At 42.4% G+C, this 72,089-nt stretch overlaps 1 protein-coding gene across 1 annotated transcript; it reads left to right on the top strand.

Moving 5' to 3' along the window:
• The first annotated feature begins 45,003 nt into the window (after positions 1-45,003).
• On the top strand, positions 45,004-47,460 carry LOC148033223 (uncharacterized). The gene is made up of 6 exons (XM_087681108.1): positions 45,004-45,552; positions 45,789-45,895; positions 46,015-46,123; positions 46,253-46,414; positions 46,606-46,779; positions 47,001-47,460. The coding sequence occupies exons 1-6, from the start codon at positions 45,196-45,198 to the stop codon at positions 47,046-47,048; spliced, it is 957 nt and encodes a 318-aa protein (XP_087537234.1). The 5' UTR covers positions 45,004-45,195; the 3' UTR covers positions 47,049-47,460.
• The last annotated feature ends 24,629 nt before the right edge of the window (positions 47,461-72,089 follow it).

Raw genomic sequence — 72,089 nt, 5'->3', positions numbered from 1 at the left:
TTGGAGGCGGAAGTTTTCTGCACACACTCAGGAAAAGGCCCATTTTTATGCTGCGCAACCACTGTTCTACAGGTTGGTGAAAAGTTACTGTAGAAATTGCATCGTATGCCTGTGCCCAGAGACATTGGGAGTTACAGAATCATCCTTGGTTCCTGTTTATGCAAAATCGTTACTAGGAAGTGACTGTGTGGTCAAATACCACTTTTGCCAGTTTTGCAGATTTGCCCTTGTGAGGGTGAAGCTGTGTTTTTTGCAGTGACAGAATTTTCTACAGTGTTCTATAATGGCGTCTGATTCTCTTTCACAGATTGTAACTGAAAAGCTTGACAAGAACAACTTCCAGGCATGGAAGTTTAGAATGACGAATTTCCTTATGGGAAAAGGATATTGGGAATTTGTTGCAGGAAATGAAGAAGAACCAGTTCTTCCTGATGTTCCCAATCAACAGCAAATGCAGGTATTTAAAGCATGGCATGAGAGAGCCAGGAAAGTTATGTACTGGCTGTCTATCAGCATTTCAGACTCTATGATTGTGCATATTCAAGATGCAAGTACGCCAAAGGAGACATGGGATACTTTGTCAAAAATGTATAGCACAAATACTCAAGCAAGGAAAATGCAGCTCAAGCAAGAGTTGCATAATGTGCACAGAGAAAATATGAGCATCAATGACTACCACATGAAGGTGAAGAAGATTGCAGATGCACTTGCTTCCATTGGGTCACCAGTGAAAGATGATGATTTAGTTTCTGTGACCTTGAATGGTCTAGAAAAGGATTATGCACAGTTCCGAACATTGATTTCCGTCCGTGAAAGATTTCCTGATTTTGAGGAGTTGATTGCTCTTCTAATTTCTGAGGAGCAGAGAAATGGTGGTGCATCTTCTTCAGGAGGAACTTCAAAAGAAGCTGTCTTCTACTCAAATGCTAGAAGAGGTAGAGGCAGAGGTAGAGGAGGCCGATCTGGAGGCCGTGGTAGAAATCAGAATATGCAGCAAACTCAAGAAAACCAGTCCTATGGAGTAGGACGTGGTAACTCTAGAGGTAGGGGGAGCCAAAGAGGTCGCGGTGGATGGCAAAGAGGCCAAAATGCAAACATCAATGTTGAATGCTACTACTGTGGTAAAATAGGTCATATGGCTAAAGACTGCTATAAAAAGCAGAATGACATCATGAATGGAAAATTGCAACAAGGGAATTATGCATCTTCTAGTAGACAGGGTGATGACAGAAATGAGCATTTGTTCATGGTGCAGCACATGAACAATTCTGTGACAAGTGCAAAAGAAAGCAACGATGTGTGGTATGTTGACTCAGGTGCATCAAACCACATGACAGGTCATGCAAAATGGATGGAGGATACAAGGAAAATGGAAAAACCAGGATTTGTAGAGACTGGTAATGATATTGCATTTCCTATTGTGCAGATTGGAAAAATTCATTTGTCTATGCAGGATGGGAAAAAGAAATACCTGTCAGATGTATTTTATGTCCCGAATATCACCAAGAATCTGGTTTCTGTTGGTCAAATGGTTGAGCAGGGCTTGCAGGTCAAATTTAATCCTCATGGATGCTTTGTTGAGGATATGAAAAATAAAGGTCGCTTGATAGCAAAAGGAAAGAAGAAGGGCAGAATGTTTACATTGGATGCAGACATGCCTGAATTGAGTGCAGCAATGTTTGCACATGGGACCGGTGTAGTTGCAAATATTGATATCTGGCATAAACGCATTGGTCATGTTAATGTACAGCGACTTCAATCAATGCAGGCCCAAAATATTGTTGCAGGTTTGCCTAAATTCAAGGTTGCAGAAATGCATAAGGTATGTGAAGCCTGTCAGTTTGGAAAACAAGCAAGGAAACCATTTCCTAGACATGTTCAAGAGAGTAAGAAGCCATTGGAATTAATCCACTCTGATGTATGGACTACTAAAGCTGCATCTCTTGGAGACTGTCATTATTTTGTCACTTTTATTGATGACTATAGCAGAAAAGTTTGGGTGTATTTTATGAAAAAGAAAAGTGAAGTTTTTGGGCATTTCAAAACTCCTAAAGCTATGGTTGAAAAAGAAACAAGCCTGCAAATAAAATGCCTAAGGTCAGATGGAGGGGGAGAGTATCTCTCAAATGAGTTTACAAGGTTCCTGCAAGAGCATGGCATAAAGCAGCAATATTCATGCAGTCATACCCCACAGCAAAATGGAATTGCAGAAAGGAAAAACAGGCATATTGGAGAGGTATCTCGTGCCATGCTCAACGAAAAAGACTTGCCAGATTTTTACTGGGCTGAAGCAGTTGCTACAGCAGTCTACATAATTAACAGGACTCCCACTGCAGCAATACATGGGATGACTCCAGAGGAGAGGTATACTGGTAGGAAACCATATATTTCTCATTTGATTTTTTTTGGTTGCATTGCCTATGTTCATGTGCCAGATGAGTTGAGATCCAAGTTGGATCCAAAAGCTGAGAAGTTCATCTTTATTGGTTACTCTCTACAGAGCAGAAAGGGTATAGATGCTATAATCCTTCTATTCGTAAAGTTACAGTGAGCAAAGATGTTGTTTTTTATGAGATGAGTAGCTGGTATAAACCAGTAAATGTGATTGATGATGTAGATGCACAAAATGGTAATGCTGCACAGAATTCACAGCAGCAGTCACAAAATATTATTGGACATGGAGTGTCCTCTAACAGTGGTTCACATTCTTCGCCATGGACAGGCAGATTGAGATCATGAGAATCTTCTCAAAGCAATGTAGATAGTGGTATGCAGGTTTCACGAAAAGGAAAAGAGAAGGTAGATCAGCCCATGTTTGATATGAATGCAGGTCACTCTTATGTGGATGGTGAATCCAGTGACTCAGAACAGAGCATTGATGTGGTGAGTTGGGTATTCCTTCTATTGTTACACCTGGAGTAAGGAAGACCACGGATGTTTTGAGAGCACCTGGGAGTGAACCTACTTTGCTCAGGTCTACCAAAGCTAGGTATCCTGTGGATATGCTGAAATATGATGGATTTACAGCCATTCACTATGCATATATGGTCAAAGTGCTACAGGAACTAGAACCCACTTCTTTTGAGCAAGCCATGGGAAAAGAAAAATGGGAGAAAGCCATGGATGAAGAAATGGATGCCTTGGAAGCAAATGCTACATGGGAGTTGGTATCTTTACCTAAAGGTAAGAATGCAATTGGCTGTAAGTGGGTTTATAAGGTGAAGCACAATGCAGATGGTTCTGTGAACAGATACAAGGCAAGATTAGTAGTCAAGGGTTATGCACAAACATATGGCATTGACTATGAAGAAACATTCAGTCCAGTTGCAAGGATGGCAACCGTAAGAGCAGTCATTGCTATGGCTGCATCAAAGGAATGGTCTTTACATCAGATGGATGTAAAGAATGCCTTCTTGCATGGTGATTTGCAAGAAGAGGTCTATATGGAGCAGCCACCAGGTTATGTGCATGCTGTTCATCCTGAGTTTGTTTGCAGGTTGAAGAAAGCATTGTATGACTTGAAGCAAGCACCTAGATCATGGTCTGACAAGATAGGTCAATATCTTATCACTATTGGCTTTCAGATTTCCAAGGCAGACTTCTCACTTTATGTGAGAAAAACAGAGAAAGGTATTATGCTACTTGTCATTTATGTTGATGATTTGATTATGACAGGTGACAGTGATGAAGATATCCTTCATGTGAAAATGCTATTGAAGCAGAAGTTTGAGATGAAGGATTTGGGAGAGCTGCGTTATTTCTTGGGCATTGAGGTGATTAGATCACCAAGTGGGATACAGCTCTTGCAGAGGCAGTATGGATTGGACATGCTGTCCAAATATGGGATGACAGGCTGTAAGCCTATTTCAGTTCCTTTGGAGCAGAATGTGAAGCTGAGCGCAGATGTAGATGAGCTTCTGGAAGACCCTACTATGTACAGACGCATAGTAGGAAGCTTGATTTATATGACTATTACCAGGCCAGATTTGAGCTATGCTGTTGGACTAGTAAGTCAGTTTATGCAGGCTCCAAGGAAACCGCATTTGGATGCGGCTAGACGCATACTCAGGTATGTGAAGTCCACATTGCACTATGGACTATTTTATGAGACAGGGGTTCAGATACAGTTGCATGGATACACTGATGTTGATTGGGCTGGTAGTATTTCTGATAGATGATCTACCAGTGGGTATGTGTTCTCTTTTGGGAGTGCTGCAGTCACTTGGAGCAGCAAGAAACAACCTACAGTTGCCTTGTCGAGCACAGAGGCTGAGTACAGGGGCGCAGCAATGGGTGCATGTGAGGTAGCTTGGTTGCATAAGCTACTTTATGATATGCAACAGTCTACAGATGGGCCAGTTGTCATTTATTATGACAACATGAGTAGTATACACTTGGCAAATAACCCAATCTATCATGCTAGAACAAAGCACATTGAGGTGCATTATCACTATGTGTGGGAGAGGGTTTTACTAGGTCTTATTGATCTAGTTTATGTCAGCATAGAGGATCAGGTAGCTGACATATTCACAAAGGAATTGGGTGCAGAGAAGCTGCGCAAGTTCAGAGACCTGCTTGGTGTGCAGGAATTGGGATTGAGCTCGAGGGGGAGTGTTGAGATATCGAGCTCCACTCGTGATATGCCAAGGTGACCGTTGTGCACTTATGTCACCGACTTGTCAGTTTGCAGATGTGGTTGGTACACCGCCCATGAATAATAGCTAGATGACAGCTATCCTTATCTACTCTAGTTCATGGCTCAGTTAGTATGCCACCTTAGTTAGTTGAGTTTGGTTTGAGACCCATATATAGGGTTCTTCTATTTCTTTGTACTAGACTTCTTTTTGGCTTACATATCTAAGAAGAGGAAAACTGTTTTCAGCCTCCACCCTTGTGTGTATTCTCCCATTGTACAAGCAAGAAAGCTACAAGTGAGACTCCTTCCTTCTCTCCCACAATCATGACAGTTAGAAGCACGTGCAACACAGAAAGACGATGCAAAGAAAACCACTAGTTTCCTATTGGAGCAAATAGTATGTCGATTTGGTCCGCCAAAAGAAATAGTATCGGACCGGGGGACGCATTTTCTGAACAAAGGGATACAGAGCTTGACTGAGGCTTGGCACATCAAGCATAATAAAACAATCCCCTATAACCCACAAGCCAATGGGTAGGTCGAGAGTACCAACAAGCAGCTTGTGGGCATAGTTGTATGTGGCAGTGTGGGAGGGGTTCTAACCCCTAAAACCATAAAATAGAAAATAAAGAAAAATCCTTGAGCAATTGTTTATCGCCTTTTGCGAAGGCTTGGTAGGTTCTTGGGGACGAGTCAGACCCAGGGCCGATGCCTTGTCTTCCTAGGGGTGGCATCTAGCTGGAAAAATAAAAATAAAAGAAGGTTAGAGCGAAAATAAAAGTGAGTGTTAGGAAAGGATTAAGTGTCACCTCGTGAGGGCATGGTAGGTTCTTGGGTACCGAGATAGGACCTGAGGCTGATGCCTTGTTCTCCTTGGGTCACTACGCTCAGCTTCCTCCTTTTTACACACCCGAGTATGGAAAATAAGATGTTAAAGGACCAATGTGCTAAAAGATAATATTTGTTGATTAGGCTATAAGAGTCCTCGCCTAATAGGAGCTCCTAATTGAGTTGTCCTTAGCTAGGTAGGTATTTTAGGCCACCACTTAGGATGACCTCTTTGATTGTTCTTTTTAGCTTGGCTGTGTTGGAACAGTTGGTTAGTGACTAGCTTTAGGCTTTTTATCAGATTCTGCTAGGCTTACTCCTTGTGGATTTCATGCCTTGGTTTTGTCATGGGGTAGGGTGAGAGTTGTGATGTGTTTTGATGTGTATCTCTTTTGTGGCAGCTTGATGCTTCCTTTGGTTGTGTATGTGCAGATCTGTTCGTAGAATTCGATGGGCTGAGTCGTCCTATCCTGTGGTCGCCAATGATAGATTATTTTTGACATTGATAAGTGCTTAAAAATAGCCAAAATTTTTGAATTTCAGGGAAAAAATAGACTTCATTGAAGGCGACAGCTGCAATTAGTACAATTTCAAGCGGCAGTTCCCAAAAGTGCTTTAAAGACCCATGGGACGGTAGTTGGTGAATTTTCATAATTTTTCGGCATGTCAGAAAGGACTTTTGGAGATACCCGATAGTGTGGGACTTTGAGATGGATGCCAAGAATTTTTAGATCGTAATTCGGATGTCGGATGTGGAAATGAGAGTGCTCGCCGAGAGGCCAAGGGCCAAAAGGGGCCATATAAAAAAGACTTTAGCCCAAAAGATGTGACTTTTGGGGGCTCCCTTTTGTTAGAAGACAGGCATAGGAACCTGCTATAAGCAAGGGAGTATAAGGACAGATGAGTGTGAATAGCCCTAGGGGCAGGGAAAACCCTAACCCTAGCTTGACAAAGGCTATATAAACAGCCTATGGGTCACTATCATGTGTGGGAGAGTGTACCCAAGTTGTACTCTAAGCAACTTAGTAAGCAAGATTTTGTTCTTGTACTTTGAGCTCTCTTCTCCCTCTTGTGCACACATTCCAATGCTGCAACTCTGAGAGAAGATGAAATGTAACAAATGCAAGAAGACAGGGCATATCACTAGTAAATGCCCCAACACTCTTGATATACCCAAAGAATTGGTGGCCAACTATGCCTCCAATCCATCTCGATTGTTTTGACTCTTTAAATCATCTACCTAAAACAACCTTGTGAGCCTGATTTATAAAGGCATCCCAAGAAGGGGGGGAATCTCTTACATGCTTTGTAATCCAGTGCCACCCTGCCATTGAGGGGAGTGTTAGAAGACAAGCATAGGAACCCACTATAAGCAAGGGAGTATAAGGGTAGATGAGTGTGAATAGCCCTAGGGGCAGGGGAAACCCTAACCCTAGCTTGGCAAAGGCCATATAAACAGCCTATGGGTCACTATCATGTGTGGGAGAGTGTACCCAAGTTGTAGTCTAAGCAACTTAGTAAGCAAGATTTTGCTCTTGTACTTTGAGCTCTCTTCTCCCTCTTGTGCATACATTTCAATGCTGCAACTCTGATTTCCAACACCTTTAGGGGGGCCCTAACTAAATTAATTTCCTGGAGGGGGAGGTGGTGTTTTTTGTGCACTGATCAGAGATGAAGGCGCCATGCTTGGAGATGGCGACGTTTTGGTGGAGGGGGGTTGGAGAGCCTCAATGTACCGCCCCCCCACCCCAACCCCCCTCCCCCCCACTGATTACATCGGCCTGATGCACTCTTTTTTCGCTCCATATCACCAGTCTCCACTCCTCCAATGGCTGCCCGGTTGATGAGATCCAAATTTAGTATTTCTCTCTCCTCCCTCTCTCTCCCCTTAAGAGGTAGTTCATGCCCATGAAGAAGATTGAAGATCGATCGAGGACCGCTTGTCCAGCATGGTGCTGGATCACTCCCGGATTGGTGGAGGGCTAGAGTTGGCTCTTTGGAGGTGGGTGAGCCTTGAATGAGAGCTGATTTGCAGTCTCGCATCAGATTTTAAAACTTGCAAAGAAAGAAAGAACCGATAATTCTATTTTTCAAAGAAAATTGCTTGTTTTTGACATTTGATTGAGTCAATGTTGTTCTTATGGAGTGAAAATTGGTAGAAATGCCTTTTACTGTTTGTTCTATGCTTGCAGGATGAAAAAATCAAAAAACATAAAGTCAAAATGCTGGAAATAATTTTTAGAAACTCGTAAAACATGGTTTTTATGAGGAAAATGGGGTTTTTGGTGTTTTCGGGTGGGATAAACCAATACATATGGGATAAAATGCTAATAAAATCTATATTTCTGCTGTTCTAAGAATCAAGAGCCATAGCTCTGAAAATATATCAATTTTTAATTGAAAAAATAGAGAAAAATAAGAGAAAAAATAAGAATATGCCTTAGAAAAATACAGAATAATAAAATAAGTGGTTGTGGATGTATGGTGAAGCAAAGCATGAGGTTTGGCCTCAATTTGCTCTATCTTTTTGTTATAGTGTGTGATTTATTGCTCTTTATACACTAAGTCATAACAAAATAATCTCTATACACTTATGCAACGAAGCAAAACTTAAACGGTGAGGGGGAGTTGGATTTTGTGCAACACTTTGAGGGCTGAAATAATACAGATTCTAATAGGTTTTTCTTTGCATAGCATTTAGGAAACGGCCTATTTGGAAATAAGGAATCTAGTAGCACAAGGTTCACCTTGGTGCTAGATTCTTGCAGGAAGCATATACGTATTAGTTTGAATTCATGGAAAGATTGTTTGCGTACTAGCACATAGGCTGATTTCGAAGAATAACTATTTGTGCACAATGAGACATCCACTATTGCATTGATCATACATGTGGTATCAACTCCTGGAAATGCATAGCAATTGTTTGAATTATAGTTGACTCACGTTTGAGAGGGTGAGAATCCCCTTGCCGTAGGATAGCCGTTCGTTTCGTGGGAAAAATGATTAGTGAGAAACATGGTATCTCCTGGATCTTGCTGACAAAGAGAGGAGTTTTTGTGCGAATGTATCTATATGTAAAAGCAGTGCATCAAGGGGCCAATCCCAAGATGTAGGAGAGCTGCAGTGGAGCCACAGCAATCAACCGATGGGGTGCCTCCTGTGTTTGTGATACGTGGCACTTATTGCCAATATGTGTGGGATACCCCCTCTAAGGGGTTTTGGGGATGGTGTCGTTGGCAGCTACAAATGAAATATTAGAAATATCTAGTGTGCATTTAGTTATTATAGACACTCTTGGACTGTGAGGCCGTGTGGTGGTGGAGGTGTCTATTGTATGTATGAGGGTCCGGCTAGTGCGATAGCCAGTGCTGGGCCATTTTTGGTCCCATCATGAAGGCACCATCAGCATGGGTGTGTAGATTTGGTTTCAGCATGCTCAGGACATATAGCAGCTACTCCTCTTCATTTGGCATCATGGTTGTGCTTTAGGCTTTGCATCTATTGCTTAGCATTGAGCATTGAAGTGTAGTATTACACTTGGGGCTAATATACATTCAGCTTCAGGTTTGAAATACATAGTATTCAGATCTATAATACACATGGCAACACCTGCTCTATTGAGATTGATGCTCATATGATAGCTATTGGATGTTAGTGATACATGACCTAGTCTAAGGCTTTATTTGCAGTTTGTTTCTTTGCCTTGTTTGTCCCATACAAAGAGGCTATGGTGGATGTGATTGCACATTTCTCAACACCCCTCCTCAATCACAACCGTAAAAGACACTAAGTATACAAAGGCTATCGTGAGTAGAACCTTGCTAAGTGTAGACATGGAAGAGGCAAAAACAACCATACAAAGCTAGAGGCTGTTACAAGGCCTCACTAAGTGTGTAGAGGCTGTAGTGTGCAGAGGCTACATGAGGAGTTTAGGAGCTTATGGTGGGAACATAAGGCAAGTCCACATGTTGAACTTTAAAACAGTCTATCATCAGAAAATGAGCTACAAAAGAGGGACTGGTGAGTCTTATCCTTTTGATCTTGGATTTCTTCTTCTCCTTCTTCTTCAATGTTGTCCATCTTCTTTGACTGTAGCAAGATATGCTCTTTGAGACTTTTTCTTAGCATAGCAGAATTTCTCAATATGCCCAGGTTTCTTACAAAAGTCATAGACTACGCTCTTCTTCCCTTGAGGAGTTGTTGGTCTCCTCTTGGGATGCTTGTTTCTCCTTTGTTCTTGGCCTTCTTTTCCTCTTCCAGAAGAGAGGCTTTGATGTCCATAAGCTTCTGCTTTGGCATGTTGATTAATGTTGTAGACACATTATCAAATTCAGGTGGAAGTCTTTTGAGAAGCACTCCAATGCAAATGTCTTCATCCATCTTCAAGTTGATTCCTGCAAGTTGTGTCAACAAGCTTTCCATATAATTCAAATGAGTTGCAAGTGAGGTATTACTTTGCATGTCAAGCCTAAAAAATTCAATGAGTAAACCGTATTTTGAGGATTTGGAATGAGCTCCAAATAAGGTTTCAAATTGATTCCATGTCCCGTAAGAGGTTTCACAATCATCAGGATGATGAATGTAGCTGTCATCAAGTTCGAGCCTGATAATAGCTTGAGCCTTATCATCATTTTTATCCCATACAACTGAAACTGCAACTTCCCTTGGTTTCTTCTTTTGACCACTTGTGATTGACCACAAGCCTTTCTTCATTAGGATCAATTTGATCCTAGTTTGCCATGTATGGAATCCAACGCCATTGAATCGAGATGTCACTGAATCCTTGCCCATTTTGAGATTTGCAAGATCACCAACAAATCAACTCCAAACAATTCCAGTTTCAGTTGAGCACAAGTGCTAAGAATCACTAGGTGATTAGTATCAAGAGATACTAGGCAATTTAGTGACTATGATGCCCTTGAAGTTAAAATCTTCAAGATATGATGCAGTCTGAGTCTTCCCCTCCTTGATTTGATGTTGGAGTTGCAAAAAAAATCAATTTTGATTAGAGGAAAAGCTGATTGTGTTAACAGACATTAGTGCTAAAAGCACTAGATGAGTATCAATGGACACTATTTCTTGAAATGCTTGAGAATCTTGTTAAGATCTTCTCTCCTTGCTGGTAAATAACTTGAATGCTTGCTGAAGACTGAGTGCTGGAGCAGATTAGAGAGTCAGTGACTTGATTTGAGCCACAAGAGTGAGAGAAGGAAGTAAAACAAGATCTTGAAGCTTGATAGCTATGGAGTCTGCATTAGGGTTTCAGGGGGAAGCCTGGTTTTTCACCTCCTGTGAGCTGAATACTTAATCATTTCCAAAACCTTTTTGATAGATATGAAGCTTAGGAAGTAGGCTATCAAACCCCTATGATGCTCGTCAGCATCGCGATGTGTACAGGCGGAATTTGACGTACGAACAACAGAAGGCACAATCTGGACAGCGTGCTATTGCAGGCGCAGTGCTAGAGCAGAGAGGCAGTAATGTTGGGCTTTGAAGTGATAGGGAGGAGCTCCTAGAGTAAAGGAAGAGTTCTCCAGAAGAAAGTACGAGCTAAAATGGCCCGGTTTGAGAGATTCAAGCCCTCCATTGAAGATGGGTAGCTATGGAGGTAGGTGAGAGATTCATGGAAAAGTGAAGAGAGCCAGAAATTCAAACTAGAATGACTCAATTTGTGGGCTGATTACTCACTGACTTAAAATATGCTTTGATACCATGTTAAAATACTGAGAACGCATGCTATGGAGGATCATTGATGAGCAAATAGACAATCATAATGATGCATTGACAAGGAAGAACAACTAATATTATCCGAGCATAATGCAAGTACAACTGATTGATAATGACTGATTGAATGAGTGTGGGGATGAGTGTCTTTTATAGGCTTACAATAGGTGGTATTGGTAGGTGGAGATAGGTGGATGTGATTGCACATTTCTCAACAAAGAGTAAGAATAGAAGCTCAAAATAGCTTGAAGAAATAGAAGAAGTAGCTAAAGAAGACTTGAAGTAAAGACTATAGTGGCAATGATAATAGTGAGCTCTCAAGGGACACTATAGTGGCTCTGGTGGCTCTCCATATCAGGCATGCCTCTTAGGATGGGTATCCGTGAACAAGAGAGAGTTGTTGAGGATTATTCATTATGATTCCAATGTACTATTGAGAGAGAGTATATGTGAGACAAATATAATATGAGAGATAGACAATTTTTATGAAAAAACATTGTATCTACCATTAGGGCCAAAAATGTTTCAAAACAGCACTCGTAAGAAAATGATTAAGTTGCTAATTAGAAGAGGTTTAGAAGAGAAAACCCCTCCAAATTTGGCTGCATGGATGTGATTAATGAGAGAATATATGATTCATTTAAGAGGTCGGTATTAAATATCTTCAATCTTTAATGGATGTTAAGTGTCACCTTTTCAGTCTTATTCTCTTGGAAATTGCAAAATCTTGTATTTTTGAATTTTCACACCAAAAGACACCCTTCATTTGTGTTCCTCAATGTTCATTTTCTGCACCTCTCTTTCTTGTGGTTTTTATTTCCTTCTCTATGATATAGTTGTCCCATTTAGGGTTCCCTACCAAAATGTTTACCAGTACCTTTTCTAGCAATACAAGCGCAGCCCCACCATGCAAGTATAAACTTACTATTCAGTTAGATCCCGTCTATTCATCTTGGAGGAGTATACACCATCAAGCATTGTTGGACAAGGATGAAGCTAACAGGTTGCGATTACAAGGAAAGAAGCATGTAAACTTATGGATGGATGGAAATATTAATCCTCCGGACCCTTCTACATGTGAGCATCCGCCTTTTGTACAATATTCACAACTTCATAAGGTATGTTGGAGATGGTTGTGATGGGATGCTCGGCAATTACATGAGATTATATTCTGCATCTTTTACATTTACAGAACAAATGCATGAAATGAAGGAAGCATTAACATTGGCACAAAAAACTATTTCTGAGCTAACGGACAAGGTTGATAATCTAGAAAACTCTAATCAGTCTTTGCAAGAAAAATTATTGTGCTTGCAAGAAAATCCAATAGGATTTAGACAGAGAAAAAGACCACTTAAAAATATAATGGACTTGTGTAGTCAAGTGAAGAAAAGGAGACTAAATCTTGCAAAGAGATGTGTCTCTAATATTTCATGTATTAAGATTCGAGAGAACAATGAGAGGATTAAGCTTATTAAAGAAACCATGACAAAGAAGGAAATTATAAGGATTCTTAAATCACCTGAAAATGTAGACTTGAGAAGCTAAACTCTGAAAGAGTTAGTGAAAGATTTAAAAGGAACTGTTAAACCAGATGAAATAGTAGAGACATGTGACAGTATTGGTATCAGTCGCATAGAGGTTATCATGCTCTCTCTAAATTGTGGTTTAAAAATCTTAAATGTCAAAGAATAAGTGCATTTGGTTTACCTCAGCCTCTTACAGTTTCAATTGCTAGGACAGTTATGAATTGTAGGATTCCATATGTTTTTGGGGAGTATATTCATATAGAAGGATCCATGCCCTATGAAAAACATAAAACAAATGCCTTTTTTGAATACAACACATTTAATAATATTTTGATTGATCTTAAAAGAGTCCATATTACAATGGTCCATATGTATAAATTTACTGTCCAAGAATGTGGTGGTATTTTGAAGTTTGCACTAAAATTGGATGAAGCATAGATTCAAAAGGGACAAAAGATGGAAAGAGTCAACATCTGTATCATGAACAGGGCATTGGATTATAGTACCAGCAGGGAGCAAGAACAAAAATTTAAGATACAATCCGAGATGGAGCTTTAGTGGATTGGTGCGGCCCAAGTACCAACTGAAAGTCATGAAATCTTGAAATGATTATTCTCTCATACAGGTATTCCTGATATTATAAAGTCTCATAGTGAAGGTGAAATGTTGATAGTCAATGGTGCTGGTAGTTTTAATGTTGAGTAGCATATGAATGCTAACTTAAAAACTATCAAATGTATGCTTGGAGTAAGTAATGGGGCCAATGCAAAATATCCTTGTATTTATTGCATGGAGAGTTTGGGATCCAAAGAATGGAGTACTTTGCGGCCAGCAAGAAGAGCCCCGACTCGAAACTCTATAAATTTGAGTAAGTTCAAAAATGTGGATGGCTTATGGGATCCTATTCTCTAAATCTCTCTAAGGAACATTCATATTTGTACATTACATGCAGGGATTAGAATAATTGATAAGTTTCTTAGATTGCATCTTGACTATGCATATTCAATAAAACTAGTATATTTGTTAGATGACTGCATTGATAAATGTGAGGCTTTGCTGTCAAAAATGGGCTTTCATGGAGGTCAAGTTCACCTGAGAAAGGATCCAAAAGCCTCAAGGAAAACAAGAGAGGTCTTAGCATATGTCTCTATGGGGGGTGCAAAAGCTAGACGATTTCTAAGAAATCATATTGGTAATCAAATGAATGCATTGTGGAAGTGTTGAAGAGAGTTGTGTGTAATCACAACAAATGTGGCTAGCACACCACGAATTGCATTCCTAAGAATGGAGGTTTGGAGACTCCTTGACATGTTTTTAAAAATGCTCAAGGAAAAAAAGATAACATCTAACTATTCGGAAGAGTATAAGCGTTCAATTGTGAATCTTGTTCAAGCAATCAAGAAAGCTTGGGGAGAAAAGGATATTACTTTCTACTTGTTGGTAAGATGGACATAAATTTTAACCTTTCTGCTTTGAAAACAAGGTTTAATGATTTAAACTGATTATTGCTTGTTGGGTTATCATAACATATTCTTCTTATTCGTGGGCCTTATTTTGTGGAAGAGCAAGGGCCACTAGCAACTTACAATAGCCTGTTGAGATATCGAGCTCCACTCGTGATATGCCAGGGTGACCGTTGTGCATTTATGTCACCGACTTGTCAGTTGTAGATGCGGTTGGTACACCGCCCATGAATAATAGCTACATGATAGCTATCCTTATCCACTCTAGTTCGTGGCTCAGTTAGTATGCCACCTTAGTTAGTTGAGTTTGGTTTTAGACCCATATATAGGGTTCTTCTATTTCTTTGTACTTGAGTTCTTTTGGCTTACACAACTAAGAAGAGGAAAACTGTTTTCAGCCTCCACCTCTGTGTGTATTCCCCCATTGTGCAAGCAAGAAAGCTACAAGTGAGACTCCTTCCTTCTCTCCCACAATCTTGACATGGTATCAGAGCCTTGTTCGTGGTAAGGAGCTCAAGAAAGCAAGCCAAGCTCGCGGTGTTCTGGTAAGAGGAGTAGTGTTGCTTTCATTTTTTGTTTTTGGGAGCAGATCTCTGCAGGTAGCACAGCCGGAAAGTGCAGGAGTGCATTGTCTCATGTTGAATGCTACTACTGTGGTAAAATGGGTCATATGGCTAAAGACTGCTATAAAAAGTAGAATGACATCATGAATGGAAAACTGCAACAAGGGAATTATGCATCTTCTAGCAGATAGGGTGATGACAGAAATGAGCATTTGTTTATGGTGCAGCACATGAACAATTCTGTGACAAGTGCAGAAGAAAGCAATGATGTATGGTATGTTGACTCAGGTGCATCAAACCACATGACAGGTCATGCAGAATGGATGGAGGATGCAAGGAAAATGGAAAAACCAGGATTTGTGGAGACTGGTGATGATACTGCACATCCTATTGTGCAGATTTGAAAAATTTCCTTGTCTATGCAGGATGGGAAAAAGAAATACATGTCCGATGTATTTCATGTCCCGAATATCACCAAGAATCTGGTTTCTGTCGGTCAAAATGGTTGAGCAGGGCTTGCAGGTCAGATTTAATCCTCATGGATGCTTTGTTGAGGATATGAAAAATAAAGGTCGCTTGATAGCAAAAGGAAAGAAGAAGGGCAGAATGTTTACGTTGGATGCAGACATGCCTGAATTGAGTGCAACAATGTTTGCACATGGGACCGGTGTAGTTGCAGATATTGATATCTGGCATAAATGCATTGGTCATGTTAATGTACAGCGACTTAAATCAATGTAGGCCCAAAATATTGTTGCAGGTTTGCCAAAATTCAAGGTTGTAGAAATGCATAAGGTATGTGAAGCCTGTCAGTTTGGAAAACAGGCAAGGAAACCATTTCCTAGACATGTTCAAGAGAGTAAGAAGCCATTGGAATTAATCCACTCTGATGTGTGGACAACTAAAGCTGCATCTCTTGGAGGCTGTCATTATTTTGTCAGTTTTATTGATGACTATAGCAGAAAAGTTTGGGTGTATTTTATGAAAAAGAAAAGTGAAGTTTTTGGGCATTTCAAAACTCTTAAAGCTATGGTTGAAAAAGAAACAGGCCTGCAGATAAAATGCCTAAGGTCAGATGGAGGGGGAGAGTACCTCTCAAATGAGTTTGCAAGGTTCCTGCAGGAGTATGGCATAAAGCAGCAATATTCATGCAGTCATACCCCACAACAAAATGGAATTGTAGAAAGGAAAAACAGGCATATTGGAGAGGTATCTCGTGCCATGCTCAATGAAAAAGACTTGCCAGATTTTTATTGGGCTGAAGCAGTTGCTACAGCAGTCTACATAATGAACAGGACTCCCACTGCAGCAATACATGGAATGACTCCAGAGGAGAGGTATACTGGTAGGAAACCAGATATTTCTCATTTGAAAATTTTTGGTTGCATTGCCTATGTACATGTGCCAGATGAGTTGAGATCCAAGTTGGATCCAAAAGCTGAGAAGTGCATCTTTATTGGTTACTCTCTGCAGCAAAAAGGGTATAGATGCTATAACCCTTCTACTCGTAAGTTTACAGTGAGCAGAGATGTTGTTTTTGATGAGATGAGTAGCTGGTATAAACCAGTAAATGTGATTGATGATGTAGATGCACAAAATGGTAATGCTGCACAGAATTCACAGCAGCAGTCACAAAATATTAGTGGACCTGGAGCGTCCTCTAGCAGTGGTTCACATTCTTCGCCATGGACAGGCAGATTGAGATCAGGAGAATCTTCTCAAAGTAATGCAGATAGTGGTATGCAGGTATCACGAAAAGGAAAAGAGAAGGTTGATCAGCCCATGTTTGATGTGAATGCAGGTCACTCTTATGTGGATGGTGAATCCAGTGGCTCAGAACAGAGCATTGATGATGAGTTGGGTATTCCTTCTATTGTTACACCTGGAGTAAGGAAGACCAGGGATGTTTTGAGAGCACCTAGGAGTGAACCTACTTTGCGCAGGTCTACGAGAGCTAGGTATCCTGTGGATAGGCTAAAATATGATGGATTTACAGCCATTCACTATGCATATATGGTCAAAGTGATACAGGAACCAGAACCCACTTCTTTTGAGGAAGCCATGGGAAAAGAAAAATGGGAGAAAGCCATGGATGAAGAAATGGATGCCTTAGAAGCAAATGCTACATGGGAGTTAGTACCTTTGCCTAAAGGTAAGAATGCAATTGGTTCTAAGTGGGTTTATAAGGTGAAGCACAATGCAGATGGTTCTGTGAATAGATACAAGGCAAGATTAGTAGTCAAGGGGTATGCACAAACATATGGCATTGACTATGAAGAAACATTCAGTCCGGTTGCAAGGATGGCAACCATAAGAGCAGTCATTGCTATGGCTGCATCAAAGGGATGGTCTTTACATCAGATGGATGTAAAGAATGCCTTCTTGCATGGTGATTTGCAAGAAGAGGTCTATATGGAGCAGCCACCAGGTTATGTGCATGCTGTTCATCCTGAGTTTGTTTGCAGGTTGAAGAAAGCTTTGTATGGCTTGAAGCAAGCACCTAGAGCATGGTCTGACAAGATAGGACAGTATCTTGTCACTATTGGTTTTCAGATTTCCAAGGCAGATTTCTCACTTTATGTGAGAAAAATAGAGAAATGTATTATGCTACTTGTCATTTATGTTGATGATTTGATTATGACAAGTGACAGTGATGAAGATATCCTTCATGTGAAAATACTATTGAAGCAGAAGTTTGAGATGAAGGATTTGGGAGAGCTGCGTTATTTCTTGGGCATTGAGGTGATTAGATCACCAAGTGGGATACAGCTCTTGCAGAGGCAGTATGGATTGGACATGCTATCCAAATATGGGATGACAGGCTGTAAGCCTATTTCAGTTCCTTTGGAGCAGAATGTGAAGCTGAGCACAGATGCAGGTGAGCTTCTAGAAGACCCTACTATGTACAGACGCATAGTAGGAAGTTTGATTTATATGACTATCACCAGGCCAGATTTGAGCTATGCTGTTGGATTGGTAAGTCAGTTTATGCAGGCTCCAAGGAAACCACATTTGGATGCGGCCAGACGCATACTCAGGTATGTGAAGTCCACATTGCAGTATGGACTATTTTATGAGACTGGGGTTCAGATACAGTTGCATGGATACACTGATGCTGATTGGGCTGGTAGTATTTCTGATAGACGATCTACCAGTGGATATGTGTTCTCTTTTGGGAGTGCTGCAGTCACTTGGAGCAGCAAGAAACAGCCTACAATTGCCTTGTCGAGCACAAAGGCTGAGTACAGGGGTGCAGCAATGGCTGCATGTGAGGTAGCTTGGTTGCATAAGCTACTTTATGATATGCAAGAGTCTACAGATGGGCCAGTTGTCATTTATTGTGACAACATGAGTGGTATACACTTGGCAAATAACCCAGTCTATCATGCTAGAACAAAGCACATTGAGGTGCATTATCACTATGTGCGAGAGAGGGTTTTACTAGGTCTTATTGATCTAGCTTATGTCAGCACAGAGGATCAGGTAGCTGACATATTCACGAAGGCATTGAGCGTAGAGAAGCTACGCAAGTTCAAAGACCTGCTTGGTGTGCAGGAATTGGGATTGAGATCGAGGGGGAGTGTTGAGATATCGAGCTCCACTCGTGATACGCTAGGGTGACCGTTGCGTATTTATGTCACCGACTTGTCAGTTGCAGATGCGGTTGGTACACCGCCCCTGAATAATAGCTACATGATAGCTATCCTTATCTACTCTAGTTCGTGGCTCAGTTAGTATGCCACCTTAGTTAGTTGAGTTTGGTTTGAGACCCATATCTAGGGTTCTTCTATTTCTTTGTACTAGAGCTCGTTTGGCTTTCACAACTAAGAAGAGGAAAACTGTTTTCAGCCTCCACCCTTGTGTGTATTCCCCCATTGTGCAAGCAAGAAAGCTACAAGTGAGACTCCTTCCTTCTCTCCCACAATCTTGACATGCAAGAGTTTATAGAATGAGAAGGACATCTTGTGGACTCCATGTAAAAGACAACGAGTATGCAAACAATGTGCAGAGAAAGAAATCTAAAGAGAGAGGTCAAGGAGACAAATCAAAAATACTACGAGCGCCAAGAACTTTGAAAATTCTCATGATTCTCAAAATAGTCTTAATTAACTTAACTTTGGCATGTCTTTGTCAGAGGTTTTTTTAGCTTTTATTAGTTAATAGGGGCCGTTGGAACTACAAAACTTGTCAGGGTTTGAATATTTTGGGTAAATAGGAGGGGGGAACCACAAAATGAACTCTACTATCTAAAAAGAAGAGGAGACAAGAATAACATATTTTTGTCCACATGGAAAAATCTATTTGGCCCTTTCCTTAATCCACGGATTAATAAAAGTGTTTTTTTAAACATTTTTCGGCCCTAATGCATGGGAGAGACTATGAATATTATGAAGATAATGAAATATGAATACTATGTGATGAATTCTATTCTTCAAGCTTGATCTTTCTTTTTTGTCATTGTGGTTCTTTGATGGTTTCTATGAAGAATATGAAAAAAGTATTGAAGATTTTTTGTGATAAATCCATGGGAGAATTGTTATATGATGTTACATGAAGATTTGTGAGGATTGGTGTTGTTTTTCTTCTTGTGGTTGACTAGAACATGCTTGTTCTTTCTTGTGGTTGACTAGAACATGCTTGTTGTTGTGACAATATAGATTTTCTTGCAATAGTTTTTCTATTTTTCTTGGTATTTCTATTGGGGATCCACATGCTCCCTCTCTCCCCCTTCCAAAATTTTAGGCTTTATAGGCATGCCTTCCCATTGGAGCCGAATGCACCTATGAAGGTAGTGGTGCTTGCTCCATCAAAATATTACTTAGAGATGCAAGGGAGGGTGAGGTGAGGTGTTTGGTCCCTGCATTTGTCTTCCTATATGAGAAGTGTCTCATGAGTGAGGCCATGCATCCCCCATCAAATGGTTAGGCTCAAGTGACTTGTGGTGACCCTTGTGAGGGCATCTTGTCAAGATGGTCAACATGTGCCTACTAGGTGGTGAGAGAAGTGAAATGTGGTGCCTTGAACATCTGACTCATCAATGAGTTCCATGGTTGCTAATGCTAATGATAAGCCTTGCTTTAAATAAATATTGTGCAGCTTTTATTGATAGGGATAGACTAAAATCGATGGAATGATGTGATTGAGGTGAGCTTTCAATAGAGGGGCTCATTCTAGGTGGGGTTGAGTGCACCTACCTCATGATGGGCTCATGTTGCCAAGAAATAGTGGAATGCACTGTTGGGGGTAAAGTCGCCTCCGCCTAGCCACCCGTGTATTACTACACTGAATGTCACCGCCACTGCACACTACAGGTGGCGGGTGCCCGTCACCCTCACTTTATTCTTTATTCTTTTAGTGACAGTTTGAATAAAGGAAGGCCCGGTCACACATTATGACTGTTGGAGTTCCCATTTCTTGTATCTCTCTTTCTTGCTCTTGCTATTCTGCCATAGCTCTCGAGTGCAAGCTTCGATCCTTCTCTCCTTTCAACTGGTATCAGAGCTCGGCTTCCCAACTCTTGAGATTGGCTCGTGGCATTCTTAGCTTCCCATCAACTCCCCACTCGCATTGGGTCTCCTTCCCGGCAGCCATAGCTCATTCCCTTGAGCTCCCGTCACTCCCCGGCTTCCCGAGCTTACTCCTGGCCTATTGAGCACCATCAGGGCATTAATATTGAGGTATTTCTTCATTATTTCAGAGATTTATCTCAGTCCACATGTCTAGGTAAACAAGGTTTTCACAGGTTGTGGGCAGCCACCATAGCTCACACCTCTTGGAGCTTCCTTCACCTGGATCTTGCTTCCAGCCTATCAAGGCTTGCTGAGGCTAGGTGTAGGCCTTCTTTGGCCTTTGACATATGCCTATTGGTCCCGGGTTTGATATATTGATCATCGAGGGACGACTTCGAGCTTGTCATTGGATCCAGATGCTTTTGGAAGCTTGAGCTTATTTCAGCCCGCACTTATTGACATCGGTCTATGCTTGACAGTGGTCAGTGCTTTGACAGTTATATGCTCTTTGGGTACATGCTTACCCGATGCGTACGGCTTGATGCATTTGTCTTGGCATAGTGTACCATGTACCTATTGAGCTTTAGTGCTCTCTGAAGACTTGGCTTGGATTCTCATTTGCTATTCCGGAATTTTGTATTGGATGTCACTTTGGTTGTCATAGATCTTTATTGGGGTGTATGTCTTGCTCATGGATGCTACCTATAGTCGCTCTGTAGCCATCATGCTCTTGGGATGCTATTGAGGCATTGTCTTGGTTACTTGTCTTTGGTACTTTGACTTGGTTTGATTGAGCTGTTGAGCTCGTTTATCTGCCTTTTGTGCCAGTGGGAGCATCTTGTATGATGGGCCGAGGTTTATTCTATTTGAGCATTTTTGCAGATACTTGAGACTTTGGGATTTCCTTACACTTAAATGTTGCATGGTTCATGCACTGATATCTTGGAGTTGCTTTTGACCTGAGCTTGTGCTTTGCACTCTTGTGAGCATACACCTACTGGTGTCAGGTCTTGCCAATGTTATGTATACTTTGCCCTATTGTCCAGGGGGCATGCCTACTCACTTACCGATGCTTTGGTGACATGTTTGGGTGTTTGCTCAGGGTCTTATGACTATTTGGTGTTGATTTATGCCCGTTTATGGATGGTCATGTCTTGGTTGTCATCTATTGACATACTTGGTATGCGCATTCAACGCGACAGGCATTAGGGACTCCTCTACTTGTCACAGAGGGAGTACACTCATAAAGTCCTTGAGCGCTTCCGCATGCAGGACGTTAAGCCTATTGGCTATCCATTGCCTTCTTATGTGAAGGTATCATAGGCTAATTGTTCTCAGACAGATGAGCAGAGGGCCGAGATGGCCAAGATTCCCTATGCATCCGCAATGGGCAGTCTTATGTATGCCATGATAGCCACTCGTCCAGATATCACCTTTGCAGTTGGTGTTGTGGCAGGCTATATGGCTACACCTGGCAAGAAGCATTGGGATGTCGTTAAGGGTATCATGAGGTACCTGAAGGGCACTACAGATATGTGCATTTGCTATGGCAGCCAGGATACAGAAGTTGTGGGGTACACTGACTCTGATTATGCAGGACATGCAGATAGTAGGAAGTCCACTTTCGGCTATGTCTTCACCTATGCTAGAGGTGTTGTTTCTTGGATGTCCAGGGTGCAGAAATGCACGGCCATTTCTACTACAGAGGCCGAGTATGTTGCAACCACTGAGGCTTGCAAGGAGGCCATTTGATTGGGTCATTTGGTTATTTACCTTGGTATTGATGCTATCCTTACACTGCATTCCGATTCTATCAGTGCTATTCAGTTAGCCAAGAATCTGGTCTTCCATGCGAAGACGAAACACATTGAGGTGAGGTATCACTTCATACATGGGGTCATTGAGGACAAGTCTGTTGATCTTTTCAAGATCTCAAATGACCAGAATCGTGCAGATATGCTCAGAAAAGCCTCTCTACAGAGTACTTTGCCTTCCTCGGGAGGTTGATGGGCGTGGGATGAGATGACGTCTTTCCTCATCTTGTTGTACATGTGTACATGTTGTACTGTCTTTTTCTTTTTTCTTTTCACTCCTCACTAGGGCAGATTCGCCTTTAAGTGGGAGGTTGTTAGGGGTAAAGGCGCCTCTGCCTAGCCGCTCGTGTATTACTACAATGACACTCACCACCACTGCACACTGCAAGTGGCAGGCGCCTGTCACCGTCACTTTATTCTTTATTCTTTTAGTGAAAATTTGAATAAAGGAAGGCCTGGTCACACATTGTGACTTTTGGAGTTCCCATTTCTTGTCTTTCTCTTTCTTGCTCTTGCTCTCCTGCCATAGCTCTCGAGTGCAAGCTTCGATCCTTCTCTCCTTTCATGCACAAGAATTTCCATCATCTTTCAACTCATCACAAGCTCAAAATGTGGTAGAAAGGAAAAAGTGAAGCATGATTTTGTGTGGTGGTGGCAGTTGGCTGATGCACATGCTCCTATGTGGCTTGGTCCATGGTGGAAAATGAAAGCATGACCTTGTCCCATTACCGTTTGTCATTTTTTTCTCTCTACGTATATTCTAGATCCTTCATGCTCCTCCTCTCTTTCTCTTTACATTAAAAACACATTGATGATGAGGTTGTGCTTTCAATAGTAGAATGGAGGCCTACCATGGTGGTGATGGTGATAGAGAATTAGAGTTCAATTCTAGAGAGGGAGACTAAGAAATAGCTACCATATCCAAGGAAGGAAGCATGCATGAAAATTACCCTATCCCAACACAGGGAGGTAGTGATAGCTTTTACAAATTTTATAATTTGGGCCATGTAACCATGACTCTCTTCGGAACATAACTTAGAGAAAAATATATGCTAAGATTTCATCTCTTGCCCAAGGAACATAAAGAAAATACTATATGTTTGCATTATTTTCTTTCCCTTCTTCATCACTCTCCATTATTATACTTAGAAAAACACGAGAGAGAGAGTGAGAGAGCTTTTTTTCAACAAACAAAATGTAGAGAGGTTGCATGTGAGAGAGAAGGGATCTTTTAAAGGACCACATCCCATCGTCACCCACCTGCACTCCTTCATACAATATTTAATTAATAACATATTTCTTTTACATTGGCCTTAGCCATCATATTGTAAGGTCTACATTTCATAAAATAACTTCCTACCACACTAAAGGATAATGTTATACTTGATAATAGTATTTATTTAAGGGTCTTAGAGATGCCAAATTTTGGACACCTTTAGACCCCTGCATTCCTTCATACAATATTTAATTAATAATATATTTATTTTACATTGGCCTTAGCCATCATATTGTAAGGCCTACATTTAATAAAATAACCTCCTACCACACTAAAGGATAATGTTGTACTTGATAATAGTATTTCTTTAAAGGTCTTAGAGATGCCAAATTTTGGACATCTTTAGAATTCATCATCCTCCCTGCAGACAAGTGCAAAACCCTCCTTAGCAAAACATGTGCAAAATCAAAGTGGAAGCTAGAGAGTGTGCACAAGAGGGAGAGAAGAGCACACAAGTACACGAACAAGTCTTGCTTATTCAATTGATTATGAAAGTACAACTTGGGTCACTCTTGCTCAAAAGTTGATGTAGACCCCTGGGCTGTTTATATAGCCCCAACTGGCTAGGTTTAGGGTTTCCCCTTCCCCTCAGGACCATTCACACCTACCTGCCCTTATCCACTCATGCATAAGGAGGGTTTATATGCCTATACTCTCAACACCCCACCTCAATGGCATGTGGCATTGGAATACAAAGTATTAAAGAATGCCACCCTTAACCCAAATTGGAAGCCTTTATAGAATAGGCTTACAAGGATAGTTATAGGCAGAGGGGATACAAGACTCAAAAGAGTCGATCATTTGTGGGTTGGGAGGCAAAACTGGCCTCCAATTCCTTAGGTACTTCTGGAACACTGGGACACTTTTTACTGGTGATATGCCCAGTCTTTTTACATTTATTGAACTTCATTTTTTCAGGATACTTCTTCTAGCAATTACTTACAATATGCCCTTTTTTATGACAAAAGGAGCACTTTGTAGAAACTGTATAGACTAACACTTGCTCACGGGAAGTAAATGCTGAAGGGCCTTCATTATGGTTCCTCTTCTCTTCATCTAGGCATGACTGAATGGTACTTGCCAAAGTTGGGTTCAGGATATTAGAAAGGGTAGTAACAAGGGTTGGAAATACCTTCTTTACAGATTTCAGAATGATAGCAATGGAATCTTCATCATGATTTGGTGCTTGAACGGAGGCCAGCTGTGCCATGAGCCCCTTCACATGTGAAATAAACTTACTTAGATCTTCTCCATGTTTATACTCCAAGCTAAAAAAATCAATATTTAGAAAGATCTTGGAGTTCTTCCCTATAGTGCCATAGAGCCTTTCAAGCTCATCCCACTTCTCCTTGGTAGTGGAGAGTTGGTCAATATGATGAATTAAAGGTTCATCCAAATGAAGCATGATGATGACCTGAGCTCTTTCATCATCTTCTATTGAGAATAGAAAATGATGCTTGCCCATAAGTGGCTTTATATGAGAGATATGACAAAATATGTATGCTCTAGAAACTCTAGGAAGAACTATCCCGAATCCCATATGCACAATGAGGATAGTGGAGAATGTGGAAAGCTATAAAAGCATGCACTTGGTTCACTTTTTTAAATGAATGCTATTGTACTTTGTACTTAGAGTCTGTAACTCTATCCACTCAAGATTGTGTTTATGAGTCCAAGCTAATCTATCTTGGAACCTAATTCATTTGAGTAAAAGTCTGTGTCTAGTCATCAGTCATCTTTATGTCTCTTGCTTACAAGTTAAAGCCTCCATAACTAAATTGTGTTCAAGATCCATATTTGCTAACATGGTATCAGAGCCATGGTGAGCTTCGTTTAGCTTTTTCTCCTACTTCTCCAGCTTATCATATCTCAACTCCAGCTCAGGAAAAGTGGTTGAGTTCATCTCCTACTCTATTTTCACACACCTCTTCTTGGCCACCATAGCTAGACTGCACCTACCTTCAGTGGAGCTCTTAGATCTCATCATACAGACAATTTCAGCTTAAATTGTCTTTTGAGAAGCTCTTCCTCTACTCCCAGTGCAACTCCCTATCACATCAAGGTGTGACATTATCCATCATGGAGCCCGTCATTATGAAAATTGAACATCGTTGTCTCTATTGCGCCTTGTGACACGATGTGTGGAGGCTACAATTCATCCTGCCCATATGGGGCATTCAAAGCCTATACTATAGGCTATCCCCCATCCAATCCTTGGCCTGAATGGTTGTGCCTAGCTCCTGCTGCAACAAAAAAATCAGGGCTGTCTGAAACCCTAAACAGTGGAAGCCATAGCCAAGAACTTAAAAAGCTTGGCAAACTTGTCTTTTCTCATTGGCATCATCAATAGTGACCTTGATCACTCTGAAATTATCTTTGGAGTCTAGTGCAGATCTAGAAGGATCCAAGGAAGTTCAAAGATTACCTAGCAACATCGAGTAAATATCAAGATCTTCAAGACATAATATCTATTGATACTCAAATGGTGCTTCTTGGCACTTTAGCTTTTCAGCTTTCTCAAAAGTAACTCACCTTCTGACTCTAGTTTCAAAGAACATTCTCAGGTTGTGTAATGATTTAAAGTAACAATTATCGAATCCCTTGTAAATCTCAATCTTCTTGTAAAAGGATAGACATTGCCTGAGAGTTCTCATGGTAAGACCTCCTACTAAGATGACTGAAGTGGAATAGATAGCAAAGTTTAATGGTGAAGGCTTTCATGCCTAGAAGGAGAAGACCATGTACCATCTTATGCAGAAAAACTTGTGGGACTTGTTTGAAGATGATGCAAATAACAAGAAGGAAGATGATGAAGACGGGTTCGTTGAAGAAAATCATTTCAAAACCAAAGAATGGAAGAAGATGAATAACAAGGCACTAGAGTCTCATCCTTCTCTTTCTCCAAACAACCCTTGATAGGCAGATCATCAATGAAAGGCATGGTAAGCTCTGGAATAAAATCCTATGAGACCTTGTTCATCCCATTCATTATATGGGAAACCAAATTAGTAGCTCCCTACGGAAGTGTACACATCCAGATAAGGTCTAAAGGTGTCTTCATCATAGTCAAATCATCAAAAGGTCTAAAGGTCTAAAGGTCTAAAGGTGTCTTTATGTAAAAGACCTGCAAGGTTCAATTCTTTTTCTTTACTCTTCAAGCATTTCCTGGCAGCTCTAGGCATGTATGTAATATGCTGAAAACACAAAGTACTTTCGACAAACACACCATAAACTCCTGAGGAAAAATTGTTGCTGCTACTGTCTCATACCACTATCATCTTGCAAGACAGTGGTACCTAACAAAAATCCACTAGCTCTCCTGCTGGAAGAGGGAAATCCCTCAAAGAATACTTATTCCAATGATGGTTGACACAAACTATCATGAACTGGACAGCCCTCTTTCCATATTTGCTTTGGATCCGTGCATAGGTAGACCCATCGTCCTCCAAAACCTTAATCTCCATTTGAGACTCATCAATGAATGGTTGCCCCAAAATAATAGGATAGGAACAAGAGTTCTGCACAAAGAAATGATAAGTCTCATCCACATCTCCAATTGAAATCTTCAAGTTCAGACAAGTAGTATACAAACTCCTATAGTGTTGTTGGTTGCACGCATGCGCCAACCATGATCCACATCAACTAGCCATCTACCAATATCATACAATCCACGCATTATGACATTAATCTCGAAGCCGTGATCCAAAAGAGCAACACAAGGGGTCACCGCCTCACCAAGCTTGACTACCATCTTCATAGTCGCACGAGCCTAGTGACTGCGAGAAAAATGGCAGCGAGGCATCAATCTAGGCACGTCATGACTCTACGCATACCATACGAGGGGAAGTAAAGGCTGAAGAGTCTTCTCAGTAATCTCCTCATCAGAATCAATCTCCTCAATCTACAAGCCATAGATAATAGCCTCAGCACTACTAAAGCCTCTCAATGGATCATATCATGTGTTGGTTTTTCAATAATATGTTGTTTTCTTTTAATGATGTGGATTATAACTTCATGAAATTCTCTTTTGAAAATTCCCAAGACTTCTCCAAGAGTGAATTCGATTTTGCAGTTATTTAAGAATCCGATCCTCAAGCACCTTCCTCAAGTCCGTAGTCATCTCAATGTCGGAAAGCAGCTTGAATCAAGGTTGCTTTTTCGGCTTCGAATCCTTTGTCTTCAAGGCTTTATGATCTTCTTGTACTTTTGGCTTCTAAACATTAGCCATACTCTGTTTTGGTCTCTTGAAGAAGAAGGTTGAGAAATTGGATCACTCCTCTTAGTCACCCTCTTCGAACCTTCAGAGGCTGATCATCATCTCTTTTTCACTTCTCCTCAACAAGCGCTTCGAATCCCTGAGATTTTGCCATATAGGCATACATAGAAAAGACATCAACTCAATCATCCCATCCAGTCCCTTTCCTAATCTCATCACCTATGGTTGAAAGTTCGGATGTTAAAGCTTTCCCCTTTTTCTCTACATGCAATGCATAGGACCATAAAGGAGATTTGCCCTTCCGTAACTGCTCTAATTGAAGGCCATAGGCAACATCTTCTCTTGCCACCTCTTGCATCACATAAGAAGAGCGTAAAAGAGATTCCTCTAACAATTTCTTCATACCACCCTTACCGAAATTTGGTTTGATCGCCTACTCCGTATCTCAAAACATATCATATTGTCTTTCTAGACTACCAACTTCAACCTTCTCGCCTCTTCAAAATCTTGATAGTCCTTCTACTCATGATCTAGACTATCACACCACATGCAAAGATGGACACGATCACTCCTGGAAGAATTTGTAGGAGTAGAAGAAGTTGGGGCTAAAATCGGAGATGGACTAAGCGACTGCTCCTCCATTCTAGTCATCTTGATTTGTAGGCATTTTAAGTTCTTTGATATCTCCTCCACCATATATTCGACAGTCAGTTTTGTAATTGGTCTGACAACCGCAGCAGGAATAGACATAGGCATAGACACAGATTGAGAAATAGGAGAAGTAATGGATGGTGCAACATGAGAAGTAGGAGAAATTGTGGTAGGAGAGGACATTGCTGGTGGTAAAGAGCCTTCCATCTCTGCCTCTTTGTCAGTGTAGAAATCGCATCGAAAATGTCTTGCCAATCCGTCTTCAATCCCATAGAATGCGTACATTCCTCTAGTAGCTCTCCTAACTCATCCTGAAGTGCAGGATCAGCTACCTGTAAGAATAACTCCAATTTCTCTGAGTTCAGAGCTCTTTGCTCTAGTGCATCCAACTAGTTACATCGTTCTTCAAACTCCTGCAACAATTCAGAGGCAACAAGTCCTTTGTTGGGATGATAAACCCGCTCTTTGAATGTCTTTCCCTTAGAAATACCATAATCCTCCATAAAATATTCGTCTTTGAGCACTTTCTTGAAAGCATCCCAATTAGATTCCTATACAAATAGATCTGTCACTCTAACCCGCAAAGCAAGCATGCAAACTGTAAGAAATAATTGCTCCAATTGGTCAGAACTCTGAAGAAGTGCATCTGGCTTTCAAAGGCCTTAATTTAGGCTAAAACATTTTGTCCATCAAATAATTTTCGCTCACTAACCACAACCTCGATTGCCTTAGTCACACCAAGTGTATGCTCCTGTTCTTGATGTAACAGTCGTTGCTGATCCAACTACTATTGATGCAACTGCTGCTGCTGCTGCATAGATAATTGCATCTACTCATTTTACATCATAATGGCTGAAGAAATAGTTTTTAACAAAGTCTTCATCTCATCGGTCAAAGAGGAAGAAACAATCGATGATGAAGGTTGATTATTCAAAGGGTCTCCCATCTCGATGTGAACAGAAGCGGTGCTTTCACATCGGATTCACCAGATGTCACACGAAATATGTGTGGGAGTTCGTGAAAGTCACTCGTCTTCACAGGGACTCTATGCGAGATGGAAGCAAGATCAAGATCGATTCAAGACAACAGATTTGATGACAAAGGTATCGTATATTGCAGTTCTATTCCAAGTACAAATCCAATGCCAAATTACAAAACCAAAGCTCATTCAGGATAGCTAAACCCATAGCCATAAATGCCAAGTCGAGCATTCAATGAAGTTCAAGAGCTTCTAGTCATGAATAAATCCCAAATCCAAGTGCTTGTCCTTAAGAATCCAAGCCAAGTTCTCCAAGTAGATAGATATTTAGCAGCTTGCAAACTGATGTCACCCTAGGAATGTTGTTGGTATGATTCTGCCATCACTTTCTTCTTTTCAATGCTACTATCCCTGGATAGTAGGCCACTTGCTAAGGCTTCACCACCCCCATAGATTGCCTCACCGTGGCCTTCTCGCTTGTTCTATCTCGAAGATGGCTTAGCTTCAAGACAAAGGGTGGATTCCGTTGATTGTCTTTTTCTTCTGGACTATTGAAGATTAGGATATTTTCCACACACTCTCTGAGCTCTCTCTTTCTACAATAGGCTTCTCCGCTTAATTTCCACGCAAGCTTGGCTTCACCATATTCACTGTAACTTCTAAGACATAGCGAAAGGCACACATGAAAGACCTAGAACTGCATCGGTCAATCATCCCTTTGATGGAGCACCTACGATATTATGTTATCACAGTTGGCCATTCATGCAATATTCAAATGATTGAGATGATCCAATGCGAAGACATTGCATCGTGTCAATATCAATATATCCGGTTGAGGGAGCGATGGCAAAACGTCCTTCCTTTCAACATGAAGATGCAACAATATTAATCAATGCTTCCATGCACTTATAAGATGAGAGCTAGCACAGCGCCAAGGGGCCGCAATGACTGTTGTGTATTCATCTTATGCGAATGGTACATAGGTAAATATATATGTCAACAACCATCACTTTTCTAAGCTGATGATGATGACGATCACTTCCACTGTAAAGCGGACGATAATGGCAAATCGCGATGTGATTTTCTCTCGAGTCAACAGCATGGCAGCATTAGGCTCTTTGCCAAGCTTTGGCCTCGACTCTCCTCTCGACCACGCATCTATCATTAAATGTGCTACTCTCTTTGGTTGGCTTTTGAGCATCATGATCTTTTGTCAACTCCTGTCCTCCAAAAAGCACGTCATGTTGCCCAAAAATTAGCCTTATCATAAGGCTACCTTTAACGTCCCCACTATCCATCAGTGCATCCTTTTTCCCATCTAATAATAGCCTCCTCTTTCTATTAATCTTGGAGGCATGCACTAAAAGCATGCCTGTGTAAAGCTTGAGTTAGGTGTTAAAACCGTGTCTCCTCCATATATTCCACAAGGTAAGACAAGAAGCTTTGCTTTCTCCTCCACTTTCTCGATTGCACACAATTCTAAGGTCAATGGATTCCTGATGCTTAGATTTATTAGCTCCCTCTCTGCTAATGATACTGTCACATTGTCCACATCATCTTGAAGTTATCCCAACATAGGTTACATCCAGAACTTTTACATGGAGGACTTCCGCACGACATCCTTGCGCCTAAGTACTACTCAGTGAATACAAAAAATTTAGGATGGAGCCAAGCAATCAACTTTTTAAACTAACAGTTCAAACTAAACAACAAACAAAAAGACAAACACAACGGAAAACAAATTCCTAATATAGTGACGCTAACTAATGAGTTCAAATTCCTGGCGAAAAACTCTACCCTTAGGTTCGCAGTGGTGGACGTGCAGCGCCAGGATAGCACGTATGGCTATGTGAGAGGTAGCCATTGCACTTGGCTTGAAACGCTTGAAACAATAAGCAGTCCATGGGTCTTGGTCGTCGAGTGAGAAGCTCCCACATCTGTGGATGCCCACTTTAGGATTTGTGCACCCATTTGAATCTTTGATTCTAGAAGCTCAAGGAGGAGAAACCCTCTAGTGAGAAGGTAGCTTAGGTAGTACGCTTCCATCGCCCTATGCTAATAGGACGAATTGTAGAGCATGTAGATGACATAGGCTATTGTACGACAGTTGGACAACATAGATTTGACAGTGAGCTAGAAAAATCAAAATGCTGAGTAGGAGAGAGGCCAATGCTATGATGTGATGTGACAAGAAGTTTTGTAAGAAGTCAAGGAAAATATCTCTAGAAAGAAACTCATTGAGATATGCTTTATATGAAGAGATCTAGGCACTCCAAGACATGTAGGTAGTGCTAGCTATGGAGGTCAAGAGGTGTAGAGTGAAGATGGAGTGAAGAGATGAAGACTTCTACTAAAATTGAGCTGAGCTTAGGTTGTGGGGAGATGGAGGAGCAGTGAACAAAGCTGAACCATGCGCACCATAGCTTTGAGACCATGTTGAGAAACACGGATCCTTGAGCAAGGTTTAGCTATGGTGGTTGGAATTCATGGACAAGAAGCATGATGACTAAGACTCTTACTCTTAATTAGCTTGGACTCATAAACACAATCTTGAGTAGACAAAGAAATAGACTAAAAGTACAAAGTACAATAAAATTCTCATAAAATGATTTTCAAGCACATTGCTTTATAGTTGCAAGAAAGTCCCACTTTCCCTCACTGTGCCTATGGGATATGAGACGACTCTTCTAGGTTGTTGCATGTATCTTGCCTTACTACTCCATACAAATAGGCTATCATAGAAGTGTGATTGCATATTTCTCAACACAAAATTTCCACCATCTTCCTGTACATCGTGGGATCCTCGAATATCTCACCCACATCAGCACTTAGCTTCACATTTTGAGCTAATGGCACTAACATTGGCTTGCAATTAGCCATACTATACTTTGTCAACATATCTAAGATGCACTTCCTTTGTGAGAGCCATATCTTCTTAGATGTTATTATCTCCTCAATGCCAAGAAAGTACTTTAGCTCTTCCAATTTCTTCATGTCAAAATTCTACTCGAGAATACTCTTCACATGCTCCACCTCATCCATATACAAGGTAATCACAACAATGCCCCTATCACTCCGACAACGAGAAATCTATATTTCCAACATGAAAACCAATAAAGACAAGATATTGTGCTATCTTATCATACCATGCTCTTGGTACTTGCTTTAACTCATACAAGTCTTTGTGTAGCCTACACACATAATCGAGGTGAATCATGCTCTCATAACCCTGTGGCTACTCCATTACACTTCTCCTTGCAATCACCATGCGAGAATGCATTTTATACATCCATTTAATGCAAAACCTTGCTAAATCCAATTTCTTGCTAGTAAAATTCTCCCCTAGTGTAACATCATGCACCACAACAATGGGAGTCATGTTTATAATATACATAGTAATAGAGACAGCTTCAGCCCAATAATAATAAGGCATATTCTTTCTACCCATTAAGGCTTGTACAATGTTTGCAATGTGCATGTTCTTCCTTTTAGCAACACTATTTTGTTGCAAATTATACATGCATGTAAATTGTCTTTTAATTCCATGCTATTTTAGAAAACCACTGAATTCATTGGAGAGGTACTCTCCCCCCCATCTAACCTCAAGCACTTAATTTGCACACCTGTTTGTTTCTCAACCAAATCTCTAAAATCTTGAAAATGAGAAAATACCTCACTCCTCTCCTTCATAAATATACCCATGCCTTTCTTAAATGATCATTAATAAAGGTTACATAATCCAGCCATTGATGTAGTATTTGTAGGATCCCATCTATTTGAATACACAAAATCAAGTAAATACTTACGTGTATGTTTATCATGAGGAAATGCATATATTGTATGTTTTCCAAATTGGCATGCTTTATACACTTTTTGCATATAAGCCACTTTGATCTTAGGCAAGCTCATCACAATTTCATGTAATTGCATATTTTTTAACCACTTCACATTTACATAGCCAATATGTTTATGCCAAATGTAAATATTAGCCCACAACTCATGCACCTTGTGCAAATATAGTAGCCTTCAACTTAGAAATATTTATATCCAAAGTAAACATCCTTCTTGGAAACTTGCCTTTTGCAACCAATTTACATCCATTTTTGAAATCTTCTACAAAGTAGCCATTACTTAACTTTCCATCCTACATAGACAATGGGACACTCCCAGCATGAGCAATAGGATGCATTGTATTGTCACATGTTTCCACGAAATCTGGCATTTCAGGATTTTTCTTTCTCTAAACCATTCTCTAGGAGATATCATATGGTTAGAGCTACTTGAGTCCACATATCATACATCATTAGTCATTATTGTTGATACATCTACATTTACTGCATTCATCATGTATTGCATAACAAACAACTTCTCATTATTAACACGATTACTAGTAAATGCATAAGTGTTATGTTGTCTTCTCCCATTTTTATTATTTTCACCTCTTCTCTTTTCTGGATAGTCATATGAAATATGGCTTTTTTGACCACAATTATAGCATTCTCTATTATCATAACTTGCATTCTATCTGCCATGTCCTCTATGGCTTCCCTTGCCTTGAGACTAACCTCTACCGCCTGTGTGTGACTACTTTTATGAGTCATGAGATTGCCCTTAATTTTTCCCATAATGGCCACAGTCTTTATCACCACCACCTCTAACTATACTTGTGTTAAAGTACATGTTCAAAACTATTCTTGCTTTATGATGATGAGGATGCAACAGGACCAAAATTTTCTATTCTTATATCAACATAGATACTAGATCTACAAAATTAGGGATCGTGTCTCTTATGTTGATGGAGATTTGAAATTGCTTATACTCCTCCAAACATGCATCCAATATATCATCATCATCAACCTACACTTTCACAAATCCAAGAGCTTCAACAATGCTCTTAATCTTCAATGCATAGTCATTCATAGATAGATTTCCATGTTTGACATTGTTTAAGTTAAACTTCAATTGCAACTTTCTATCTTTGGTATTTGTACCAAATAGTTTGACCAGGTTATTCCATGCTTCTATAAGGCTATCTATATCATGTGTGTACCCAACTATATTGTCTAGAACATTGATGGAAAGCCAATATACATAATTTTTCGAGCACCCTAGTTTAATTCCTTAAATGCCTTAGCCTCCTCAAGTGTGACATTTTTCTTCAATAACTCTCAAGTCATAGCATTATTCCTTTGATGTAGTCCCAATATCCGTTACCCATAAGAAAATTGGTCAATTTGAACTTCCAAGGATAGAAGTTATGCTTGTCAAGTTGTCACCACTATCACTAGCAATCGTCGAGACCCTATGGACCGCTTATTGAGTTAAGTGTTTCAAGCGAGTGGCAATGGTTACCTCTCACATAGCCATGTGCACTTTTACGCAATGATATAGTAAGCTTACTATTGAGTCTGATCATTGTATTCCTCTTCCTTGAATCCTTCGATGGCTCCACAATTCAAGGCACTAGCTTAAGTAAGCTCCATCTCCATGCTCCAAGCTCCAACTTCCACAGCTGCATGCACAAGAAAAGAGAATAGAAGAAGAAGAAGAAGAAGAAGAAGAAGAAGAGAGGAGAAGAAGAGCTTCTCCCATGGTCCCTCATCTCACACACTCACACTCTCCCTCTCTCACACTCCCTCTCTCATGCACAAGAAGCAAGCAAGAACAAGAACAAGAAGAGAGCTAGTTTGTACACACACCAAGAATGATCTTATCCATTCACTTTTTGACTTTTTGGCATGCCCTTCTCCCCTTAGATACCCAACCTATTTCTACGACTGGTTGTTTGGCCTTGGTCCTCTTTTCCACTTTATTTTCTATTCTTTTTTCTATTCTCATGGTTCCTTTACATGCCCTTTTCACTTACAACTTGCAGAGGAGGGAGCCTAGTACTCTTTTACACAAAGGGCTAACGTGTACTTTATTTCTCGCATGCCTTGTTCTTGATTTTTTAAAACTTTTCCTTACTTATTCTTTTTCCAATGGGCTATCTTTTTATACTCATTTTTAAGTTTTTTTTGCACCTTGTGTTGTTTTGTGTCTTGTGTCATTCCGAGGATTAACATAACCCCCCTTCTAGTAGCTGAGTGCCAATTCCATGGCACTGGATGGTATGGGTTGGAGAGTTGAGAGTGGTCTAGAAAATGGTACTTGGGGATTTTGGAAAATTGGTCATATAGGATAAGCTTGTGACATATGATTAGAGATTGTGGGTGTTGAAGATATGTTAACTGATTGAAGAGGGCCTCCAGAGTTTTTGCTAGCTACATAGCTACAAAATGTACTTGTAAGGGAAGAGTAGGTGCACTACCTAGGGGGCATGTCTACCTTACTGTGTAGTGCATTGTGCAAGTGGTGATGGAACTGAGAGTTTTGTTGATTACAAGTAAGCCTGAGATATTGTCCCACACTTGAGGACCCATTTCATGAAAGGGGGAGGTGTTGTGCATGACTTAGGGAGACAGGTCTATCACAATGTCTTGCGCTTGATGTGCCCTGAGTGCGTGAACTAGGGAGGGGCTAGGGATTTAATGGTCCCCAGATGCAGTGTTTGTGGCACTCATACATCACAAATGAGAAAATATTGTTTCTCTTCTTTTCTTTTCGTTTTCTTCCTCTCTCCCTTTCCTTCTTTCTTACTTTCTTCTTCTTCTTCTTCTTCTTCTTCTTCTTCTTCTTCTTCTTCTTCTTCTTCTTCTTCTTCTTCTCTCTCTCTCTTTCTTTCTTTTCTCTTTTTAAATATAAATAAATTACAAGGAATGATGCTAAGCTGCATCATGTTCTCTTGCAAGGACAAAGTTGGGGGGAGGTTTAAGCGACCTACTTAGGAAGGATCGGCTTAACATATAGATTTTTAAGTTAACCCTCACCTTCAGAGGTGTAGTGGACAAAAGTGAGTGGTTACACCTTGTGAACCGTCATGTCCTCCAGAGAGGATGTTCATAAAAAAAGCTGGCAATAAGATAGCTCTCATCATGAGCCTAGTCATAGCACAACTATCGTATTTATATAAAAAAAGAGGGGCAGTAGTCGCTCTTCTTCTATTGATGGCTTTTGCTTAAGAAGTATCCTCAAGAGACGTAGATAGTTACAAGTGGTGATAAACACTAGATCTGGACATGAAGAAAATTCCTTGAGGAATTGCACAATGGATGGGTGAAGATCATGCAATCCTCAAGGGTCACGACATTAACATTGTAAATTCGAGGAAAATCATATCTTCCACGCACCTCCGGATCAAATTTTACTCCGTATCTCCTTGGGTAGGGCATGTAGGTCAGATTATCTCTTTCATATGGCAATGTGTTGCAAAAGGCCATCCATGCATCTATATTGCCATCCCATATATTTCTTCTCCACTTTGGCTCCTCCATCACTTTGGCCTCCCAATATTTGGCGGATTCCCTCTACCACAACATTGGTTGCCTTGCCCTTTCCTCTAGCCACCTTTTTTCCAGCCGCATTGAAAGCTTGATCACCTCCTCCACCACCCTTGGTCACAGCACTCGATCAAGTGATCAGGGGTAGAAGAAGGTGAACTTGAATGGGTTGTAGTGGCTTTCATACTGCTCCTACAGGGACAATTCTCGTGCATAGTTGACTGGTAAGCATTCTTCACATTGAGGGGTAGGGGCTTTAGGCACTGGTTGAGGCTTAGCACTAAGCTTCTTCTATGACATCTCTACCAGTAATGGGGTCTTCGTCATGCACTTTTTCTTGTGATTCAAGTTGTGGAGGTGGGCTTGGCACATTAGGTTGCTCTTTCTCATCATTCTGCTACTCAAAATCAGGACCTTCTTCCAATTTGGCTCAACAAGCTCCTAAGTGGGGGGCTGTGCCTATTGCTCTTGTTCCCCAAAATCGAGCAGGTCAAGCTCTTTCCTAGACAGTATTGCCTTGATCAGATGTTCCCATTGCTCTTCTATGCTTAAGCTAGTGCTAGATCTAGGTGTCGCATCTTAACACTCTCCTTGTGCGCTTTAATTTTCTTTTGAGCCCTTCGATTGTCTCTTCTCCTTCATCTTGAGTGACATATAGCACTATGTTCAAGAAAGCCTCTTGTTGTGCCAACATCTCCATCTCTATCGCCTCTGCTTTTCCTTCAGCCATTATGCACTCACTTTCTGATAGCACCAGGTGCTCTACTAAACCTTTGATTTGAGCCTTGTTCCTTTCTGTCCATCCTTCAGCTCTCTCTTTCATTTCTTCAAGGATCTGGTTTTACTCTCGTGAGAAAATAGTTACTATCTACTCTTACTCTTTCCATATCACAAGCATCCTTTCTTTGTCTTGGCCCTAGTGTTCCACTTGCTCCCTTAGGATGCCCTACTCATGGAGGGTTGTGCTGCCTAGAGTTGATTATGCAGCTTTGCCATCTTCTTCATGGCCTCTTCCTCGAGGAAGTTACAATATGTATATCCTCTACATCACGTGCGTTCAAGACCTATTTATAAATATCCTTATCTGTGCATTTTTCCTAAATAAAACATAACCCTTGTCTATTCAATTTGTAAATAACTCCTTTATATTACACCCTTCTGTATGTAAAAAATGTATAAAAATGGTATTTTAAAAATACCTTACTTTGAACCCACGTGATGCACACATATATTCATGAGTAACTTACCTGAGGCCTCTTCATCTTTTTACGTCCTTGTGATATGAAGCTCTTGTCTCAACTCTTCTCTTTGCCTCTTCAACTCCTTGTTTTCTAACTCCAAATATTTGTTTTTGTTGGAGTTTAAGGCACATAGTTGCTCTAAAGCCATGTGGCTTTCCCTTTCTTTTTCGTACAAGTCCTTTAGATTTTCTTCACCCTGTCTTGCCTTTAAGGTCTCTTTCAGTGCCGTCACTTCCTCGATGTATACCATCATTTGCCTTGTTTTTTCCAATCATCGGAAGGCTACAAAAGCCTCCTTTTCTACTTCTAGCTCAGCATGCGCAACTTTTCTCTCCTCATTCATTCTCTCACACATGCTTTGGAGCTCTTTCACTAGTTCGTCATACACTTCTGTGTTACCCACTATTGGGCAATACCGAAGTGGTGGATACCTCAATGCATGGCATATTCGACCTTGGTGGGATTTCGCATTGGCTACTACTGGTCTCTTGGCTCCTACCATTGGAGCCGCTTCTGATGCTGTTGGTGCCAGCTCATACACTTTGCCTAGTAGGTATTGCACCCATGCCATTGCTACTTTTGACCACTACCTTTGTGGCTCCTTATATTGGGGTGGTTGTGGTAGCTATGACTATTGGTATTGCATGTATGGGGACCTTTCCCTTACCTTCTACCATTGGTCTTTGTTCAACCTCCTCTGCAGCAACACTTGTGTTAGGCACATCTTCATGTGTCGGGCTTATCATGGCTAGCTCTTGGGATCAAGAGGGTTGTTCCAATGATCTTCTAATGGCAATGGCCACTTACTCCTCCTCCTCTTGTCTTAACCTTTCTTCCTCCTCTTCTTGTCTCTTTTTACATTCCTTTTCAAGCTTCCTTGACTCTTCTTCAACCCTTTGCAAATCTTTGCTTTCTTCATTGGTGGATCTGGTCAACCTGATGGGAATCCTCAACATAATTCTTTGCATGTTCCCCTGGCTGGATGGTGTTGAGCCTTGCTCCCCTTTCTTACTCAATGTTCTCTTGCTTGAGGTTCCTAGTTGTTGAGTTTGGCAATTAGTTTCCCTCTTCTTAGCCGCTTACTCTACTTCTTCTTATTACTGAACTCTGTTAGCTTCTTCTTCCCCAAGGTTCCCTATAGAGAAAGAGACAGGAGGGCTCACTGAAATGGGTGAGTGATGCTCATGGATCGATGATTATTCTAGTGTTTTCTCCCCTTCCTCTTCTCTGTCCATCTCCCCCATGGCCTCTTGCACCATCTTGGCTTGCAATCTGACAGTAGCTCGGGGATGTTTGCTATGTTGATTCCATCATTTGTGTACACTTGTTGCTTATTCATCCCCAACATGCCATACACATCTCTCTTTGGCCTCTTTTCTAGCTTCTCCACCAATGCTAGAGTTTTCTCAACCAACTCCAGGCTAAGCACAACTTCCACACTCTTGGTTACATCTCCTTATTTGTTCATCATTATATCATTGTTTTTCCTGGCATCAAAAGATCTAAGAAATTCTATGCAATTGTTGTGATCTATTTTCTGGCCGACGTCCTCTAAGTACTTGGCTAGATTGCATTGCTTGACAATTTTCCTAGCTGCATCCTCAAGTGCCATGAGTTCTTCCAAGTTGTATATGCTTCGATATCATTCTTGATAGAACACTTGCATCTCCTAGTTAGGTGATATTTGTTGATCCATTCTTCCTCGGAAAATGGTAGCCTTGCCATTTGGATTTCTATCATAACACAATAGCTCACAATGAGTTCTCTTTGAAGGACAATTTTTGCTTTAAAAATGAAGTAGATAGAAAAAACATTATCAATTAGTGAAATGTATAAGTCAAGAAATGTAAAATTTTCATATCACTCAATCTATACATTCCACACAATAACTTTGTGAAGAATTTTTCACTAAATGAAATTTCAATTCATCATTCTTTTTGGAGTTTAATCATATTTTGATTCATATTCACATTTCACCTTACTTCCTCCCCTCTTTGAACAATGAGAATCCTTCCTTGGATTGGAGAATGAAGGGATGAGTGCGTTTGGTATGCTCTTGATAGACTCTAGTGTTCCAAGAACCAATCATAGAAGTTTGGATTATACTCCAATGTAGCCTAGATCACCATGTCTTATGGGTGAATGCCCACATGTGTGATATATAGGTCAAGACATCAGCCAAGAGATCACCTAAGTGCATTCTACTAGCAACATGAAGTTCTTCTGTTAGGATCCTATCTAACTATAGATTCAAAATGACATTATCTTCTAATGGTCTACTTCGTGTCATGGCCAATACTCTAAATGAAGTTGGGGCTACATAAGTGGGGTCATATTCGGAAGTCTTGATGGTGTGTCTTTGCTCTGTATAGGTCATGATTTGACAACCCTCTTGTTCCCATTGGATGTGAAGAGAGTACCATTTTTGTAGGAAATTGGATTCGAATTCAGCTAGCTTTTTCAGCTCATCAAGTTCATTGGGCAACATTGGAACTCTACTTTTCTTGAAGGACATGATTGACCATTGGTTTAAGGTGTTTTCTCAAGAAATTTCAGTGGGGCAATCAACTCTTCTATAATCATGAGCGTTTTTGTAAATATGAATTAAAATTCCTACCAATAACAAGGCAAATAGCATACATCATTTGCTATTTGTTCGTCAAGCATGCCTAGGTCCAAGTATTCATAGCTTTTAGCAAATAGTGTGAAAGTTAAGTCCAATCGTTTGATACAGGTCACTAAGTCATCTCTCGTGTTCATGGCGATATCGGATGCCAATTGGAGAATCGATCGGTGTTGATAAGATGGTTTAAGGCCTATGGGTGGTTGGGGTTTGATGACTCAAGTGCTTAGCTATGGTTGCCTTCATTATGAGTTGGTCATTGGAGTGTTTGTTATTTGTCGCTTGTGATAAAGCTTGTGGTTCAAGGGCCATGTGGCTCTCTATTTTTGTGGTGGGTGGTACATTGGAGGTATTAGGACAAGGCCTATTAGTAGTGGGTCTTTGGACGATAGACCTATTGAGTGTTCATAGATTGAGTATCTTTTTGCTCACTCTAGTTTTTACCTCATGTTGACTGCTGACGGGTATGTGTATGTTAATTGGGAGGTTGTGATGGATGGGCAAGTGTATCGTTCATGGATTTAGGCAACCACACTAGGGTGTTACCATCATAGAAGCCTTGGGCGTGCAATAGGGCTTTTGGCACCCATCACAGTTTGGTCCTTTGCCTATTCGTGTAACACTAGATTTTTCTCTTAAGTTTGGTGTATGGGACACGAGAGCCATGAAATCTTGCAGATGTGCCCTTGGTAGGTTGCAATTTACATTTGGGAACCCACTTGGTTAGTTGGATTGCAGCTTTGGTCAGGGCTTCTAAGTATTGCAAGTATTTCCCACTGGATGTCTATGCGGGCTCACTACCCCCCTCCTTAGGGATGACACTGGGTTTGTGGTGCTATAGGATTTAGCGAAGCCATAGTACCCTTGCTAAAAGCCATTACTATCCTAACATTGCATATGGCAAGGTGGATGCGCTGAGAGTCATAGTCAATGTTGCAGTGAGTCTGTTTCTTGAAAGCGCAACCCAAAAGTGATTCCTTGCCACAATACATTTTTTGTTAGGTAGTACATAGAAGATGATTGGTAAGCTCTCATGTATAGAAACCATTACTTTGCACTTTCCTAGTAGTGGATAGGATTGCCCCCCAAATGGACTAAGCTTGGCATTAGTCACTTGCACTTGGGGCTAACCAATGAGGGCCCAATGAGCATATGTGAGGATGTTGTTATCAGCTCCCTCGTCGATCAACACATCAAAGGTACATGCCTTGTGGGCATGTACCGTTATGCACAAGTAGGCTTGTGCTATTGTTTCTTCGTTCTCCTCCTCTATGCTTGTGATAGTTGCCACTCTAACATTCATGGGTGGTGTTATCATTGGAGGCTCATGTAGTGGATTTGATGGAGGGTAGTACTTCTTGATGGGACTGCCCCATTGAAAAAGCCTATACCCTCTTCTTCTAGGGTTTCAAGCTCCACATTGCCTATTCTACTTATGTTACAGACTTTGAAAGGTCCCAATCCCCTAAACTTTATCTTTTGTTTGTGACCCTTTACAGAGCACAACAACACTAAGTCTCCTTATTCAAAGTTGTGTTATTTGACATGCTTATAAGCCAACTCTTGTGTCATGCCTTCTCATAGATTAGGGTATGTGTTGCAATGAGTCGGGTTTTAGATAGGCATTCTAGTTCTATTATAGGCGATTCGTCCATGCCTTCTTGCCATCTCATATTTCTTGGATTGTTGGAATAAAGAACTCAATTGGTAAGATTGCTTAGGTTTCATAGGTCAGCATGAATGACGTCTTTCCAACGACCGTTTTGTAAGCTATCCTATAAGCCCATAATGCTACCATTAGCTTATTGTCCCAGCCACATAGGAGGTGGAGACCACCTTAGTTAGGATAGTCACTAGGATTTTATTTGTGGCTTCAGCTTGACCATTGACTTGAGGGTAATACGATGAGGATTTTCAATGGATTATCAAGAAGGTGGATAGCAAGTGGGCAATCACTTCATTGATGAAGTGTGTGCCTTGATCACGGACTAATTCTATGGGTCATTCGAACAATGAGATTACTTGCTTCTCCCAAATAAATTTGGCAGTGGTCCTAGCATCATTTTTTCGAGTTACTCGGGCTTCATCCCACTTGGTGAGATAGTATGTAGCTACGATTATGTACCTCGCTTGTAAGTATTGTACTACAGGGCTAATTGGACTGATGAAACCCCCCATTTTTCAAATGGCTTATTTTTCAAATGGTTGGCATGCTATCACTGGGGTCAACTCCATCTTATCCCTACAAATAGGTACTTTGGTTTGTTGGCACTCATCACAGTGCTTCACAAACTTGACTACATATCACAGAATAGTTTAGGTCACCACAATTGAGATTGGATCATCTTAGGTGTTGTAATCTCCCCACTGAAGTATCCTTTAGCAATTCCACCATGAGCTTCTATAAGCACATCATACATCTCATGCTCACAAACACATCTCCTCAACAATCCATTCTGTCCTAATCGATAGACTTGGCCGACAATCAATTGATAGGGTTGAATCCTTAGAATAAGATGTTTTAGTATAGCCTTCTTAACTGGACGTTCAGGTAATCCATATTCTAAGATGTAGACTATGTCATTTTTCCAATAAGATGTAAGGTCTGCTCTAAACAAATCTCCTTCGTTGTAGACATTCTAAACAGATGTGTATTAGGTAGGTCATCTACAATGCCTTGCCCCAGCTGCTTCTCCTGTGGTTACGTGAGACACGTATGGTCAAGCATATAATGTTGTTTTCCCTTGTGTACTACGATAGAGAAGTCAAATTCTAATAGCAGCAGAAGTAATCACGGAGCAATGCGTCCTGTTCTGTGAGTAACCCCTTTGTATGGCACTCTTTTATATGTAAAAAAAGGTTTAAAAGAGATTTAAAAATCCCATTCTTTTAAACCCACATAATACATTTACATTTTTATGAATGACCACCTTGAGATTAGCTTGTGGATAAATAAAGCTAGGTTCTATGCCAAGTACACCACAAACATAGTTCTTTTGGGGATTGTAGTTACTTGAATGAGAAGTCATTAGAGGTTTGTAATGTGGTTAGGGCAAATGGTAATCCTGTTCATATGGAAGAACATAAATGTGATCATTTTTAAGAAGAAGTCTCGATTTTGCTTGCCAAATGTGATTCAGTGCAACAATGAAGGAATAATAGCTTTTAAGGGCCTTAGGAAGAGGGATCAACGTTTAGGGCAGTCCACCATCTTTTAGGAAAGGATAACATTGCTATGTAGCTTGCCCACATAACATGGGATGATGTAAATACTATCCAAATATTATCACAAATTCATAATATTTAAAAAATAATAATGCATGGGCCATTACCATTTATCAGGTAATTGAAATGAAGCAAAATGAAGGTGAACTTTTGCAAAAGTGTCTACCAAGGCCTGGGGTTTCCGATATATTTGCGGGTTCTTTCCTAAATTTCTTTAGTTTGAAGTGCTTCGCGGGATGGAATAGAAAGCCAAAAAGAAAGTTATAGTTTCTCCATTTTTGAACTCAGCACGTGAAAGCCCTCCTGGTATTTTATCTCCTAAAAAAATTACGACACCTGCATGCTGTTGAATATATGCAGTTTTCGGCAAGGAAAAATGTTGTAATTTACGTGAAAGTAATAAGTATGGTTTTATGGATAAGGCCAAAAGTCAAAGGGATTCGACTTTCTAATCCCGGGTGTTTTGAGTTCTGCCTTCTCTCGTTTGTCTTTCTCCAGAAAACCAAAGTTCCATCGCTCAACGCGATCCATAATCAGCCACAAACACACTTGCCACGTCGGCTTTAGTCCCACGTTCGAATCTTCGGATTTGCTTTGCTTCCCGGGCCCCGCCCCTTCTCACAAGCGCTAGTGGCCACATAAAATATTGCCCGCATTTAGTGCACACAAAAATTGTTGTCCAAATTTAAATAAAAAGAAACCCCATCCCATCCAGAGCCTGTTTTTATTACCAGCAGTAAACTATATTATTTCTTGGAAGCTTGCACGCGTGCACATGTTTGAGCCTGGTGCTCTTAGAGTACTTCCATTAGCAGTCCATGGTGTCACATATTGCATCCTCATTGCTCTCTCGTGAGATCACTTGTGCACATTCTTTGCCCAGGAAATTTCCATGGGAACTCCATCACATTGGGTGCTTCCAAGGTAATTTGTCATGGTACAAGGTGAGGAGAAAGTCATATGTGTTGTTAGAATCTTTACTAGGATTGCCTTGTAGGTTCATGCCCGAGTGAGTTTGAAGAGCCTTAATGTGGTATCATGGACTTTCCCCCCCTTGTAGCCCATGTGATGAGGCTTGATATGAGTTGAATTCTTCCGGTCTATGGAGTAATATTTCGACCAAGTGACAAAATTCTATGGACGTGAACACATCCTAGAGGCATTGCCTCATGAGTGAGCGATGACTGGGCATTTTCACTTGAAGGTCGGCTACACGGAGTCGTGCAAAAGAAACCCTCCCCCCCAAACAAAATGCATTGAAAGGTTCTTTTTGGCTGAGTTTTTGAAGTGGGGGATCTTTTGTCAGTTATGCAGTGATTAATGGCTAAAGAGCAAAGGGTCAGGGAGGGTTTTTGTGTAAATTGTGATTACATAGAGTACACTTAAGAGTATAAGTATAAGGATTAAGGAGTCTTAAATGAGAGAGAGAGAGAGAGAGAGAGAGAAGCTAGCCTGATGAGCCTCCATCTGGCTTTACATGCCGGTCCCTTCTGAGGAGGATCAGCAGCAGCAGCAGCAGCAGCAGCAGCAGCATCAACATGCTGGGTTTCTTGGGCCGCTATCTTCGCAGCAGGAGCAGCGCCAGTCTGTCATCATCATCATTATCTTCATCATCGTTGCATGGCCGCTGCTGCTGGAGCGATGGCGGTTGCAGGAGCTTCTCATCCTCTGCTGTCCAGTCTCTCTCTCAACCCCAGCCCCAGCTGCCTCTACCGCGCCACCCTTTCCTCCACCCCACCCCTGGGCTCCCTCCTCTCTTCCGGGCTGCCCCCCACGCTACTGATCTGAGCGACTATGAGGTCTTCCGGCGCTCCCTCTGCGGAGGCCTCGCGTATAAGGCCCTGCTGGTGGATGCTGCAGGCACACTCATTGTCCCTGCCCAGCCTGCTGCTCAGGTTAGCTCCCTACACCTTAATTATCTATGGCTTTTGCCGTCTTCACTATATGCCATCAGGCATTCTTGGAAAGAGGCTTTTTTTTAACAGGATGGCATTGGTTTGTAGATCTTTGAAAGATGGCCACCTAGTAGGATAGGCTAGGCACAGAGAGAGAGAGAGAGAGAGAGAGAGAGAGAGAGAGAGAGAGAGAGAGAGAGAGAGAGAGAGAGAGGTTCAAACGAGAGATCTTTCAGGTATATGCTGAGATTGGGCAGAAGTATGGGGTGCAATTGTCTCAGTCTGAGATCCTGAGAAGGTATCGTTGGGCTTATGGTCAGCCTTGGTCTCGTACTCGCTTAAGGTCTCTCTCTCTCTCTCTCTCTCTCTCTCTCAAGCAACTGTATCTGCAATTCCCTTCTTTCGCGCTTTGTCAAAGGCTGTGCTTAGGTGATCTTCCCTGTTTTCTGTTGCAATTATCAGGTATGAGAATGACGCGAGGCCATTCTGGCAGTTCATAGTTGAGCAAGCAACAAACTGCAAGGATCCGGCTTACCTGGAAGAGCTCTACAACTACTACACAACTGCTCAGGTCTCGCTCTCTCTATGCATGTGTTTGGGGCCGGTGGGTGGGTGGGTGAGGTATATAGTTAATTGTAGCTCAACCTTAGAGTCGTTTCTTCTTGCCGTCACATACATGTTTTTATGGTCTTGGATTCAGGCATGGAGGATCGCCGATCCGAATGCAGGGATTATATTTGAGGCATTAAGGAGTGCAGGTGTAAAGGTGGGAGTGGTGTCCAACTTCGACACAAGGTTGAGGCCCCTCATGAATGCTCTCCGTTGTTATGATTGGTTTGACGCCATGGCCATCTCAGCAGAGGTACAGTTGTTGCATCTCCTTTTCTGGTGTAACCAACTGACCAGAACTATTTTGTCTGTTGATTTCGGACTAAGCAATCAGCCTCAACTAACGCTCCTTCGATTATTATTGACATCATAAGTGAGAAATGAGTTGGGATTTAGGAACCTTGAGAATCTCCTGAAATACCCAGCCATCCCTGTTTCTTACAGGTCGGGGTTGAGAAACCTAACCCTGCGATTTTCTCCGCCGCATGTGACCTCTTGGGAGTGAAGACAGAAGAGGCTGTTCATGTTGGTGATGACCGCAGGAATGATATTTGGGGAGCTAGAGATGCAGGCTGTGATGCATGGTTGTGGGGGGAGAATGTCACTTCTTTTGCTGAGGTAGTTGGTTATTCCTCAATACTCTTAAACAACATTGTCAAAACCGTGTCAAGTATCATAGTTCAATTTATAAAAGCCGTGAGCCATTTTTGAGTATAATTCACCAATCTCTGTCTGTATTGTAAATGGCTCTCTGCAACTATTTCATGCTTGTCTAAAGTCCAAAAATCGATGGGCTGTTTGTGGTGGTAGTACTTACTAATCCTCGTCCTCTCTCATAGGTTGCTGAGAAAATTGGCGTGGAAGTGTTCTTGGGCGAGGGTCGCTAAGAGTACTCTTGAGAAAATCTGTGACGTTAAGCGATCTTTGTAAGATGTGCCTGTACAGCAGGGGTGTGAACCTGAAGAGAAGTCACATTTCATGTGCCTGTCACATTTTATGTTTTGCCTGTAACTCTGGATATCGTCTCAGGAACTTGGGGCATCTCCCTGGGTGGAGGGAACCCTTACCACAGCAAAGCCAGCTATGCTGTCGACTTATGCCAAGTAGCACTTACTGCCTGCAGATCGTGAAGCAGAGCTACATGTACAGAAGAGTAGAATAATGTATATATATATAGGCGAGATCAGTAGTGTAAAGCTGTACAAAACCCCTCCGTACCAAAGGGTTGGTTTTAATGTAATGGGGCTCGGCCCAATAGACGCTGAAATAAGAATATGGGAAAACTTTTGCCACTCTTAAGGAACTACGTAGTATGTACGATCTAGGAAGAAGTGTGCGGTTGTGTGTAGCAGAACATCTGCAGGCAAGAGCGATGAATCATCGGTCGAAAGGGGGATATTCATCTGGGAAGTTGCTGAAACGCACTGGGCACAAAGAACAGCAACATCTGGGCTCCCTCCGTCTCGACCATCGTTTCTTCGACAGCAGAAAATCGGAATTCCTCGGTTGCCAATTTCAATGGTTATCTGGTTTCTGGTTTGGGCCGGGAAGATCCTTCTGCCGATTTTATTTATTTATTTATTTATTTAGGCCCCTGCGGACATGCGTGGCTGTCTCCCAAAGTCGGCTTTATTTTTTTCAGAAAACACCACAAGATCGGGGGTTCCAACTTCCTAGAGCTAGGAAAGTAAGTGCACTGAAAACCCTCTTAAAATTTTATTCGAGCAAGAGCGGAAAATCCCATCTATCCTCAATATAATATTTTAGCGAGGGGTGTCCTTGCACGGAAAATAATAATATGTTTCCTTTCAGTCGGATATTTTTTTGATTACGCTGTTCCCATTCTTTTGGTTAAGGCCCTTTCTTTGGTCATAATAAAAACTTCTTTGTTTGCACTTCCATAGCAGTTCTCCAAAAAGTGTAGACGTGAACTTGGTCACATTATCCTTATTAATGTTTTTAAGGATGATTGGTTATGTTGCCTTCTATCCATGATTCGTTGTTTAGAGGCTAGCTATCTTCTATTGAGCTTGAATTTGTCCCCCTCTCAATCCAATAGCCATGAGCTCCATAATGTTATCGTCTCACATATCCACCCAAATTTATGCCCTTCACAGCCACTTGTTTCACCAATTGCAAGGTTTCTTTAGTTAGATGTATTGGCAGGCTGAAAGCTTGTCTAAAGGCGGCCCCCCTATCTTAATGTAGGGGAAATGTTACCTTTACTTTCTTGGGCTCTAACCCATGTGATTGCCATTCACACCATTCACACTAACATAGGGCCTTAACAAGCCTAGGACTGCGGAACCTATTTTCGATCTTGCATTAATAACATCTTGCCACTTTTGGCCCTTTTAGATTGCACCTTTTTATCTCCACTTTGGCTAGTGAGGCCTCAATCATGATTGCCCCTAGCTCGTTTCCATTTGCTTAGTAATGAAGCATAGGAGCATCTCAACTTCTTACTTCTTTGTGGGATGTACGTGCCACCTTTAACTTTGGGTGTTGTGACCACTAGCGATGATCTCTATCCTCTTTAGCTAGTTTGTTGATTCCAAAGTAAGGACTCTCTCTCTCTCTCTCTCTCTCTCTCTCTCTCTCTCTCTCTCTCTCTCTCTCTCTCTCTCTCTCTCTCTCTTTATGGGCCAAACATAGTTGCACTAAAGGTAAGAAGCATTGTTAGGAAACATTAATGTAGATGTATCGTTTCCAACAACTTATTTGGTCATTCACACCTTATTTGGTCATTTAGTGTGTAATCAACCATTGACGTCTTTGCTTTAGTGTTGTGCCCACACTTAATGGGAAACTAGGATAGTGAAAGACACACCTAGGGCTTGGGGCATATGTGCTTGAAACACAATTTCTCTCGCCATTAATAGGTTCCTAGTTTAGAGGAATCATTTTTATCTTTGCACAATTGTTATCAAGCTCTAGAGCTTAGAGAATTGTTGACGCATCCTTATTAGGGCCTTTACAAAGATTGCTTGTTTGATGCCACTATGATGTAAAACTTTTCATGCTTTTGTTCTACATTCAATTTTCATATTCTCCTTAGACTTGCGAGTTCATAATCGATTGGACTACAATTGCATTCAATTCCAAAAATGTAAAGCAAACTCTTCATTGATGTCAATTTTTTTATTACACCTTTGTTGACTTGGGAAAGGCCATATAGGTTTAGACTTGATGGGGGTGATATCATATACATGATAGATTGGTGCTAAGATAAGTGATGTTTATTTGGAAGTGTAACATCCCCCATTATGGAATAGGTTTTCAATCTATGATGCACAATTCTCACCATTATCATAGTAAAAAATATGCTACCAAAAGTTGATATGGTTCTATCGACAAACCTTTGATTGTTCCTTGTTGGACCTTCTTGGTCAGATTTTTAATGGGTGGTTTTGCTGTCAACCCATAGAGAAATAGACAATAGGGCATTCTTGCTTGATTGGCCTTTATGAGTGTGGCTTTGAATACACGCCATTCATATACAATTCAATTGTTGCAATTGAAAATAAGCCATTTGTCATCTCGAGGAATTTATAAAATTGAAACTAGTTCTTCTTGCATGGCTTCTAAAGTGCTAGGTTACTTTGTTGTAAGGTTATGGTCAAGATGGCATCCTAAAATCTACTTGCATGAAACCATGTTGATGTGGGTGTGTAAGTAGGAATTTAAGCTTGAATACCATTGCTTTGGTTGATACCTTATATGCTCTATTGAACACAATTAAATGTGTGGAGATGGTCCTTTCTTCCTCCTCTCCACCACATTGCAATTCTTCCTTTGTAAATCAACACTTTAGCAATACAATTTCTTTCCTGCTCACAAATGGCTTCTCAACCTTTAGAAATCATGCCGACTTTTGACTTTAATCTACAGGTGTTTATGGGGGATTGCCCACAACGGTTGATAAAGTGGTATAAAGATGCTCATAAATGATGTATTCTCCTTCATGACATTTCTTGTCCTATCCTTAAGCATCATGATGCTCCTCTCTAATGTGACACACCAGGAGTGCATAGAATACTTTTCCCCACTTTGCGTTCGTCACCCACGGTTTCGTGATCTTTCGCAGTCAAACCACCACCTTTGCTTGTAAGAAGGCACTTTGCTAGAAAAGAGAATAGAAAGCAAGATAGCTTTGAGAATGAAAGAGTACTTGTATTATGTTGGCGCAAGGCCCGGGTGGATGGAGGAACACCTTACTCTCGCTCTTCAAAGAGTTGAAGTTAGTTGGAGTTGCTTCCCTTGAGAGCCACTTTCCTTTCAATTGCATCTTCACTCCTTCAATTTTACATCTCTATTTACTTTCACTGAATTTAGTGAAAGACTTGACTCCTTTAAGGTGCTAATGCAAACCACATCATCAGGATTATTAGCAAATAGCCAAAAGAGAGCTAATGATGCAAAACCACATCATTAGGATTATTAGCAATAGCCAAAAGAAAATTGTCTCAACATCTTTGATTGCTATGTTGCAAGATGCTTCTCTCAACTTTTGCATTTGCCATGGCCTATTGTTCCTTTTATATTGCTCCCATGTAGGTGATTCAACTTTCAACTATGTTTCCTTTGCCATTTCTAGCTAGTCCAAATATTTTTTAGGCTAATCTCAAATTCGTCATCTCCAAGAAAAGAAGTATTTAACTTGGCAAGGGGATCAACCCGTCTTGTGCTTGTCTGTTTCCAACCTCAAGGTACATAAGTTAGGCATGTGATTTTACAATGTGACATAACAACATAATCCTCCTATCACCCCGCCAGCCCTTGTGATTAGTGTATATCCTATCCAATCTTGCTACACATTGAGTTTTCTCCACGTGTTGATTGTGCCAAGTGAAAGGCAACCTATTATTGCCATTGAACACAACAATATATATAAACTATTTGGATCTTTGAAAATCTTCCTCTCTCTCTCTCTCTCTCTCTCTCTCTCTCATATATTGCCCTTACCATGAGTGGTCCCCCATCCGAAGTGTCATGTTTGAGCCTCTAAGTAGCAACAAATTGTTGTCTCCCACAATTCTACCAAAGTCCTCCCATAGGAGTATCCTCTTTGCTAAACAATTTAGACCATACACTAAAACAAGCATCATCCTTTCTTTATGGCCCATGAGATTTTTTGCCATTGTGTTTTTGTCACCTTTCACACAAATTTCTTTCGCCCTAAAAGTCTCCTTGACGACTAGTAGTGGTCTCCATGTTCCTTGCCTATAATAGTCATCAAATATTTTATATCCATTGAAGACTAACTTTTGTGTTCACTTCCACCCAAGCTTTACTTCCTATAAAGCCACTATATTTGGCTTATTCTTTTAGGTTGGATTAATTTGATCCTTTCTCATATGTAATTGATGCCCGTCTTTCTTGTCATCCCTAATAGTTGACGCCCTAATCTTGGTTTCTATCTTTATCACCCTCCACCCATCCTCTCCTCCTTGATATGCCAACTTGCATACCTATGCTTTGTTTCTTTTTTTGTTTGGCCGATAAGACCCTTACATGTTGGTGAGCCCTTTATTCTCTTCATCTAGCCTCCAAGCAGATGATCACTTGCATGATGTTGATTATCCTTTCCCTCCTTCTTAGGGAAACCTTTTGCAAAGTGTCCTCTCCCTACATAGAAAGAAAGTATTGGGGAAGGTAGAAAATCTAACATCCACCACCATTTCAATTCCATTTGCATTGAACCACATCCAACATTACATGTAGGGTCTTCCTTCTATCCCATAAAACGTAGTTTTGTTTTCTTATTACAAGGGTCTCATTCTAAGATGCAACAAATGGCACATAATAGTACCTTACCGAGTGTTTTAGCTAATAGTTGAATCTCCCTGTCTAGCTGGATAGGAAATCCTAGGAAACCCAAACTCCCATGCAATAGCATGTCACGTTCAACCTTCCTTCTTGGCCCATAGAAACTCTCTCAAGTCTTTTTCCATCTCACTCCATATAGTCTTTCCAAAAACAAGTACTCCTGTAATGAAGACTATAGATACAATTAGCATGGAGTTTAGGATCACTAGATTTCCTCTTGGTGAATATGCCTCCACATCTATACGTTTTTTAAGGAACTCCTTGGGCCATTCAAATCTTTGATTCGAAGTATGGCACCCTAAATACTTGAAGACTTGTCCTTTACCAATAAATCATTTTAATCCATAGGAAGATAACAATATGGGAGGGTCATCATGACCAATGTATAGGATCTCATTTTTAGGTCCATTAATCCCAGATATCGAAAGGTTTGCAAAGAGATAAAAGACCTCAACATCTTGTAAATTTGATTGTGGTGAGCTCGAGTTGCCATCCTAAAGAATTGAACTAAAAAGTTATTCCCCCTCTTGGCAACTCAAGACTTATCAAAATTCTGTTTTGGACCAACCATTCCATCTTTTTTAGTAGTGGGTCCATGATGATAGCAAACAATAGGGGGGCGATAGGGCATCCAATAAGGGAGATTTGAGGTCTCGAAAATGCCTTGTAAGCGATCCTAGAGAGAGAAAATATTTTAGGAAATAAAATTTTAAAGATTTTTTAAAACTTTTATATTTTGGTAAGTAAATATAAAAAAAATTGTTAATAAGTCATTATCGTGATATTCTCGTAGTCATATCAAACCTAGAAATCTAGGCCACCATAGAGGTGGCAAATATTGTCATAATGAAGATCTTACTCATCCTCATTAAAGTGAAAACTAATATTCAATTTGAATTTTTTTCAACGTTTGATTACTTCCCTCCATTCTCACTCTCTTTTTTCTTTTCTATCCTTACTAGTTTCTTCTTCGTTTTCCTTCTTGTTTCTAATTCACATACTTTTTTAATCCAATCTTCTAATCACATCCTTAGTTATAGATAAGTCATCTAATGATATTTGTAGCTCTAGTAAAAGGTCTCTCTATCATCTTTGTATTGAGTGGGATAGTGAGCATGAACCAATAAGGAAGAGAACAAAACCCATTACTATTACAGAGTCTACGAAACATATATTCAAGTTTGAAGAAAATAAGAATCTTGATCTTTGGTTAGATGACAAGCTGTATCCCAAAGATCCTAGCAAAAATAGCACTTCACCTTTCCATAATAGCTCTTCATTCTTGAGGTTCATTGGTGATGGTTAAAATGGATTTCTATGCTATACACTTAACTTGGTTGTAAAAGAGGATGTCCTCAAATTGAAGAACCATCTTTTATTAAAACATAACGACGAGTTACTGCAGAAGTTAGAAGGCTATCAACAAAGGATTCATTTGTTGGAGAAACACATCAAATCTTATCAACAAAAGCAAACTATTTTAGGACTTTGAAATCGACAAGAGGCTCTTAGAAATATTGCGAGTCTCAGACAAGGTGGAGGTGGTTGTAGTAAAAGAATCCAAGTAGCAAGGTACATTTTTTTTCACTTTAAAAATATGAAATATGAATTTATTTATAATTAATTGTATTGATTTGTGATTTTCAATCGAATGCAAGTGAAATAGATTCTTTGAAAGCATCTTAGTTTATTTATCATCTTCTTCCTTCAGTAGTTTCAAAAGATATTTTGGAGAAGAAATTTAAAAAGGCAAAGAAACAATGCTTGGAGTCATTTATAAAGGATCTCTCTTTGGATACAGAGTTAGTGTAGAAGGCACTAGATAATATTGGTATTAGTCGAGATGCTTATATACAATGTTTCCAGCTTTTACAGTCAAATATGAAGGAAAGATAAGTACATAATTGCATACTTTCAAGGCCATCTGTGATTATAACTATTAGACAGAGAGTGAATAACAAAGTAATGGAGATTCTGGGTGAGCCTTTCCATATCAAGGCTAGCTTCAAGGATAAGAAAAAGAGAGTTGTATTCAATGAATTTAACAATATTTCTCTTAACTTGCCATTATCATGGAAGTTGAAGCCATTATCAGCTAGAACAGATCTTCAAAATATTTTTATATAGGATTTTCATGGAAGTTGAAGCCATTATCAGCTAGAACAGATGCTATAACAAAGATTAAAGAAGTCTTATTTGCAATTGGTTTGCATGGTGATAATGTTGTTATTGAACCATATCTTCAAAAGTCTAAGGATGGCAATTGTGTTCCCAAAAAGCCATCTATTGGTGGAGTGAAGGCTAGAAGGTTCCTAGACTTTCATGGGAGACTTGGTAAGATAAACTCTATGAATGGTGGCTCAACTATTAGATACAATCAATGGAAGTGCCTACATAATGCAGTTAAGGATCATGCTGATAATGGATAAGCTCAGAATAGAAAAGCCAATGTTTGGGAAACACTAGACAAAGTATTCTTTTATTGTGATAAATCAGAGTGGAATGATGATGATCTCAAAGACTTCAAAAACCAATTGAACCTTTTTAAAAAGGCAATGATAGAAGCTTGGGGTAATCAACACTTCACTCACTATATGGTAAGAAGTTTTCGTATGTATGTCTCTTTATTGTTTGAATCATATAGGATTTTTAATTGAATTTTTTAATTTGTTAACTATGCAGCATATTTTATACAACCATGCTCCATATTTTATCAAGAAATATGGATTCTATCTATTTGGTCAACCTAAGGTATGAAAATATCACATTATCAAGCAAGAATAAAATACTTTAAATACACAAGACATGGAGGTGGAAGATACGAAGAAAACAGTTTATTAGAGGTCTTTCAATGGTTCTACATACAAATTTGGCACAAATTCAAGCTCAAAGACACAATCGCATCATGTAACACATCATCTTTGGCAAGGACTATATCCACTGTTATCCAAAGAAGAAAAGAGGGATATTTAAACTCTTGTGCAAAACAAAGATATTCTGAATGGTTACAAATTAGACAAAGAGATGGAAAAAGATGGGTTTCAAGAAGCCCTTAACATCTTTTAGTTCGACTCTGTTGCATAAGAGTCTTTAGTTTCAGGGAATTCACTAGGTCCTCTAAAGGAATATTTTGTTTCATCCCACTCGATGAGACCTTTACATTTCAAGAACTCTTGTTTGCTATAGCCTGGAAGGAGCTTCAAGTTCTTGGCATCTCCTACATGGGAGAGCAAATAAGAGGCAAGAACTCCAAAGTATCATGCCCTTGATCCACTATATCCAGGGGCATGAAGCAAAAAACTCTTACAGTTTTTTCCTTCTCCACCAAAATTATCTTGTTTGAACCTTTATTAAAAGCTTGGGATCCAATCACCTTGGAGATAACTTTCAAAGTAACCCTGACTTTCAAGAAGTCAGTGGCAATGCCGTTCTTTGACACCACGTGCCCTAGGATGCATTCATATTTCATCCAGAACTAGCACTTTAAGGGGTTTAGGGAGAGACGATATAAGCGACACCGCTCAAAGACTACTTGGAGTTTGTCTAAGTGTTCTCTCCAAGTAGAGTGAACACACAAGTCATCCACGAAGACTTCCAATTCCTTGCAAAACATGTCTTTAAATATGGTGCACATGAGGCGTTGAAAGGTGGCTGGGGCATTAGTCAACCCGAAGGGCATGACTATGTAAGCAAAGACGCCCCACTCAGTGGCGAAGGCAGTCTTATGCTTGTTGGCAGGATGCACTTGTACCTGATTGTATCCAGAGAAGTCATCTAGAAAGTTGTAGGCCTATTCGTCCTCCACTCTTTCGAGCATGTGCTCGGTGTACGGCAATGGGTAGTTGTCTCTCTTAGTGGCAGCGTTCACCTTCTTGTAATTGATGCACACTCTAATCTTTCCATTTTTCTTCATCACTATGACTATGGGCGACACCCAATCTGTGTGCTTAATTTCGTAAATGAATCCTTCTCTCATCAGCTTGTCAATCTCCTCTTTGACTGCATGAGCGTGTTTTAGATTCATTGGGTACGATCGCTGCATGACCGGCGTTGCGTCTGGTGTCATGGGTATGTTATGAGTCACTCCACTCGGATCTACCCCCTTAAGCTCTTCTAAGGACCAAGCGAACATGTCTATATATTCTTGCAAGAGAGCAACAAGACTCGTCTTCTCTTTCTCAGTCAAGTCATTGGCAATAAAGACCGGTCGGGGTGTCTCCTCTTCTTGTGCTAGGTTCACCTCCTTGACCTTGGCTCGTCCCTCGATGGCTTCACTCGTTTGCCCTTGACATTTGGCACTCAATAGGATTACTACCCTGTCACCCTTCTTGAATTTCGTAAATCTCTTCGGGAGATCCTGCGGCTTTCTTTGCTCTTCCCTTGCGTGTCCCTAGGCTGTTTTGCCCTTCCTTCCTTTAACCGTTTGCGCCTCAGGTGGACGGGTAGGTCCCCCTTGGTGCAACTGGTCTTGGATGGTCTGGGTATTTCTGGGTTGCTATCTAAGCTTACTTCCGACTCGGAATCGAACTCGTCATTTTCGCTAGAAGAGGTGGTTTCTCCTAGCAGTCACAGCTCAAAGGGTGACTCTATTCTAAGCACTGGTGTCATACATGGTTGGGTTAGGCCTGCTTGTTTGAAATCTATGGCTCCTATGTGTTCCAACCAAGTGCGATCACAATCCATGCGCATGACCCCTCACTCTATCTTAAAGATACTCTTTTTATATGGCTTGGAGTCCGCTCGTGTCTGTTCTATTTCTTGTCCCTCAGTGTCGTATTCCACCGTGTCTATCTCACCCTCACTTTCGTCACAGAAAGAATGACAGTCTTTGTACTCGTCATTGGAGTCATCTTCGTCCGACTGCTCATCGTCTCCTAGGTTTTGGTATATCTCTTGTTTCTGATCGGGGACTAGGGCCCAATTGTACATGAGGTTTAAGTCATGCACCCTGGTCCATTGCCACCTTGGTTCATCTAACAGATCTTGGAGTGGCTTGAAGTTTGCTGCTGGATTGCCAGCTAGCTTGCTAGTCAAATACTCCAGAATCTTTTGGAGTTCCCTCTTGTTATTTGGCACTTGGAATGTGACAGGTTTAGGTCGCCCATGAAAGGTTCCTGTCATCATGTAGATTGGTACGAAGGGTATGCCTTTTGACTTGTCAACTGTCTTGATGGCTTGCTCCTATGCCTCTTGATGCAAGAATGGCAATTCGATCGTAGCAAGGACATGCATCCAGTCTCGCTCATCCTTCGGGCATGGGATATACTTGGTCAAGGGCCCATAGGACTTCTTGACTTGAGCGTTACCTTTAAGCATCGCGGAGATGGCATCCAAGTCAACTAGTGAGGTCTTTCTAGTGTCCACCATCTCTACCCTCATGGCTTCCATTCTATTGCCAATGAAGATTAAGCCGTTACCCCAATCTTCGATGACTCTGGCATTGCGCATCCGGGGTCGGCCTAATAGGATATCGTAGTCCACTCCCTTCATGACTATAAAGTCAACTGCCTGCGATTTTCACCGGCCAGTTTTTAAGTACCCCGAATGGTTTCACTCTCATACCGTTTGCTAGTGTGACATTGAACCTGGTGGTCTCGACATGCGGGTTTTCCCAAGTCTGAAGTACTGCGTGGCTCAGTACACTAACCCCCACTCCTGTGTCTACAATCCCCTTTCTTGTTGTGTTGCCTAGGGCTAAGACAGGTAACACCACATGCATCTCGGTGCCTTCCCAGAAAGCATTAATGTGCAAGGACTTAGGCACAGAGTGCAATGCCAGACTTGGTATTTGTGTCTCTACATCATGGTCGTGCAAGTCTGCCAGCAGCTTGCTCTTGTGATCCTTCAACCCACTGCTTCAGGTCTTGCCATAGGGTGGAATGCTGCCTAAGCAGGTCTCCCAGGCTCAGCATCACAGGGGTGGTCACTAGCATGGTAAGGAGGTCGATGGCTGCTCGTCTTTCTCCTATTCCAGATTGTGTTGGCCAATGGCCGTGACTGATTTACTGGCCTGTAGCGTCAAGGATTTGCCTAAGCGGTACCACTTCTGGCGTAGTCGCATCTCTCGATTTTGGTCAAGGGGGTGAGGCTGGCGTGCTTATGCTGGAGAGATCTTCAATCTCGTCCTCTAGGATGGGCTCAGCATCTTTTAGGTGCTCTTGGGCCTCTTTTACCCATTCCTTCACTTTCTCGATAGCCCTAGTTGGCGCTTTGGATGCGAGTATTCCCCTATCTTAGCACTTCCCTTTTCGGCCGTCTTAGGAGCTGAGGTTTTTGCCTCTGCGTCAGTGACTTTCTTTTCAGTATGCACAGTCGTGGCACTCTCAGTTTTCAACGTATCTTAGCTTCAGGTTTCTTCTTTCTCCATCTAGGGCTCTTCTTCTCGATCGAGGTTGCATTGAGGTTTCTAGGACCTGGCAACGATATGCCGGCTTGCTTCGTCTATGCTCGGGTCATGACACGCAATGGGATAGGTGTGGCCTCCCCATCGAGGTTCTTGACGCTGAACAACCCCAATGGGACAAATGGCACATTGACTGAACTTGAGGATGGTTTTCGCCGCTTGGGACAGTCATCAATGAAGAGATGAGTGATTCTGCACTCAGGGCATCTTAGGTTTGCCTTGTCTCTATTTGGTTGCTCCCTTTCAAGACAACGTGATGAGATGTACCCTAGATGACCGCAAGTCCAACATATGATTGGATCTTGCGCCTGCCCTCCTAGGCCTCTACCTTGGCCTTTTCCTAATGTCATCACCGGTATTGGTCGATAGTCCATAAGGACTGCATTGCCCTCGTCATTGTGCGAGACGTATGGGTATACGTAAGTCTCTTCCTCATTTGGCTCCTCCACGTAGTGGACTGGTTGGAGCCTCACTCGATGGATGGGTCACATAGGGACCAGGCGGTCTAGGTATGCTGTAGGGTTTATGTCCATTCTAGGAACAGGTAGTTTAACGTCCTGTTAGCCCCAACACGAAGAAAGCAAAAGGAAATAAAAAAGATGCAAGGCAAAGGTGGAAAAATGTAGCTCGATTGAAGAAAGAAGAGGAGAAAAGGCCAAAAGCGCAAGGGCAACCTTAAAAGTCCAAGGCGGCTGCAAAAAGGGGAAAGGTGCATTTTAAAATGCAAAGGCGCACCCTGAAATCTTGTAAAAGAGTGCCAGGCAGTGGAAAATCCGGAAAGATAAAATAAAAAGACAAAGACAAAGGCAAAGGCGCACCAGGAAAAGCGCAAGACAAAACTCGTGTAAAAGAGCGCAAGCACATCGCGGCTTAACTCAAGGAGCGCCGGGCTCTCACCCGTGCAATTTGTAAATATAGATGGGTGGTGGAAAGGAAGCTAGGAAGATAGAATGACAATGGGAAAAAGGGCCTAGGCTACGGCTGGCCATATAAAAAAGGGAAAAGGGGATGACCGCCCAAAAGGGATTTAGGGTTTTGTATATAAAGTTGAAAAGTGAATGAGAAGCTCATTCTTGTGTGTGGCAAAAAGTGGCTCTCCTCTTCTTCTTCTCCTTCTTGTTTTTGCTTGCTTGAGCTTGTGCTTGAGAGAGGGAGTGTGAGAGTGTGAGGGAGTGAGTGTGTGAGGGTGAGGGACCGTGGGGTGGAGAAGCTCTCCATCTTCTCCTCTCTTCTTCTCTTCTCTTGTCTTGTCTTGTCTTGCTTGCGGCTATGGAGCTTGGGGCGTGGAGCTTGAGGATGGAGCTTGTTTGAAGCTTGCACTTGGATCGTGGAGCTATCGGAGTGTGCGGGAGAGGAGGTAACTCGAATGGCATGGAGGTAAGCTCACTACACCCGTAGATATGGATGGCGCGTCGGCTATGTGAGAGGTAGCCATTAGTGCTCGGCTTGGAACGCTTGAAACAATAAGCGGTCCGTGGGTCTTGGCGGTTGAGCGAAAGCTCCCACATTTTGGTTCCATTGCCGAGACTAACGGATTCAAGCCTTGAGCGCTTGCGCGCTTTGAATCGAGCATCAAAGTAAGGGTTTTCCCCCGAACCGGTGCTTGAGATAGGTAGGAAGTGAGGGGGTTGAAGATGGTATTCGATCTCCTTGGGAAGTAGATTTTTTGCTTTTTGAGATTTATGTTGTGAGATGGAGTAGTGTAGGTATTTACTTTGTAACAAAGAAAATAAGCATTAGGATTTACTATTGCAAAACACGGCAAGAATCGTGCAAAAGTGGTAAAAAACTTGCTTGTGATGCCTAAAGTCGGCAAGTGAGTTATTGGGGGTGTCAATACCATACTTGGAAAGGAGTATAAGGGCCAAAAGTGGCAAGAAAGGCCACATTGTGCATTGCAGGGTTTCAGGAGAGCAGGAGAGAAGAGGAAAGCTTGGTGAGGGAATCTGCTTCAATCTTGACATCAGAGAGATATTTGGCCAGCCCAGGTAATTCTACACCTTCTCCTATAGTAGTAGGACCAATCTGGAGCTGCTCGACAAGGGGGAAGGCCTCCAGCACCCGGCACGACGAATTTCGTGAGAGTTGGCGAAAAGACGCGCGACGCCCGGCGCATCCGAGTAATGACGACTCTGGTCCGAGGCCCAGACTTGGCCCTCGGACCGCTCGACTCGACCCACTCGACCACTACCACTCGGATGCCCATACTCGGGCCATCCGAATCGAGTACTTGGCCACCTGACCTAGCCTCGGCCCACTCGGCCACCTGACCCTGCCTCGGCCCACTTGGCCACTTGACCTAGCCTCGGCCCACTCGACCACCTGACCTAGCCTCCGCCCTCGGACACCCAGGTTCGGACTGGCCGAATTTGGCATTCGGACAGTCACACACAACCCTTATCACTCGGTCCTTGGACGTGCCGAATCGAGCACTCGGACCAGTTGGGCTGAGTATGTAGTCTTACCAAATTTTCAGAAAACTTTACCTAACCTAGCCAACACTCAGCAGCGCGAACTGTCGGAAGCCCTTAGGACACTCATCCTGGCACACGGAATAGGCTAAATCGTAGGGCGCAGCCGCTTAACAGCAGCTAGAAGTGGGCAGTTGCGAGACCAGGGATCTAGAAGCAAACCGCTGAGTGGAAAAGCCTGATCGGACCCAAAAATGAACGAGGCAACGAAATAGAAAAACTGTGAACCCCGAAATTGACCCCACAGGCTACATAGAGCGAAAAGCGCATCATAAATCCACCACTGGGCCGAAACTTCAAGCAAGTGGTTCAAGATTTGGCTGAATGATCCTCCAAGCTATGCATGGTGTTTATCGTAATGGCCCTGCGGGTCGGGGAAGGGACCGCCTCCCGGACCCCCGTAAAGGGGGCTCTGCGCCCTCTGTATCCTCCCCAAGTAGGTTGGAGAGAGAACGTGCGCTGTGACAGGCCCTCCAACTTAGACCCTTAGGCAGTAATGGCCCTACATGAGCATGGATGCTCACTTGGAAAGGAGCAACCAGAAGCCTGCACCTGAATAGAGGCAAACAGAGACCCTAGAACCTTAACGGGCCAATCTAGCCATCAGGGTAAAAAGGCCACACTACAAGGAAACATGTACATTGTGTTCAATCTATGTCTAGTCAAAGAAAAATGCAGCATCATCAAGCTACCAATGCAGAGATGACTAGACATGATAGTCCTGACGATAGATGTACCCTGAGTAGCGCTGCACAGACAACCCAAGATCTCCGTGGAGAATCCGCGTCTGACTGTGCAGCTAGGGACTCAAGGGCATGTATCAGAGGGCTTGAAGCTGTAAACCAAGACCCGGACGATGAAGACATAGTACCACCTGCTTATCTTAGGGTCAAACTCACTGCAAAAAGAGAGCATAGTGTTGATGCTCTCATTGATGAAGGAGCAGATTTCAATATCTTGACTTACGAAGCATGGACACTACTAGGTCAACCAGAGCTCAAACCGACTGATGCAACTCTTAAGCCTCATGGGAAAAACCCACAAGCACTTCTAGGGAAGTGCAGAATCCTTGTAACTATTGAAACAGAAAGCTTGCCAGTCCTGTTCTATGTTCCTCCAAATAGTGAGAATTATGGAAAGGAAATCCTCCTAGGAAGGCCCTTCAAAAAGGCAACGAAGTGTGAAGCCGACTATATAGCACAGAGGATACACCTAGCACTACCAGGTGTGAGGATAATCGCTACTTTTAGCAAGGGTGACCTCACCAAACCTCGAGGGGAGGGCAAGGAGCATTCTAACATTCCAAGCAAGCCTAGTAATGAGAGCAGGGAGTTGTTGAAAGAGTTGATACAAGCGTAGGTTGAACAGAGAGAACTAGTAATAAGTGAGGCCATACTTAAAACAAAGAGGGTAGGAGATAAGCCCAAGGACAGGGCTTGGACTTACAAATATCGTAGAAGATCACGAAAGAAGCCCAAGCCTTATAGACGAAGGCATCCATGGAGAGCACACAAGACGCCACGATGGATATCCACGGCGTTGCTTCGTGCTCAAGGGTATTATGCAGGCACCCGGTGGATTTGGGTACCGAAACCTCTTGCTAAACCACCTCGGTCAGGAGCCCAAATTAGGTAAAAGAAAACGAGACATGGGAGGATCCCTAAACAAGAATCCGAGTCTCGGACCAAAAATATTGGAGTGATTGCGCCCCTCACGATTGAAATCAAGAAACCAAACATGACCCATCAAATACTAGATCCTCATCCTAGCGTGCCTAGCAAGCAGGTATCAGAGGGATTTGTCGAATGTGCACGAGGTCCACTAGTGGCCAAGGAGCCTTTGACTTCCCCAGGGGACAAGGAGCACCATAGGCACAACGTCACTCATGATAGGGTTGATTGCTCAGCAAAGCTAACGACAGAATCCTCCAACAATCACAAGCAAATCATTCAGCCGGTGCCAGGTCTTCCTAAGAGTCCTAGGTCCCCTACGTCCTCTCTTCCCAAACGGACCCCGGAGGCACAACGACAGCTATCAATGGCAAGGGCTCACTCCCAACCTCTGTCTCCATTAAAGCTTCCAAATACCCAAGAGGGGAAACATGACATTGGTCGTAGCTCTCGGCCCAAGGATACTCCCATGTGACGCAATGTGACTGGATCGATCCACACAGGTGAGTGTTCAGAGAGACAACAAAAGACACGACCATGTCCGATCGCCCCCCAGGGACCCCACATTGCGATCCACCAAGAGTGATCAACCCACTGGACTAAATGCCACTGCTTTCAACGAGGGATAGCAGTAGTCACAGCCCTCGGCTATGACCACACCCCTTGCAGAACGTGTCCCTAACACTTCATCCGAGGAGGAGGTGCCGCAACCAGTAGCCTTGACAACTCCCATCCGTCCCAAGCACCTGAAGCCTAGGGTCGAGGAGAAACCCCTCAAAGGTGTGGCCCAGGAAATGACGCACCAAACCACTCAACCTAGCAAGGCTATTCAGCGGGCTGCGACTATGTTCCATGAGGACACGCTAGAGAAAGGAAATGCTAAGGCCCAACCAGGCACAACAACGGTTGACCTAGTCCAAGGTCCTGAACCATTGAGAGATATGCCTTCACTGACCAAGAGAAAGAGGAGAAAAAAACGCAAACAACAGCAGCTACAAATGGTCGTGGACCCCAAGAGTGTTAAAACCAAGAGCGCTGGAGAGCTGGAGAATAAAGCATCATGTCCGTCCACCACTGACCCCATTGATGTCTCTCCTAATAGCGGTGAAACCTCAGACACATCCGTGTGCTCTGAAAAGTTAAAGCAGTCATTGCCATCAACAGTTGCTTCCAACGCTCAATCCACTGACAATAGAACTCTCATCGACCAATCAAGAGTGGAGATAATGCTGCCACAACAGGGCGATAAATTCATACCAGTCACGTCCAAAGAGAACCATGACACAATGACGAAGCCTCAAGAGAACCATGGAAATCCCAAGCGCATGAGCACTCCTAGCATTGATCGATCTTGCTCTTCTAGGCCTGAGCCCCCAGCTACGCTAAAGCCTAGGCAAACTCCTAGAGCCTTGCGTGAGATGGCAATCGAGCAAGCCCTCGTCGAACATAGAGGTGTCTCAGAATGCCTAGCTGAGTTGGATGCCAAGCTCAAGGTGTTTGCACGTGTGTCCTGGCAGACATGCACACATTCCCTAAAGAGCATCTTGGAGACTACTTTCCCTTCCCTTTATCTTGGGAAGAGTAGGAACACCTTGATGAGCATTATAGCAGGCTCCTGTATGAACGCTTGCTACTCATCTCAGGTGAGGAAGCCGATGAACTGCACTTAACTGTCACATTCAATGAGGCGCTTTGCCAACCGAATCTCTTAGACACAGAGCAACTAAAGCGACTGTCAGCAGGCCGAAGTCGATTTGAGTAGCGTTGGTGTGAAAGCCGCGTTGCAAAGGCCGAACTAGGGGCTCAGATCATGACAATCTCTGAGGAGCGATTGGCCAAATGGCGATCCCAAAAAGACCCAATCTATGTGGCACCAACTTCCCTTCGAGTGCTGACTGCCATTCGGGGCAAGGACTTGGCTGAACCAAGCTAAGAAAACCCTCTACTTGATAAGGTTCTCACACTGAGGAGGAGTTACATGTTGCCAATAGACTTAGACAAAGTTCCATGCTACTCGATGTGGCGAAATATCTATTAGTATTGAGTAAGCTGCCACGTGTACTAGATACGTGTGCCACGCTTCAGTACAATCCCGAGTTCTACAATTGGTTTCTATCCTAGTGAAGTGACAAGGATTCGAAAAAATGTATATATATAAACAATGATTTTTGCGTCATCCTATATAGACATTATTAACACACACAAGCAATAAAAAGTCAAGTGCAAACAGAAGAATCGGGGCCAACAGGCTACGCTAGGCCGGTCCCCCTTTCACCAGATCATGTCCGCCTCTGGGCAAAGGGCATGCACCCCGCATTGCCACCATGGAAAGTCCTGACCAACATCCCTCATGATGTAAGCAGGGTGTAGTCCCTCTCTACACACTTTTCCCTTCCCGGCCTATCCTTTCGAGGATGAGCCCTCCAAACGCAGGACCACCAAAACCAATGTAACTCGGCGTGAGTCAAGCTCTGCTCATAGTTAGAGGCCAAAGGGACACCATTACAACGAGTACAGCATGTCCGGCACCTTCTCTTCTAGTCATATGTGTTTGACAATCCACACTGAAATCCCTCCTATGCGAACAATCTTATTCCGTATCAAGGCCTAACTCTTGGATTGCATCTTGCAGGCTTCCAGAAGGAAAACATGGAGAACCACGAATAGCTGGCATGCAGAGATGCTCTTTGCAAACGACGGGAGCACGTGGCATACGCCCCTCCCCCGGTACGCTATGTACCCACTCTCAAGAGATATGCAAAGAAACGCAGACCTAAATGGCACCGTCGGGACGAAGGCCTAAAAATCCTCAGACCAGGAAAGTTAAAGCCCAGCTAAGCGTGCAAGCCGGGGCAACACCAGTTGCACAAATCCCCCACAAGCGCTCAAGCACCAGATGCCTAAGAGCAGGAAAGGCGGCCAGGGACAGGGAAGAGTTCGACGAATTAGTTAAAAGCATTTTGGAACTGGCGGCGGCCCGGGACTATACCATCCATGTCCCGGCCGACATGTGCCCCACCCGACCTCACGAAAATCCCGCACCAGCACCAGTCCAATCGCCCAACCAATCGGACTCGCTCCGCCTAGTAGAAATTGACTAAGCCCTAGGATGTACGAGCAGCTTAACAAGTTATCAGGACCTAACTTTTTGTCTTTTGATGGTGGCTGAAAGGAAAACTCCCCACTCGTGCAACTTCTTCTGTCTATAGCTAATGTATGCCACATCTTTGACAAGCGATCGCATGGGCAGCGCAATTAACATCATAGCATTTCGAAAAGTCATGTTTTAACATAACTACATCTGTTGAATTACTTAACGAAATCAAGCATGTGCTCTCACGACGTGACAAGTGGATGCAAGATAACATAGGCAAACATGTTCAATGCCTGGGTCACTGCAAAACCACGACCGTGCACTAACCGTAACAAAGTTACGATGTTGAACGCGAACAATCACTCTCGCGAGTGCCCACATCGCACGAACCCACGCGTAGTCACGGGCTACACTCTCTTCTTGGGTCACGCTCTACACTCACGATGGGGGGTGCTGCAATCGTACCGATATCGCAACAATGGCTCCCCTAACAACAAGGCTAGGGAAAATTCATCAGGGTCACATCCATTTTTCGAGCCTTCGAGGCTTGACATGTCCCAACCCATTGAAAGGCTCACAGCCCTCGCATATTGCAATGGTTGTACTGTGGCCACAAAAAAAAAAGAAAAGAAAAGAAAAGAGAAGAGAAAATAAAAAAGCACCCACGCGCACATCACTGCAGCTAGGGGTCCTCAAAATTAGGTGCGTCCAGTGACCTTGGTCAGCTGGCTCCATCTCTAGTCCCCTAACCCCCTGGCATCAGCCACCATAATTCAGGGCACATCAAGAGCAGGACAACCCTAGGAAGCTTGTCTTGCCTGTGGTTAAACCTGTCACCCTGAACCATTCCCACAATTCCCTCTCACACCCTGCCTTAAAACCATGGCAACCAATTGGGGCACGCACCGCACGAATGGCCATGAACAGCACACCGTTCTCATCCACATGCCCAATGTCGCCCACCTATGGCTTGTACACTATTCCCGTACCCTATCCTACTACGTCTACAATCACAGTCCACACGATGGCGCACCCACCTTCACATGTACCTCTTTCCACCATGGACCACTCTGCTTCATCTACACGACGTTATGAGCCACCAGGCCACAGTCTTCTACCTACATAATATCTAAGTATGCACGGACACTCACATAATATTTGCACAAAAGTCTATACACAGTTTGGATCCTCAAGTGCAGGACAATACTCCAGGCTTGCTTAGAGTTCGACCTGTCTCCCAAACTAATCAAAATCTGTCTTGTGCACGATAAGAAGACTAGCACTACCCTTAGGGAGAGACCACATGAGAGGTTTTTCACTTGCAGGTATTGATGACTCCAACGAAGGTGTCGTTTGCTCTTCATCAACACTCAACTCTGAATTCCTATCCTTCTCACCCTGTAAGCCTGCCAAGAATTATCATACACTGAATCCCCAACAAACCGCCACTTGTACTCCATCCGTGCAACCCCCCAAATTACAGCCCTACTACCAACTCCCATTGCCCTACCACCTACAACTTAACCCACTAACGTGCCCCCAACGACCTTCCTCCCAACCACTACCGACACTCCACCATGGCAACCCCCGACGTCCTTGCCACCCATGTCTTCGGTGCATGCTAATGCCTGCTACCTACGACGGTGAGTGCCATGGGACTGGCACTTGTCTAGGAGGGGGGTAATGCTAACCCCAACATGAAGAAAGCAAAAGGAAATAAAAAAGATGCAAGGCAAAGGTGGAAAAAAGTAGCTCGATTGAAGAAAGAAGAGGAGAAAAGGCCAAAAGCGCAAGGGCAATCTTAAAAGTCCAAGGCAGCTGCAAAAAGGGGAAAGGTGCATTTTAAAATGCAAAGGCACACCCTGAAATCTTTTAAAAGAGTGCCAAGCAGTGGAAAATCTGGAAAGCTAAAATAAAAAGGCAAAGACAAAGGCAAAGGCGCACCAGGAAAAGCGCAAGACAAAACTTGTGTAAAAGAGCGCAAGCACATCGCGGCTTAACTCAAGGAGCGCCGGGCTCTCACCCGTGCAATTTGTAAATATAGATGGGCAGTGGAAAGGAAGCTAGGAAGATAGAAGGACAATGGGAAAAAGGGCCTAGGCTACGGCTGGCCATATAAAAAAGGGAAAAGGGGATGACCGCCCAAAAGGGATTTAGGATTTTGTATATAAAGTTGAAAAGTGAATGAGAAGCTCATCCTTGTGTGTGGCAAAAAGTGACTCTCCTCTTCTTCTTCTCCTTCTTGTTCTTGCTTGCTTGAGCTTGTGCTTGAGAGAGGGAGTGTGAGAGTGTGAGGGAGTGAGTGTGTGAGGGTGAGGGACCGTGGGGTGGAGAAGCTCTCCATCTTCTCCTCTCTTCTTCTCTTCTCTTCTCTTGTCTTGTCTTACTCGTGGCTATGGAGCTTGGGGCGTGGAGCTTGAGGATGGAGCTTGTTTGAAGCTTGCACTTGGATCGTGGAGCTATCGGAGTGTGCGGGAGAGGAGGTAACTCGAACAGCATGGAGGTAAGCTCACTACACCCGTAGATATGGATGGCGCGTCGGCTATGTGAGAGGTAGCCATTAGTGCTCGGCTTGGAACGCTTGAAACAATAAGCGGTCCGTGGGTCTTGGCAGTTGAGCGAAAGCTCCCACACGTCCTTAGGTGCAGGAAGGGCCAATGGGGCTCCCCTTTCGAAGAATTATTGGGGTTTGCTCGCTAGATATGGCTGGACGTATGGTTGTGAGTATGGAAGTCTTCTCGGTAATCTGCAATGTGCAACGTCGTGATCGAATCTACCGCAAATCAGCGCAAGGTCATGATCTAGGGTCTTAACACTTGGCCGGCAAGTGGTTTCCGCCACGCATTGGACGTGTGGGCATGTTGGTCGTCTCAACATATCCTGTAGTTTGGCTATCTCCATTTTTACCTCAGCCAAGTCTTGGTTTGTCTCAATGACTTTCCCTTTGTCCTGGGCCATTGGACCTGATCATTCACTAGAGACTGACGCTCTCTTTGAACTCCGCGAGTTGGTCTCTTTTGAATTTGAGCTCTTAGAGCTCTGCTCTTTCAGTTGTAGTCTACTCGAATGGCCTCTTCAAACACCCTAGCTAGCGAGTCTCACTGCAAGCTCGAGTTGCCTGCCAAGGCCTTATATAGTTTCTCACTCCGTATTCCACTGATAAACATGATGGACACCGCTCTTTCGGTAGGTCGTTTGCCCATGGGGATTCTCTTGAAGAGGCTCCTCACGTGGGTGACATAGTCGCGGATGTTCTCTTTCTCTTTCTGCTTGACATTCATCAGTCTTACTAGCAGATTGTCAGAGTATCCAAGCTCGGAGAATCTGTTGATGAAGAGGTTTTTGATGCCGGTAAAGTCCTCTCATTCTTTGGCATCTAGACTCGTGTACCGAGTCCTACCCTTGTCACCTAAGTAAAGCCCGAATGCTTGAGAGCATTGAGTCAAGTTGGTGAGGCCGTTGGCCTTGCAGACTTGCTCAAATTGCTCTACAAAGCTGTATGGATCGTCGTGGGGTTGGTACTTATCGAGTTGCTTTGCAACAATTGGGATTTTAGATTGGCCCTTAGAGTCTTGGTTTGCTCATAATCCTGCTAGTAATGATGTCGCTAGTGCTGCAACACTTTGCTCTGATATTGTGTTGTCGAGCAGTTGCTTCATGAGAAGCTCACTCAATGTCAAGTCTCCTTCCAGGGCTCTCTCATGATCGGTCTGATTCCCACCTGCTAGGTTCAGCACCCACTATACATCGCGCAATTCTGAGTTTTGCCTTAAGCTCCTAACACACTGGTCTTGATTGTATTTCACTATGTCTTGCAGTGTCTTGTGGGCTAACTTTCGTTCCTCTTCCAAGCATGTTCTGATGGCCTTTGCCATTCTGTCGCGGTGCTCATACCAAGAGTACACATCGTAGCTACTCACTAGCTGTTGAATTGCCTCTGGAAAAACTCCTAAGTCGAGTTCCTCGTTCGGCCTGCATTCTGAGCTTTCCTCAGTCATGATCACGTTCTTGTGCTCCACCAAGCTGTCGATTAGGTTGAGCAAGTTGGTCAGATCCACTTATCTAGTGCCGCTTGCTTGGTCCTACTCTGTGCTTTGGTCGTCTGTCTATGTCTTGGGATCTTCTCCTATTGGTGGGTTCCTTAAGGTATTTATCTGAGTGAGTTCCTTGACTTATTGCATCTAATCCTCAATTTATCTCTACTCAGTGTGTGTGTGTTCTTTCCCATGCACTTGTGCTCAATCATACTTTTAGTTGTCCTTAAGTGTACTTCAAGTGTAAAAATTTAGGGTGAGTGTGGAAAACAAGTATCTAATGCACTCTCACTTTGTTTTAGGCCTGATAGGCTTGTTGACACACTTTTGGCCGTCTTGTCAGGTTTTAGGGTTTCTCACTGCATTGTCTTACCTGTTTTAGGCTTGTTCATGGTCTTTGGCTCAGCTGGCTATCGCTAGGACTTTGGGTCTCGCAATAGCCTACTCGAGCTGTTAAGTGGCTGCATCCTACGAATTTATCTATTCACTGCACCAGAATCGAGTTCTGCTCGTCGGGAGGACTTAGGAAGGTTTACACGACCAAACTCTAGCCGGGTCTGGTCTAATTTCCTGAAAATTTGGAAAAATCCTGACTTGGCCTAACTTGTCTGAATTGCAAGGACCAAGTGATGGATTCGGACGGAATGGAAATTGTGGGCTGAGTGTGTTGCTCGGATGGGCAGAGTTGTGGCCGAGGGCCGAATGGGAAGCTCGGACAGGGTGACTTGGATGGGGTGATTCGGACGGGCCGAGGAGATTCACTCGGAGGGGCCGAGGGGGTCTATTCAAACGGACCGAGGTTCGAGTTTCGATATGGCCGAGTGAACTTTTGGCTGAGTTGGTTTGTTCGGACGGGCTGAGGGCCAAATGGTGTAGATTGACCGAGAGCCAAGTTGCGAGTGGGCGGAGTGATATGCTCAGATGGGCCGAATTGACTAGTGGGCCGAGTCGGCCAAGAGTAAGTGGACTGAGGGCCAAGTCTGGGACTCGGCCTAGGAACATGCCACTCAAACGGGCCGAACGGCGCGCGACGATGGCAGTGAAGGTAGTAATTTTCTCAAATCTTACGACACATGCAATCATATCACACAAGAGCTTCCAGATCAGTATCAAGGCATAAGGGGAAGGGCTTGATATACCTGAAACACGCGGTAGACTTCCTGGCGGCAAGATCGAATTGAATCTCCAAGAGCTGTCTCTCTCTCTCTCTCTCTCAATGTCAAGGTATGAAATGAGCTCTTCCTTGACCTCTTGGCTCTTAAATCCCTTCTCAGGTAAGGTTTTAATGTCCCTAATCACTCACTTGCTGACATTAAACATCTAAGCACTCTTTTTTTCCATTTTTGTATGATTTGTACCCTATTTTGCCCTATTTTACAGAAGTAAACCCTACGCTTTTTCAATCCAATTTCCTAATCCTAACCTACGCTAAATGCAACAAAGATTGAAGGCAAAAAACTGAAATGGTTTCTCCAAAACTAACAAAATAACCCAAAATACTTGTTTCGAAGATAAAAAAACCCAAACTTCCTACCTATCTCAAGCTCCGTTTCGGGGATGAATCCCTTATTTTGATGCTCGATATGAGGTATGCAAGTACTCAAGCTTGAATCCGTTGGTCTCGGCAACAGAACCAAAATGTAGTGGGAGCTCACACTCAACCGCCAAGACTCACGCACAGCTTATTGTTTCAAGCGTTTCAAGCGAGCTCTCATGGCTATCTCTCACCTAGCCGACACGCCGTCGATCCTCTTGGGGTGTAGTGAGCTAACCTTGAAGCTCAAACGAGATGCCTCCTCTCTCGCACACGCCAGTAGTTCCATGATCCTAGATGCTAGCTCAAACATCCTCAAGCCTCCTCCATCTCCAAGCTCCATCCACTATAGCCGTACGCGCGAGAAAAGAAAAGTGAAGAGAAGAGAGAAGAGGAGATGGTGAAGAGCTTCACCCTCTTGATCCCTCACTCCCACACACTCACTCACTCCCTCACACTTTCACACTCCCTCTCTCAAGAGCACACACACAAGAAAGGTGAAGAGAAGAAGAGAGGATTCTTGTTAGCCACACATCAAAGAATGAGCTTCCATTTACTTTTTGAACTTTATATACAAACCCTAAAATCCCATGGGCACCCATCCCTTTTTACATGACCGGCCATTGTGGCAAGGTCCCTTTTTCTAATTCCCTCTTCTTGCTTCATGCCCTAAGCCTATACCCGTCTATTCTTTTACCAATGGCATAGGAGGGAGCCTAGCGCTCTTTTACAAGAGTGTTTAGAGTTTTTTGAGGCGCCTTTCATTTAAAATTGCGCTTTTTGCCTCAACTTAGCTTTAGGGGCTACCTCTACCCTTTGCTCTTTTTTCATCATTTTTCCACTTTTTCCTTCATTTTTTCCGCCATCTCAAATTGAGGTTAATAGTAGGACAG

This window comes from Lygodium microphyllum, chromosome 7 (genome assembly GCF_053477565.2).
Source record: "Lygodium microphyllum isolate KBCC chromosome 7, Lygodium_microphyllum_v1.1.10, whole genome shotgun sequence".
In the NCBI taxonomy this organism is placed as follows: domain Eukaryota; kingdom Viridiplantae; phylum Streptophyta; class Polypodiopsida; order Schizaeales; family Lygodiaceae; genus Lygodium; species Lygodium microphyllum.
The sequence above is the reverse complement of the archived record's forward strand: the minus strand, read 5'-3'. Positions and strand labels throughout refer to the sequence as shown.

Coding starts and splice junctions, on each gene's coding strand:
- LOC148033223 (XM_087681108.1), top strand. CDS start 45,196: ATGCTGGGTTTCTTGGGCCGCTATCTTCGCAGCAGGAGCAGCGCCAGT. Junction 45,896..46,014: donor TGGTCTCGTACTCGCTTAAG/GTCTCTCTCTCT, acceptor TGCAATTATCAG/GTATGAGAATGACGCGAGGC. Junction 46,780..47,000: donor ATGTCACTTCTTTTGCTGAG/GTAGTTGGTTAT, acceptor CCTCTCTCATAG/GTTGCTGAGAAAATTGGCGT.